This window comes from Somniosus microcephalus, unplaced genomic scaffold (assembly GCF_052327205.1).
Source record: "Somniosus microcephalus isolate GS21.2 unplaced genomic scaffold, FLI_Smic_1.0 scaffold1, whole genome shotgun sequence".
NCBI classification, from domain to species: Eukaryota; Metazoa; Chordata; class Chondrichthyes; order Squaliformes; family Somniosidae; genus Somniosus; species Somniosus microcephalus.
Genome location: NW_028225188.1, coordinates 2,897,094 through 2,969,182, shown reverse-complemented (window position 1 = coordinate 2,969,182; position 72,089 = coordinate 2,897,094). Strand labels below are relative to the sequence as shown.

At 47.8% G+C, this 72,089-nt stretch overlaps 2 protein-coding genes and 1 pseudogene across 2 annotated transcripts; 1 reads left to right on the top strand and 2 right to left on the bottom strand.

Annotated features, from left to right (window-relative positions):
- Positions 1-14,426: 14,426 nt before the first annotated feature.
- Positions 14,427-19,086, bottom strand: LOC147084149 (uncharacterized; annotated as a pseudogene).
- Positions 19,087-19,180: 94 nt separating this feature from the next.
- Positions 19,181-38,330, bottom strand: LOC147084148 (uncharacterized). Its single transcript, XM_085979834.1, has 3 exons — positions 38,259-38,330; positions 25,586-26,000; positions 19,181-19,188 (listed from the first exon to the last, which is right to left on the bottom strand). Exons 2-3 carry the CDS (start codon positions 25,890-25,892, stop codon positions 19,181-19,183), a joined length of 315 nt encoding a protein of 104 aa, XP_085835960.1. The 5' UTR covers positions 25,893-26,000; positions 38,259-38,330.
- Positions 38,101-48,038, top strand: LOC147084147 (uncharacterized). Its single transcript, XM_085979857.1, has 3 exons — positions 38,101-38,179; positions 39,138-39,292; positions 46,860-48,038. The coding sequence occupies exon 3, from the start codon at positions 46,969-46,971 to the stop codon at positions 47,797-47,799; it is 831 nt and encodes a 276-aa protein (XP_085835983.1). The 5' UTR covers positions 38,101-38,179; positions 39,138-39,292; positions 46,860-46,968; the 3' UTR covers positions 47,800-48,038.
- Positions 48,039-72,089: the final 24,051 nt, after the last annotated feature.

Below are 72,089 nucleotides of genomic sequence, written 5' to 3'. Positions count from 1 at the left end.
GCTGATTAATCCTTGCTGACAATTCCTACTGACTTGTACATTACACACAGTGGCACCTCCATTATCCACCAGAAAGAAGGGGAATGGGAATTGGTGGCGAATCCACAAACGTTGCCCCTCCCGCCTGGCAATCCCCTCGGCACAGGAATGGAGACAAGTCCAATCCAAGTAACGGGCTGAGTTTAATCTTTCTGGGTCTGTGGGGTTGGTTTATATCAGACAGGAGGAGATTGGTGTCAGTGACTGTGGGGTTGGTTTATATCAGACAGAAGGAGATTGGTGTCAGTGACTGTGGGATTGGTTTATATCAGACAGGAGGAGATTGGTGTCAGTGACTGTGGGGTTGGTTTATATCAGACAGGAGGAGATTGGTGTCACTGACTGTGGGGTTGGTTTATATCAGACAGGAGGAGATTGGTGTCAGTGACTGTGGGATTGGTTTATATCAGACAGGAGGAGATTGGTGTCAGTGACTGTGGGGTGGTTTATATCAGACAGGAGGAGATTGGTGTCAGTGACTGTGGGGTTGGTTTATATCAGACAGGAGGAGATTGGTGTCACTGACTGTGGGGTTGGTTTATATCAGACAGGAGGAGATTGGTGTCAGTGACTGTGGGGTTGGTTTATATCAGACAGGAGGAGATTGGTGTCAGTGACTGGGATTGGTTTATATCAGACAGGAGGAGATTGGTGTCACTGACTATGGGGTTGGTTTATATCAGACAGGAGGAGATTGGTGTCACTGACTGTGGGGTTGGTTTATATCAGACAGGAGGAGATTGGTGTCAGTGACTGGGGTTGGTTTATTTCAGACAGGAGGAGATTGCTGTCAGTGACTGGGATTGGTTTATATCAGACAGGAGGAGATTGGTGTCACTGACTGTGGGGTTGGTTTATATCAGACAGGAGGAGATTGGTGTCACTGACTGTGGGGCTGGTTTATATCAGACAGGAGGAGATTGGTGTCAGTGACTGGGGCTGGTTTATATCAGACAGGAGGAGATTGGTGTCAGTGACTGTGGGGGGGTTTATATCAGACAGGAGGAGATTGGTGTCAGTGACTGTGGGGTTGGTTTATATCAGACAGGAGGAGATTGGTGTCAGTGACTGGGGCTGGTTTATATCAGACAGGAGGAGATTGGTGTCAGTGACTGGGGCTGGTTTATATCAGACAGGAGGAGATTGGTGTCAGTGACTGTGGGGGGGTTTATATCAGACAGGAGGAGATTGGTGTCAGTGACTGTGGGGTTGGTTTATATCAGACAGGAGGAGATTGGTGTCAGTGACTGGGGGGGTTTATATCAGACAGGAGGAGATTGGTGTCAGTGACTGGGGGGGTTTATATCAGACAGGAGGAGATTGGTGTCAGTGACTGGGGGGGTTTATATCAGACAGGAGGAGATTGGTGTCAGTGACTGTGGGGGGTTTATATCAGACAGGAGGAGATTGGTGTCAGTGACTGGGGTTGGTTTATATCAGACAGGAGGAGATTGGTGTCAGTGACTGTGGGGGGGTTTATATCAGACAGGAGGAGATTGGTGTCAGTGACTGTGGGGTCGGTTTATATCAGACAGGAGGAGATTGGTGTCAGTGACTGTGGGGTTGGTTTATATCAGACAGGAGGAGATTGGTGTCAGTGACTGTGGGGCTGGTTTATATCAGACAGGAGGAGATTGGTGTCAGTGACTGTGGGGGGTTTATATCAGACAGGAGGAGATTGGTGTCAGTGACTGGGGGGGTTTATATCAGACAGGAGGAGATTGGTGTCCGTGACTGTGGGGTTGGTTTATATCAGACAGGAGAAGATTGGTGTCAGTGACTGTGGGGGGTTTATATCAGGCAGGAGCAGATTGGTGTCAGTGACTGGGGGGGTTTATATCAGACAGGAGGAGATTGGTGTCAGTGACTGTGGGGGGTTTATATCAGACAGGAGGAAATTGGTGTCAGTGACTGTGGGGCTGGTTTATATCAGACAGGAGGAGATTGGTGTCAGTGACTGGGGCTGGTTTATATCAGACAGGAGGAGATTGGTGTCAGTGACTGTGGGGTTGGTTTATATCAGACAGGAGGAGATTGGTGTCCGTGACTGTGGGGTTGGTTTATATCAGACAGGAGGAGATTGGTGTCAGTGACTGTGGGGTTGGTTTATATCAGACAGGAGGAGATTGGTGTCAGTGACTGTGGGGTTGGTTTATATCAGACAGGAGGAGATTGGTGTCAGTGACTGTGGGGTTGGTTTATATCAGACAGGTGGAGATTGGTGTCGTTGACTGTGGGGTTGGTTTATATCAGACAGGAGGAAATTGGTGTCAGTGACTGGGGTTGGTTTATATTGGACAGGAGGAGATTGGTGTCACTGACTGTGGGGTTGGTTTATATCAGACAGGAGGAGATTGGTGTCAGTGACTGTGGGGCTGGTTTATATCAGACAGGAGGAGATTGGTGTCAGTGACTGTGGGGTTGGTTTATATCAGACAGGATGAGATTGGTGTCAGTGACTGGGGGGGTTTATATCAGACAGGAGGAGATTGGTGTCAGTGACTGTGGGGGGTTTATATCAGACAGGAGGAGATTGGTGTCAGTGACTGTGGGATTGGTTTATATCAGACAGGAGGAGATTGGTGTCAGTGACTGTGGGGTTGGTTTATATCAGACAGGAGGAGATTGGTGTCAGTGACTGTGGGGTTGGTTTATATCAGACAGGAGGAGATTGGTGTCACTGACTGTGGGGTTGGTTTATATCAGACAGGAGCAGATTGGTGTCAGTGACTGTGGGATTGGTTTATATCAGACAGGAGGAGATTGGTGTCAGTGACTGTGGGGTTGGTTTATATCAGACAGGAGGAGATTGGTGTCAGTGACTGTGGGGTTGGTTTATATCAGACAGGAGGAGATTGGTGTCACTGACTGTGGGGTTGGTTTATATCAGACAGGAGGAGATTGGTGTCAGTGACTGGGGTTGGTTTATTTCAGACAGGAGGAGATTGGTGTCAGTGACTGGGATTGGTTTATATCAGACAGGAGGAGATTGGTGTCACTGACTGTGGGGTTGGTTTATATCAGACAGGAGGAGATTGGTGTCACTGACTGTGGGGCTGGTTTATATCAGACAGGAGGAGATTGGTGTCAGTGACTGGGGCTGGTTTATATCAGACAGGAGGAGATTGGTGTCAGTGACTGTGGGGGGGTTTATATCAGACAGGAGGAGATTGGTGTCAGTGACTGTGGGGTTGGTTTATATCAGACAGGAGGAGATTGGTGTCAGTGACTGGGGCTGGTTTATATCAGACAGGAGGAGATTGGTGTCAGTGACTGGGGCTGGTTTATATCAGACAGGAGGAGATTGGTGTCAGTGACTGTGGGGGGGTTTATATCAGACAGGAGGAGATTGGTGTCAGTGACTGTGGGGTTGGTTTATATCAGACAGGAGGAGATTGGTGTCAGTGACTGGGGGGGTTTATATCAGACAGGAGGAGATTGGTGTCAGTGACTGGGGGGGTTTATATCAGACAGGAGGAGATTGGTGTCAGTGACTGGGGGGGTTTATATCAGACAGGAGGAGATTGGTGTCAGTGACTGTGGGGGGTTTATATCAGACAGGAGGAGATTGGTGTCAGTGACTGTGGGGTTGGTTTATATCAGACAGGAGGAGATTGGTGTCAGTGACTGTGGGGGGGTTTATATCAGACAGGAGGAGATTGGTGTCAGTGACTGTGGGGTCGGTTTATATCAGACAGGAGGAGATTGGTGTCAGTGACTGTGGGGTTGGTTTATATCAGACAGGAGGAGATTGGTGTCAGTGACTGTGGGGCTGGTTTATATCAGACAGGAGGAGATTGGTGTCAGTGACTGTGGGGGGTTTATATCAGACAGGAGGAGATTGGTGTCAGTGACTGGGGGGGTTTATATCAGACAGGAGGAGATTGGTGTCCGTGACTGTGGGGTTGGTTTATATCAGACAGGAGAAGATTGGTGTCAGTGACTGTGGGGGGTTTATATCAGGCAGGAGCAGATTGGTGTCAGTGACTGGGGGGGTTTATATCAGACAGGAGGAGATTGGTGTCAGTGACTGTGGGGGGTTTATATCAGACAGGAGGAAATTGGTGTCAGTGACTGTGGGGCTGGTTTATATCAGACAGGAGGAGATTGGTGTCAGTGACTGGGGCTGGTTTATATCAGACAGGAGGAGATTGGTGTCAGTGACTGTGGGGTTGGTTTATATCAGACAGGAGGAGATTGGTGTCCGTGACTGTGGGGTTGGTTTATATCAGACAGGAGGAGATTGGTGTCAGTGACTGTGGGGTTGGTTTATATCAGACAGGAGGAGATTGGTGTCAGTGACTGTGGGGTTGGTTTATATCAGACAGGAGGAGATTGGTGTCAGTGACTGTGGGGTTGGTTTATATCAGACAGGTGGAGATTGGTGTTGTTGACTGTGGGGTTGGTTTATATCAGACAGGAGGAAATTGGTGTCAGTGACTGGGGTTGGTTTATATTGGACAGGAGGAGATTGGTGTCACTGACTGTGGGGTTGGTTTATATCAGACAGGAGGAGATTGGTGTCAGTGACTGTGGGGCTGGTTTATATCAGACAGGAGGAGATTGGTGTCAGTGACTGTGGGGTTGGTTTATATCAGACAGGATGTGATTGGTGTCAGTGACTGGGGGGGTTTATATCAGACAGGAGGAGATTGGTGTCAGTGACTGTGGGGGGTTTATATCAGACAGGAGGAGATTGGTGTCAGTGACTGTGGGGGGTTTATATCAGACAGGAGGAGATTGGTGTCAGTGACTGTGGGGTTGGTTTATATCAGACAGGAGGAAATTGGTGTCAGTGACTGTGGGGCTGGTTTATATCAGACAGGAGGAGATTGGTGTCAGTGACTGTGGGGTTGGTTTATATCAGACAGGATGAGATTGGTGTCAGTGACTGGGGGGGTTTATATCAGACAGGAGGAAATTGGTGTCAGTGACTGTGGGGGGTTTATATCAGACAGGAGGAGATTGGTGTCAGTGACTGTGGGGGGTTTATATCAGACAGGAGGAGATTGGTGTCAGTGACTGTGGGGTTGGTTTATATCAGACAGGAGGAAATTGGTGTCAGTGACTGTGGGGCTGGTTTATATCAGACAGGAGGAGATTGGTGTCAGTGACTGGGGTTGGTTTATATCAGACAGGAGGAGATTGGTGTCAGTGACTGTGGGGTTGGTTTATATCAGACAGGAGGAGATTGGTGTCAGTGACTGTGGGGTTGGTTTATATCAGACAGGAGGAGATTGGTGTCACTGACTGTGGGGTTGGTTTATATCAGACAGGAGGAAATTGGTGTCAGTGACTGGGGTTGGTTTATATCGGACAGGAGGAGATTGGTGTCACTGACTGTGGGGTTGGTTTATATCAGACAGGAGGAGATTGGTGTCAGTGACTGTGGGGCTGGTTTATATCAGACAGGAGGAGATTGGTGTCAGTGACTGTGGGGTTGGTTTATATCAGACAGGATGAGATTGGTGTCAGTGACTGGGGGGTTTTATATCAGACAGGAGGAGATTGGTGTCAGTGACTGTGGGGGGTTTATATCAGACAGGAGGAGATTGGTGTCAGTGACTGTGGGGTTGGTTTATATCAGACAGGAGGAGATTGGTGTCAGTGACTGTGGGGTTGGTTTATATCAGACAGGAGGAAATTGGTGTCAGTGACTGTGGGGCTGGTTTACATCAGACAGGAGGAGATTGGTGTCAGTGACTGGGGCTGGTTTATATCAGACAGGAGGAGATTGGTGTCAGTGACTGTGGGGTTGGTTTATATCAGACAGGAGGAGATTGGTGTCAGTGACTGTGGGGTTGGTTTATACCAGACAGGAGGAGATTGGTGTCACTGACTGTGGGGTTGGTTTATATCAGACGGGGAGATTGGTGTCAGTGACTGGGGTTGGTTTATATCGGACAGGAGGAGATTGGTGTCACTGACTGTGGGGTTGGTTTATGTTAGATCCGTGTATCTTAATGTTGTGTCCTTCAATAATCAGACAACAGACTGCAGGGAACGATTCAACAGGTGTTTACTGAATGAGAGTTACTCTAGAACTAACTTTACAGATCACTACTCAGGGTTTATATGCAAGTGTGGTCACTGCTGGTACTACAGTATACAGGAGCTGTAAAAAGTAGTTCTCCCCTTAAAGGTACATAACATTACAATTCCTCCCCTTTTAGATTAACAGTACCATAACACTCATTTAACAATTAAATATCAAACTAATTACAATTAACACTTTTAACATGCAACATTAGCTGAAAATAGTCTATTTATAAATTCAGTCTTTGGGGAGGCTTCCTGATCCTTTCTGGATAGCGCCTTTCCCGAGTGTCTTGCTCTTGGTGCGGAGGAGATTCGGGCCCCCTGTCGTCGGTTGGTTCATCAGCTTCCGATGCTACTGTTTCTGCGATAGATGCTACCTGTACGTCGGGTTCATCACCAGGTACGTATGGGCGAGGCATGGGGTTGACTTGTTCCTGTGACTCTAGGATCTGGTCAGCATGGCGTCTCACGATGCTCTCCCCAACGTCCACTGTGTACAATAGTGGGCCCTGCCATGTGCATATCGTTCCTGGCTGCCATTTTTCTGTTCGGTAGTCGCGGGCCAAGACTGGTTGCCCTACATTGAAGCTCCTTGTTGGCTTCTCTTGGATGTGCTGGAATTGCTTACTCTCAACATCTCTTCGTACGTTTGGTCTGAGCAAATCCAGGCGAGATCTTAACCTTCGGTTAAAGAACATCATGGCTGGGGCCTGGTTGGTGACTACATGTGTCGCATTCCGGTAGGCGAACAGGAAATTGTCCACCTTGTGCTGCAGCGGAATGTTGTCATTGTACATAGCCTTTATTGCCTTCTTAAAGGTTTGTACGAACCTCTCAGCCAATCCATTTGTGGCTGGATGATACGGGGCGGATGTGTAATGACATACCCCATTCCTTTTCATAAATCTTCGAAACTCTTCGGACACAAACTGTGGTCCGTTAGCAGAGCAAATCTGCTCTGGCAAGCCGTTCCTGGCAAAAATGGTCCGTAGGACTGCAATAGTTTTCTCCGTGGTGGTGGAGGGCATTTTGATCACCTCAGGCCATTTCGAGTGCGCATCCATGGCTATTAAAAACATTGAGTCCATGAATGGACCAGCAAAATCAATATGCACCTGTTGCCATGGAGATGAGGGCCACTCCCATGGGTGTAGAGGGGCATGTGGTGGTGCATTTTGGACCTTCTGGCATCCTGAGCAGCTCTTTGTCAGGTCCTCGATTTGCTGATCGATCCCCGGCCACCACACATAAGTCCTAGCAAGGCTATTCATTTTCACCCCTCCCAGATGACCTTCGTGAAGCTCATTGAGCACTCTCTCCCTTAACTTGGGTGGAATTATCACTCGGGATCCACACATCAAGGTCCCCTGGCATACTGACAGCTGTTCTCTTCTGGATGAGAATGCTGGCAACAGTGAGTCGCCATGTGCTGGCCATCCCTTCACCGTCAAATCATATACCCGAGACAGTGTCGGGTCATTTCGGGTCTCCAGTGTTAGTTACTGGCAAGCATTCAATTATAGTCGAATGAAATATTTCGACAGGATCCACTGCTGGTGCTTCCTCCGCAGTAGGCAGTGGCAGGCATGATAGCCCATCAGCGTTTCCATGCTGTTTCGTGCCCTTATACTCGATTTCATATTGGTGCGCCCCTAGAAAAAGGGACCATCTTTGTAGCCGTTGCGCAGTCATCACCGGAACGCCCTTCTTTGGATTAAAGATGGAGACAAGTGGTTGGTGGTCAGTCAGCAAGGTGAACTTCTGCCCGTGCAGATAGTGATTGAACTTTTTCACTCCCCACACTAGGCTGAGGGCCTCCCTGTCAAACTGGCCGTAGTTACGCTCGGCTGAGGTTAGTGATCGTGACGCAAAGGCTATTGGCCTCTCTGAGCCGTCCGAGAATTTGTGCGACAGCACCGCTCCAATGCCGTAGGGTGACGCATCACATGCCAACCGAATTGGTAATGCCGGGTTGTAATGGGCCAATACCTCTTTCGATGTGATTAGTGCTTTGCTCTTCTGGAAAGCTCATCTACATTCATCACTCCACTTCCATGGCACCCCAGTTTGCAGTGGGGTGTTCAGTGGGTGTAGTATTGCAGACAAATTTGGCAAGAACTTATGGTAGTAGTTTACCAGCCCGAGGAACAACCTCAGTTGTGACACATTTTCCGGTGCTGGAGCCTTGACTACTGCCTCAATCTTCTCTGGGGACTTATATAACCCCTCTTTATCGATAACATGGCCACAATACGAGATCTGTTTTCTAAAAAACTCACATTTGGGGCGGTTAGCTCGGAGCCCATATTCCTGCAATCTAGTGAGCACCTGCTCCAGGTTGGCAAGGTGATCACTGTCATTTTCGCCCGTGACCAGGATGTCGTCCAAATAACACTGGGTCCCTGGGATCCCTTGCAGGACTTGTTCCATTGCCCTCTGCCAAATAGCCAGAGCTGATGCTACCCTGAATACCAGCCGGGTGTATTGGTAGAGACCTTTATGGGTGTTGATTGTGGGGTATTTTTTTGATGCTTCTTCTACCTCCATTTGCAGATACGTCTGGGCCAGATCAATCTTAGTGAAGCGTTTCCCTCCAAATAGCGAGGCGAAAATATCTTCAATCCGCGGAAGTGGATATTGTACGGTGTGAAGGACCAGGTTCACTGTTACCTTGAAGTCCCCACAGATGCGAACCTTCCTTGGTTCCCCAGGCGTGCTGCTCAATGACTTTTTCATCACAGGGACGATGGGTGTAGCCCACTCGCTCCAGTCTACCTTGGACAGTACACCTGAATGTTCCAGACTCTCCAGCTCTGCTTCAACGGCTGGGCGGATCGCATAAGGTACCGGTCTGGCCTTAAAAAATTTTGGGCTTGCGTTTTCTTCCATTTTAATCATCACTGCCATGCCTTTTAGTGTTCCGAGTCCTTGCTGGAACACTTCTTTTGCGTCAGTTAGGATCTTTGACAGTCGCCCAGGTGTGACGTCGTCATCCTTTTTGTCAGCCACAGTCAGTGCCTGTATGGAATGCCAATCTAGCTGTATCTTCCGGATCCATTCACATCCTAGTAGTGGTGGTCCTCCATCTGGCAATACATATAGGTCCATTTTTGGTGTTTCCTTGCCGTTATATATAATGTTCACCCTTATTTTTCCTTTGGGGTAGACTTTTTGCCCTGTGTATGTCTTCAAGACAATCTTTGTATCTCTCAAGGGTATATGTGAGAATAGCCACTTGTAGTCCCTTCGGTTTATGACTGTTCGGGCTGATCCTGTGTCCAATTCCATTTTCACTTGGACTCCTGCTATCTTGAGCGTGACCCAGATAGTTTGGTGATCCTCCGTTTTGATCACATTATGTAGTTTCAGACAACCCAGCTCCTTGCTTCCGGAGTCTGTATCACTCTTCTGTTCGTCTGAACTACTCTCCGTCACCTTATGTACCTTCTTGTACTTCTCCTGTGGAGATTTCTTGCTGCTGGTTTTCTTTCCCGACCTGCAGACTCTTGCTATGTGTCCTACTTTTCCACACTGTCTGCACACTTTGTCCTTGAACCAGCAATCATTATGGTCGTGTGTTGTTCTGCCGCAGCGATAGCACTTCACTGTTCCGTATGACATTTCATTTGTGCCATATTCTTGCGGTCTCCGTTGTATCTCTGCAGCGCCCCGTGCTGCTGCTTCGTGTGATACTGCCATGCTGAAAGCCTTGTCCAGCGTAAGATCCTTTTCTGATAGAAGCCGTTTCTGGGTTCCTTCACTTTGAAGCCCACACACAAACTTGTCCCTTAAAGTATCTGCTAGTCCCGTTCCAAACTAGCAGTGTTTCGATAGCTTGCACAGTTCCGTTAAATACTCAGCATTACTTTCATCTTTATGCTGGTTCCTTTTGTGAAACTTAAATCTTTCTGCTATCAGCAGCGGTGTGGGGTTTAAGTGGTCCTGTAGGATTGACACTATGTTTTCAAAATCCTTTTCTACTGGCTTCTCTGGGGTTACTAGGTTTCGTAGTAAGCCATACGTTTTTGCACCCATTGAATTCAACAATACCAGTGCTTCAAGAACATAAGAACATAAGAAATAGGAGCAGGAGTAGGCCAATCGGCCCCTCGAGCCTGCTCAGCCATTCAATAAGATCATGGCTGATCTGATCCTAACCGCCAATCTACTATCACAGAACCATCTCCTGAATCTAACAGAATTAGACACACGAAATAGGAGCAGGATCAGGCTACACAGCTCCTGGGCCCGCTCCGCTACCCACAGGGCCATGTCCGATCCGAACCTAGACTCATGTATACTTCTATGCGTTCGACATATGCCATCCAATCTTCGACTTCATTGTCGAACGCTGTGATACTGCCACTCTTCGGCATTTTTGGGTGTGGTTAGACTGGCTGAAAATGGCGTCTCCCGTGCTTTCCTTTCTTCCCTGCTGCGGCTTAAAATGGCGTCTCCCGTGCTTTCCTTTCTTCCCCGCTGTGGCTTAAAATGGCGTCTCCCGCGCTGCTGCCAACGCCGCTCTTAGCGGTCCTCGTATCAAATGGCGACGCCCTGTGGGTTTCGTGCGCTGCTCCCGCACTGTTGCCAATGCCGCTCTCTGCGGTTCTTGTGGCAATGGCAGCGCCTTGCGTTTTCCTGCACGCCTCTCTCCCCCGTTGATGCTGCTCGGCCCTTGAACACCGGCTGCGCTCTGCTCTCTCGTCTCTCTCTCCCATTGACGCCGCTCGGTCCTGAACACTGGCTGCACCCTGTGCGCTCTGCCCTCTCTCCCCCGTCGATGCTGCTCGGCCTTTTTCTGTGCCGCTCGGTCGGGCTCTAGCCCGTCGCTGTCCGGGAAGGGTCTGCGCAGCACCTGTTGCCAGCCCGTTTCGCTGGACCACCGTGACTGGAAAGTCAAGCCTGGCTCTCGACAGCCTCCCCTGCGATGCTCAAATCTCCGCTGGATGACTGGGTGGTTGCCCGTGGTCGACGCCCGTGCTTCTGGACTCGACCTCCTTCCACTGTTCTCCAGGAGCGAATCCCTGGGAGGTGATGCAGAGTTGCAGGTAGGTTCGAATCTACCTCGTCGCCAATGTTAGATCCGTGTATCTTAATGTTGTGTCCTTCAATAATCAGACAACAGACTGCAGGGAATGATTCAACAGGTGTTTACTGACTGAGGGTTACTCTAGAACTAACTCTACAGATCACTACTCAGGGTTTATACACAGGTGTGGTCACTGCCGGTACTACAGTATACAGGAGCTGTAAAAAGTAGTTCTCCCCTTAAAGGTACATACATTACAGTTTATATCAGACAGGAGGAGATTGGTGTCAGTGACTGTGGGGTTGGTTTATATCAGACAGGAGGAGATTGGTGTCGGTGACTGGGGTTGGTTTATATCAGACAGGAGGAGATTGGTGTCATTGACTGGGGTTGGTTTATATGAGATAGGAGGAGATTGGTGTCCGTGACTTTGGGATTGGTGCCCTTGAGAAGGTGGTGGTGAGCCGCCTTCTTGAACCGCTGCAGTCTGTGTGGTGAAGGTACTCCCACAGTGCTGTTAGAGAGGAAGTTCCAGGATTTTGACCCAGTGACGATGAAGGAATGGCGATATATGTCCATGTCGGAATGGTGTGTGTCTTGGAGGGGAGCTTGGAGGTGGTGGTGTTCCCCTGCGCCTGCTGCCCTCGTCCCTCTAGGTGGTGGAGGTGGCGGGTTTGGGAGGTGCTGCTGAAGAAGCCTTGGCGAGTTGCTGCAGCGCCTCTTGTCGATCAGAGGTTCTGAACCAGGGTCCGTGAGAAGGTTTCAAGGGGTGGGTCCAGAAATTCTCTCCCTCTTTCATTCTTTCTCTGACAAGCAGCCCTCACACCGGGCGCCGGCTCAGTTCCCATTGAGCAGCCGCAGGGGAAGCGATGTTGGGCGCGATGGGGCAAAGGCTGCGGCAGCCGCCCCTCGCTCGCTGACAATTGGGTTGATCCAGATTCCCATTATCTCCATCCAGCCTGTTGCCCCCATCTCCCCCCTTCCCCCCTACAAATCCAGGCTAGGGTTTATTGGAGGTTGGGGCCATTCCCAACTCCAGGAGCCCAGCCCGCTGAACACCTTCTCCCACTGGAACAGGAGCAGTGCGCAGGCGCAGTTTGCGGGACCCGCAGCTCCAGCCGCCGCCCGCCCTCACACCAGGCGGCGCCACTGAGCAGGACAGCCCGCGGCCTCGGGGATTGGTCCCGTCAACCGTCAATCAAAGGCCAGCAGCCAATCCGCTTGGCCCAAGTCCCGCCTCCAACCGCCGTCCATTGTTGGGGCGAAATTCAAAGCGCCGCGAGCAGGAGCTCAAACTGTCAATCAAAGGTCAGCCCCGCCCACTGCACGCTGCTCACTCTCCGATTGGTGGCTGCCGGGGTGGGCGGGGCGATAAAGGACCAGTCAGTGCACTCCCCGCCTCCGCCTGGGAGCTGGGCTTTGCTCAGGTGAGCAGATCACGTGGACTGGAAGGAAGGCGGCCACAAGGCAGCTTGTGAGGTGACTGGGCCCCTTGTATTGGAGAATCAAGGAGGAGGGAGTTTAAAACATACTATTACCGCACTTAATCGCCAAATAACTATTTATTTCAAAAAATGAAGCACAGTGATTTGAAATGGAAAGACTTGCATTTATAGAGAGGCTTGTGTGATCTCAGGAAGTCCCAAAGCACTGTACAGCCAATGAATACTTGTGTTGTGTTACAGGGGGTCCGGGGAATTATTATAACACAGGAGGGGCCTCAGAGAACCCTGATCTACACTGTCCCATCAAACACTCCCAGGGCAGGTACAGCACGGGTTAGATACAGAGTAAAGCGCCCTCTACACTGTCCCATCAAACACTCCCAGGGCAGGTACAGCACGGGTTAGATACATAGTAACGCTCCCTCTACACTGTCCCATCAAACACTCCCAGGGCAGGTACAGCACGGGTTAGATACAAAGTAAAGCGCCCTCTACACTGTCCCATCACACACTCCCAGGGCAGGTACAGCACGGGTTAGATACAGAGTAAAGCTCCCTCTACACTGTCCCATCAAACACTCCCAGGGCAGGTACAGCACGGGTTAGATACAGAGTAAAGCTCCCTCTACACTGTCCCATCAAACACTCTCAGGGCAGGTACAGCACAGGTTAGATACAGAGTAAAGCTCCCTCTACACTGTCCCATCAAACACTCTCAGGGCAGGTACAGCACAGGTTAGATACAGAGTAAAGCTCCCTCTACACTGTCCCATCAAACACTCCCAGGGCAGGTACAGCACGGGTTAGATACAGAGTAAAGCTCCCTCCACACTGTCCCATCAAACACTCCCAGGGCAGGTACAGCACGGGTTAGATACAGAGTAAAGCGCCCTCTACACTGTCCCATCAAACACTCCCAGGGCAGGTACAGGGGCGTGTTAGCGATACCTTCCCTGGATACCAAGGCCAGGAGAGGCACCCTGGATGGTATGGAGAGCTGGGACTTCTCCATGACTGAAGGTATGAGAACTGAAATAATCCAGAGTAATGATCGGGTGTTAGTCGTGGCTCAGTGGCAGCACTCTCTCACTCTCTCTCTCTCATTTCTGAGTCAAGAGGTTGTGGGATCAAGTCCACCTCCAGAGACTTGAGAACACAATCTAGGCCGACACTCCAATGCAGTACTGAGAGATCGCGGCACTGTCAGAGGTGCTGTCTTTCAGACGAGACGTTCAAGCGAGGCTCCCTCTGCCCTCACAACGGGACATAAAAGATTGGATACAAAAGCAAAATACTGCGGATGCTGGAAATCTGAAAAAGAAACAGAAAATGCTGGAAATACTCAGCAGGTCAGGCAGCATCTGTGAAGAGAGAAACAGAGATAACGTTTCAGGTCGATGACCTTTTGTCAGAACTGGGGTCATCGACCTGAAACGTTATCTCTGTTTCTCTCCCCACAGATGCTGCCTGACCCGCTGAGTATTTCCAGCATTTTCTGTTTTTATAAAAGATCCCATGATGTTAATCCGAAGAGCAGGGGAGTTCTCCCTGGAGTCCTGGCCAACATTTCTCCCTGAACCAACGTCACTAAAACAGATCATCTGGTCATTATCACAGAGCTGTTTGTGGGACCTTGCTGTGCGCAAATTGGCTGCTGCATTTCCTACATTACAACAGTGACTGCTCTTCAAAAGTACTTCATTGGCTGTAAAGTGCTTTGGGATGTCCTGAAGTTGTGAAAGGTGCTTCATGAATACAAGTCTTTCTTTAACAAAGGAGAAAAGGCCCAGAATGGAACAGTCAGTAACAGGACATCAATTAGTCTCCTTTTATCTTAGAGACGTCAAGGACTCAATACAAAGTGTGTTTGGAACAAAGCAGATTTATTTGACTTATTTCCAGAATATTTAACTCCAGCCCAATTAGAGGTGTTATTGACATCAGCAGAAACAAACTCCAACTGTCAGAATGAACATGGTTCAGTTCTGGATGTGTTTAACAGCAGCAATAACAGCAGAATCCAACCCCTGCAGTCACTTGTGAACTTGCTGGTGTCTCAGCAGGTTGGATCAACGAGTGAATCCTGTCCCACACACGGAGCAGGTGAACGACCTCTCCCCAGTATGAACTCGCTGGTGTCTCAGCAGGTTGGATGAGTGAGTGAATCCCTTCCCACACACGGAGCAGGTGAACGGCCTCTCCCCGGTGTGAACTCGCTCGTGAGTGAACAGGTTGGATGAGTGAGTGAATCCCTTCCCACGCACGGAGCAGGTGAATGGACTCTCCCCAGTGTGAGCTCGCTGGTGTCTCAGCAGGTGGGAGCTGTACAGAGCTCTGGTTAGAACCCATCTGGAGTATTGCGTTCAGATCTGGGCACCGCACCTCAGGAAGATGGTTGTGGCGCAGATTCACCAGAATAATATCGGTGTAAAAGGGTTACATTTCTTCAAAAAACTCAAGCTGGTTTGTTGGTCGAGGCCATCCTTTCCAGAAGCGGTGTGAGTCTCTCTAATTGCCCCTTCTCCTCTGCAGTGATCAGAAACAGCATCTCTTAGGATTCCCTTCAAGCATCTTCCCTGTGGTGGAGGTCACACTGATGGGCCTGTAGTTCCCCGGCTCTGATGGGAACTCCATGAGCTGCCTTCCAATCTCAGGGAACAATCCCTGACTCTGTTGAGCTGTTGATGATATGGGCAAGGACAGCGGTGGCAAAATACGGCCCATGGGCCAGTTCTAGCCAGCCAATAGATTCAATCCAGCCCGCCAAGGCCTGGCTTCAAGGCCGAACATACGCCGCACCCGACCCCAGCCTGACCCCAGCCCACGTAATGCCAGGAGGCGGGTCATTGTCTCCGAGGCAGCAGGGGAGTCACAACCACAAACAGAGGCAGGAAAATGGAATCTGCCATTTGCTGCATCAATGTGTCTGGCTCTGTTCCATGGAGGAGCCGCCAGATTTCCAGTTTCACCCACCCCTGCCCTCCAATCTGCAAGCTCCCTGACAGCCCTGGTTTAGCGGTTGGAGCTGGATATTGCACAGATGAGGCCCGGCCAGCAAAATGGCTGGGTCCTCTCACCAAGGACATTGGACAGGCAGCACCATTGCACCGCTCACCCGATGTCCACCCAGAGTGAAAATCAGCCCCAAGAAGTCTAAGCTCAGCAATCTCAGCAACATCAAACACATCCAAGATCCCCGATCAGCTGCAAGAGAAGGATCGACATTCCATTCTTGCCCATGTGCCAGTTGCAATTGAGCCTTTCTTTGAAAATGAGCCTGACTGAATGATCTGATCTGTGGTGTTTAATGGACTTGGGAAGCCAATCCTTGTTGGAAATATGAAACTGAACCCCGTATTTATTGAAAATATCAAATCTACCTTATTCAGCTGACTGATGCATCTCAATGGCAAGAGCATTGCGATAATAAAGGTTTGCAAATCAGAGCTGAATTTGATATTTCCAAAAAAATCAACCTCAATGTTTCACAAATCCGAGATGTTCCAAGAGTTTTCAATGCGGAGGACCAGACTGGATGATGGTAAATATTTGGACATCTCCAAGCACACTGCCTGACACTGGATTGTCCTCCACATTACAAGCTGTCTTATCCTCTTCAGCAATGCACATCTTCAAATGAGAGAAAAGTTCATCGCGTGTCTGGGTTTCTTCCTGCACAATGGACCTCCAGATTGTTCCCATTTGCTCACTGCATGTGACGAGATCACTGCTTTGCTGTCAGATCACAGGCCAAATGTCAGAATTAAAGCAATTGTGGTGATAAGAGTAGCTGGAACATTATTAAGGATCAGAACCAAACTATTGTCAGGAGAAGTTTGCTTGAGTTGTGTTTGGAAACAGCAGGGGGTGATTTTAACCTCACGCACCCGACGGGAAACTAATGCGATCAGATCGGCCGTTTGTTTTACACCCCACCCGATTTCACTTTCGACTGAAATCATTGGAGAACAAAATCAGGGAAGGTGTAAAACAGGCAGGAAATTCAATCCCGTCAGGTGGGGGAGGTTCAAATTACCCCCAGCACATCTGAACTAGAAGGACAACTACTAAAAATGGCCAAAAGGACCATAAAATAACGATGGAAATTGCCTGAGCAGTTCCACAGCAACACGAATCCCCAAATGGGAAACTTTCTGCTTTCTAACCTCGTACACTATTTATCTACAAAGTACATCTCTACTTATCATCAACAGCAAGCTGCAATATCACTTATTGGAATATGATTGTTTGACTAAGTAAGAGTTTAGCCAAAGAACTACCTGCAGTTATTTTACAAATATAGTATTTTCTTACTTTAAGCAAACCCTTTGAATTTTCTTTTGCCTTTTATTTTTTGTTGTGTGTTTTTTTCTCTTTAGGTCCCTGCACACAACCAAAGCATTCTCAGCTGAGGGAACAGGTGGGCAGCTTGCGCTGACCCTGCCGTTCTACTGTGACCCGTGGGGTCTCACCCTCCAAATGGACTTCCTTGTGGGGACACGCTCACTTTCTGTTGACCCCCTCTTTCTTCCCGACAGTCCAGTAGAGATTAAGGATTTGCAGTGTGAGGGAGAATGGGCATAAACCCACATCCCACCATTCTTTGGTGCCATTTGTTGAGCTGGCATGCTGTGCCCGTCTCTGTTAATGACTTCTGATTTCTTCAGTTTTTTGAAGCAGAAACAGTGTCCAGAAAGAGCTACTTGTACTTCAAAAGACTCGAGCCGCTCGGTCAAACAGCCACGTGGACTTTCAGTCCAACATATACTCCATCGATCGATCGAGCACTCATTTCATTCATTTAGTAACGGCAGATTTTACTATCTTACACCACATTCTGTGTATTTAGGATAGTATCTGATGACTATCTGAATTTATGTTGATAAATTATTGGGCGGGTAGAAGTGGTGCGATGCTCAACATTAAGAGTCGGACAGTTTCCGATTCACCAATTGAACACTTTGCTCTCACCAACGTGCGTGGTCCCTTTAAATATGCTGCGCAGTTTCTCTCCCAGCGGCAGGAGCTGGTGAGCGGCCTGCGCGGATCCTCGCCATTGCTGCGCCACCGTGCAGCCACGCACCTTAGGGGCAACATTGGTGTGCGGCCCTCAACAGCTCACCACAACTTGTTCAGTGGCCCTCCAGCCCAAACCATTGCCCACCCATGCCCAAAACCATCTTTCACGGGATTCTGCCTCCTGACGGAGCTGGGAAAGATTTTGCCATTTTTACCACAATTGAGCACCACCTTCTTTTCCAAAGATCTCTGAGCTTCTCTATTGCTGTTTTTGTCTCCCTCAACTGTGGGTGATATTTCTCTCTATTCTCCTGTAAACTGAATTCATCTTGATCTGAACTGGGTTCAATGTAAGACAGTTCAGGGAGTCAGGCATCATTCACCCCTAGACCTACGCTGGCTGGTAAAACCCCAGTCATTTCCTTAGTAAGGATTCCTCTGGTTCCTCGCCATATATTTGTCAGGATACCGAAACCCAGCTTTCTTAAAGCCAACTCCTGGAGGCCCCACTCCCTGAGCCTACAACCTTCAGCAGGGTCAGTGGTGGAGTTCCACAGCAGGAGTGAACCCAACTGTCAGAATGAACATGGTTCAGTCCTGGATGTGATTAACAGCAGCAATAACAGCAGAATCCAACCCCTGCAGTCACTTGTGAACTTGCTGATGTGTCAGCAGGTTGTATGACCGAGTGAATCCCTTCCCACACTCGGAACAGGTGAATGGCCTCTCCCCAGTGTGAGTGCGCTGGTGTCTCAGCAGGATGGAGCTCTGAGTGAATCCCTTCCCACACACTGAGCAGGTGAATGGCCTCTCCCTAGAGTGAACTCGTTGGTATGCCAGCAGGCTGCAGTTCTGAGTGAGTCACTTACCACACACTGAGCAGGTGAACAGCCTCTCCCCGGTGTGAACTCGCTGGTGTGTCAGTAGGTGGGATGAATTTGTGAATCCCTTCCCACACACTGAGCAGGTGAATGGCCTCTCCCCAGTGTGAACTCGCTGGTGTGTCAGAAAGGTGGTTCAATTCGTGAATCCTTTTCTACAGTCAGAGCAGGTGAACGGCCTCTACCCAGAATGAATTCGCTGGTGTGTCAGCAGATCCCTTTTGCTTTTAAAGCTTTTCTCACAGTCAGAACATTTAAAAGGTCTCATGTTTGTGTGAACAAGTTGGTGTCTCAGTAGCTGGGATGACTAAGTGAGTCCCTTCCCACACACGGAGCAGGTGAACGGCCTCTCCCCAGTGTGAATTCGCTGGTGTGTCAGCAGGTCACTTGACTGAGTGAATCCATTCCCACACTCAGAGCAGGTGAACGGTCTCTCCCCGGTGTGACTGCGCCGATGGGTTTCCAGCTGATACGGGTCATCAAATCCTTTCCCACAGTCCCTACATTTCCCCAGTTTCTCCCTGGTGTGACTGCGCTTGTGTTTCGCCAGGCCAGAGGATCGACTGAATCCTCGTCCACACACACAACACGTGTACGGTTTCTCCCCACTGTGAACTGTGCTTTTTGCTTTCATGTTATGTCTGATGATATTCAGGTCCTGCTGAATTGAGTGACTCTGTCAGATCTTGATGTTTGAGTTAAATATCCTGTCTACAAATCCTCCCCTTCTAATACCCTGTAAAATGAATATAAAACAAGAAAATGGAGCATGAGAGAGAACACACAAAAACACAAAGACAGGTTGTGAAATTGAGCTCAATAAATCTGGGAATTTGTTGGGCCAGTACCAGGAAAAAAGTAATGATGAAAGCTGCCGGATTGTCATTAAAATCCCAACTGGTTCACTAATGTCCCACAGGGGTATGGGGATCGGGCGGGAAAGTCAAGTTGAGGTCGAAGATCAGCCATGATCTTATTGAATGGTGGAGCAGGCTCGAGGGCTGTATGGTCTACTCCTGCTCCTAATTCTTGTGTTCTTATGGAAGGGAACCAGCCACCCTACCTATCCCACGACTTCTACCGCCTAGAAGGAAAAGAGCAGCAGGTGCATGGGAACACCATCATCTGCAAGTCACACACCATCCTGACTTGGACATATATCATCATTCCTTCATTGTCACTGGGTCACAATCCTGGAACTCCATCCCGAACAGCTCTGTGGGAGCACCATCACCACACGGACTGCAGCGGTTCAAGAAGGCAGCTCACCACCACCTGCTCAATGGGAAACTAGGGAGGCCGGTGGGCGCCGCGGGGACTGGAGTGCATCATCACCCCGGCCAATGTGATTTTAATTTAATTTAATAAGTTTTAAAAATTAATCTAGTGTTTTTTTAATCTTCTTTACAGTCCACTTGTTCGGCTGGGAGAGCGGGAGGCTCCACTCGGCGATGCAGAGAGCTCTGTGGATGGAGAAGAATGTCAACCAGAGTCTGCCGGATCTGCACAAACTCTCCACTGGGAGCGCCGACCCTCATCTGTGTGAATTCCTGGAGACCCGCTATCTGGATGAACAAGTAAAGATGACCAAGAAGCTTGGAGATCACATCATTAACTTAAAGAGACTGGGACCCCTGCCTTGTAGGGAATGATGGCTTGTGACTTTGTACAAAGAGCTGAGCCTGAGGTCTGTAAACGTCATTTACTGTAAAAATGTTCAAATATTAAATATTTAAAAATAAACCCGTGGGGACGCGGGCTGCAAACGCCCAAGTGTGGCCCCATTATTAAAACAGTAAAAAAATTAATGCTGGGCCATCCAGCGACGCCCAGATCCTCAGTCCCAGTGACCGCCTCAGAAGAATAGAAGATGGCGGCGCGTAACCCGGGCCTGCAACCGAGAAAAAGCCTCACAGCTGCCGTCCGGTGGAACATAGACCGGGCTGCTGGATCTCATTCGGGCCTGAGGCCGTTCTCCAACTTTATAAACCCTGCGGCATGGCCTACCTGCAGTTTATTAATCTCTGAACCCCGCTCCCGCCGACTAGCAGCTCAGCCCGGCGACCGCGCAGGGCTTTCTTTGTAAAGGCGGTGAGGGACACGTGACCCGGGCCCAGGGGCTGATTGACGGGAGCTTCCGACCAATAGGGAGCGAGTGGGGCGGGGCTGGAGCAACTAGCCGGCGGCGGGTCCTCCAACCAATTGGGGAGCCTGAGGGGCGGAACTTGCGCCGGCTGATTGTCGGATCCGCAGGGCAGCGAGTTTCTCCAGTCCCTTGTTCAGGGCCCGGGGCCAGGGGAGGCTGTGGGCCTTTATTCCCCTTATTGGACACAAGGCTCTTTGGCTCACAACACACAGGCTCAGACTGCAAGACAGACTTTTTAAATTCATCAATAAAAGCAGATAAACCTTGTGCTTCTGTAGAACAAACTTTCTAATATTTGGGAGTAAATGTACAAGTTTTTTTCCCTCTGGGGAATTTATTATTAGTTTCACGAAACAACAACAACCACTTGTATTTATAAAGCGCCTTTAATGTAGTAAAACATCCCAAGGCTGTTCACAGAATCGTTATAAAACAAAATTTGACACCGAGCCACATAAGAAGACATTAGGGCAGATGACCAAAAGCTTGGTAAAAGAAGTAGGTTTTAAGGAGCATCTTAAAGAAGGAGAGAGGTAGAGAGGCAGAGAGGTTTAGGGAAGGAATTCCAGAGCTTAGGGCCCAGGCAACTGAAGGCACGGTCACCAATGGTGGAGTGATTAAATTGGGGATGCTCAAGAGGCCGGAAATAGAGGAGTGCAGATATCTCGGGAGGTGTGGGGCTGAAAGAAATTACAGAAATAGGGAGGGGCGAGGCCATGGAGGGATTCACTCCACACGGCCTGACCTTCGTCATCTTGTCGATCTTACATACTGTTTATGGATAACAAGCTGGTTACAGAACAGAAAACCGAGAGTAGGGGTTGGGAGTAGCTACTCAGACTGGCAAAAGGTGGGAAGTGGTGTACCACAGGGATTGGTGCTGGGACCGCTGTGGTTCATAAATGATTTGGACTCGGGAATCAGAAGTACAATTAATACTGAGGAAGACAAAATGCAAGAAGACATTAATAAATTTCAGAATGGGCATATAGTTGGCAAATGAATTTCACTGTAGATCAGTGTGAGGTGGTGTGTTAATGAATTTCACTATAGATCAGTGTGAGGTGGTGTGTTAATGAATTTCACTATAGATCAGCGTGAGGTGGTGTGTTAATGAATTTCACTATAGATCAGTGTGAGGTGATGTGTTAATGAATTTCACTATAGATCAGCGTGAGGTGGTGTGTTTTGGTGGGAAGAATAAGGAGGCCACTCACTATTTGGACAAGAGGGTGAAATTGGGTTGCTTTGTGCGTCCTGTGATATTCAACGGGAGGTTAGCGGCGGCAGTAGCCGGTAGTGCCCCGCGGCATAGCACCACCGGCAATTACGTCATCACCATGCGCAGTGCCCCGGCTGCAACCTTGGGTTGCGCCGCCTGCCCTATCGCCGGACAATATGTCCGACAGGGTCAGGGGTCGTTCCTGCAGCCGTGGCGGCGCCACTTAAAGGCAGGCGTCGGGTGGCAACGTTTTATTTTGGCTGACTGCCAGCACCTGCCCACTTCCCCTTTCTTCTTCGGGGTGTCGGCTGCGATCGCTCAGCCTGACGCTCCTCTTGATACGACACCCCGCTCCCCGGTGGTCCAGCAGGGCCCCAATGTCTGCAGTGCTAGGCCCCTCCCCTTTAATCAGGGACGGAGGTCTGCTATGATGCTATGAGAGTCATAGAATATGAGAGTAAGCTTGCAGGTAACATAAAAACTGACTGTAAAAGCTTTTATAGATATGTGAAGAGAAAAAGATTGGTGAAGTCAAGCGTAGGTCCCTTGCAGTCAGAATCGGGGGAATTTATAATGGGGAACAAAGAAATGGCTGACCAACTAAATACATATTTTGGTTCTGTCTTCACAAAGGAGGACACAAATAACCTCCCTGAAATACCGGGGAACATAGGGTCTGATGAAAGGGTGGAACTGAAAGAAATCAGTATTTGTAGGGAAATGGTGTTAGGAAAATTGATGGGACTGAAGGCCGATAAATCCCCAGGGCCTGATAATCTACATCCCAGGGTACTTAAGGAAGTGGCCCTAGGAATAGTAGATGCATTGCTGGTCATCTTCCAGAACTCAATAGACTCTGGAACTGTACCCATGGATTGGAGGGTAGCTAATGTTACCCCACTATTCAAAAAAGGTGGCAGAGAAAAAGCGGGGAATTATAGACATCGGTAGTGGGGAAAATGCTAGAGTCCATTATAAAAGATGTAATAGCAGAGCACTTGGAAAGCAGTGACAGGATCGGACAAAGTCAACATGGATTTACAAAAGGTAAATCATGCTTGACTAATCTACTGGAATTTTTTGAGGATGTAACTGGTAAAATAGATAAGGGAGAACCAGTGGATGTGGTGTATTTGGACTTTCAGAAGGCTTTCGATAAGGTCCCGCATAAGAGATTAGCGTGCAAAATTAAGGCACATGGGATTGGGGGCAAGGTATTGACTTGGATAGAGAACTGGTTCGCGGACAGAAAGCAAAGAGTTGGAATAAACTGGTCGTTTTCCAAGTGGCAGGCAGTGACTAGTGGGGTACCGCAAGGATCGGTCCTAGGACCCCAGCTGTTCACAATATATATTAATGATCTGGATGAGGGAATTGGATGTAATATCTCCAAATTTGCAGATGACACAAAGCTGGGTGGGAGGGTATGCTGTGAGGAGGATGTCATGAAACTCCAGTACGATTTGGACAGGTTAGGTGATTGGGCAGAAACATGGCAAATGCACTATAATGTGGATAAATGTGAGGTTATCCACTTTGGAGGCAAAAACAGGAAGGCAGATTATTATTTGAATGGCAATAGATTGGGAGAAGGGGAAGTGCAAAGAGACCTGGGTGTTCTTGTGCACCAGTTGCTGAAGGTAAGCATGCAGGTGCAGCAGGCAGTTAAGAAGGCAAATGGTATGTTGGCCTTCGTAGCAAGAGGGTTCGAGTACAGGAACAAGGATGTCTTGCTACAGTTTTACAGGGCCTTGGTGAGACCGCACCTTGAGTATTGTGTGCAGTTTTGGTCACCTTATCTGAGGAAGGATGTTCTTGCCATGGAAGGAGTGCAACGAAGATTCACCAGGCTGATACCTGGGATGGCAGGAATGACGTATGAGGAGAGATTGTGTCGATTGGGCTTATACTCACTGGAGTTTAGAAGATTAAGAGGGGATCTCATCGAAACCTATAAAATTCTGTCAGGCCTGGACAGACAAGATGCTGGAAGGATGTTCCCGATGGTCGGGGAGTCCAGAACCAGGGGTCATAGTCTAAGGATAAGGGGTAGGACATTTAGGACTGAAATGAGGAGGAATTTCTTCACCCAGAGAGTGGTGAACCTGTGGAATTCTTTGCCACAGAGGGCGGTGGAGGCCAGTTCATTAAATATATTCAAGAAAGAGTTGGATATATTTCTTAAAGCTAAAGGGATCAGGGGATATGGGGAGAAGGCAGGGACAGGGTACTGAGTTTGGATGATCAGCCATGATCTCATTGAATGGCGGAGCAGGCTCAAAGGGCCGAATGGCCGACTCCTGCTCCTATCTTCTATGTTTCTATGTGCCGACGGGCGTGGCGCTGTTGCACGAAGTGCCGCGGAATTCACTGGTTGCGCCCCAAGAGGGAGGGGAGTGCTTCCAGTAGCACCTCGCCTCCTGCCTGGGGCGCTACCACTGAATTTAATGCACAGGGCTGCTAACTTTTTCAGGGGGCTAAAATTAGCCCCAGCGACGTTAGCGACACAAAGGGGGTGCCACTGAATTTCTCCCTGATAGTTTAAATGGGCTGGAGGAGCGGAGGGATCCAGGGATACAGATACACAAATCACTAAAAGTAGCAACACAGGTTAATAAGGCCATTAAAAAGAAAGCACTGGGGTACATTCCTAAAGGAGCCTTCTGTTCCATGCCTAGGAGCTCTGAACCATGGCAGAGAGCGGCTGGGATACGTTTCTCACACGCCTCGAGATTAACCCGCACGGCAACTTTGCTGTCAGTGAAGAGAGACAAGAAAGACCAAAGTGCCGGTTGCCCCTCTCAGTGTGGCCCTGAAGGACTGTGTCCAGGCTGGAGTTGTTCCCGCTGTACGATCCTCCCCCAGATTGTCCTTTCTGAGCTCCAGCCAGGTGATGCTAAACACTCAGGTGGGAAAGACAAAAATCTACAGCAATGTGTTTAAAGCAAAGCTGGTGATGTAAAAAGGTGTCTCACACATCAAGGAACTTTAAAGTAAGCTTTAAGCAACTTATAATTATACTATATACAAGAGCGGTCTTCACCATGCCTCTAGGAGAAGCCCTTTTACCATACTGAGCAGTTCAGTATTTATACTAGTCCAAACACCGGAAGTGACGTATGCACAGGAAGTGATGTATGCACAGAGTTCACAGTTCACAGGAAGTGATGTGCACATAACTTCATCCGGAAGTTATTTATTATTATTATTACAGCTGGGTTATTTGACATCTATCCAGAATATTAAATTCCAGCCCAGTTACAGGAGTTATTAACATCAGCAGAAACAAACCCCAACTGTCAGAATGAACATGGTTTCAGTCCTGGATGTGATTAACAGCAGCAATAACAGCAGAATCCAACCCCTGCAGTCACTTGTGAACTCGCTGGTGTCTCAGCAGGTTGGATGACTGAGTGAATCCCTCCCCACACATGGAGCAGGTGAACGGCCTCTCCCCAGTGTGTGTGCGCTGGTGTACAGTGAGGTCAGATGATCGCCTGAACCCAGTCCCACAGTGAGAGCACCTGAAAGGTCTCTCGTCAGTGTGAGCTCGCTGGTGTCTCAGCAGGTGGGATGAGTGAGTGACTCCCTTCCCACACACGGAGCAGGTGAACGGCCTCTCCCCAGTGTGAGTGCGCAGGTGTATAGTGAGGTCAGGTGACTGCCTAAACCCAGTCCCGCAGTGAGAGCACCTGAACAGTCTCTCGTCAGTGTGAACACGTTGATGGCATGTCAGTTCCCTGGAACTTTTAAAGCACTTCCCACAGTCCGAGCAGTTAAAAGGTCTATCATCAGTGTGAACTCGCTGGTGATTCAGCAGGTTGGATGACTCAGTGAATCCCTTCCCACACATAGGGCAGGTGAACGGCCTCTCCCCAGTGTGAACTCGCTGGTGTCTCAGTAGGTGGGATGACTGAGTGAATCCCTTCCCACACTCAGAGCAGGTGAACGGCCTCTCCCCGGTGTGAATGCGCTTGTGTCTCAATAGGCCAGAGGGTTGGCTGAAGCCTCGTCCACACACAGAACACGTGTACGGTTTCTCCCCGCTGTGAACTGTGCTTTTTGCTTCCATGTTCAGAGGCCGATGATATTCAGATCCGATGAGTCGAGTGACTCTGTCAGATCTTGAAGTGATGTTTGGTTTGAGCTTACCATCTGCAAATCCTCCCCTTCCAGTGCCCTGTAAAATTAATTTAAAACAGGGAGCGTGAGAGACAACCCACAAGAAAACAAAGGCAGGTTGTGAAATTGAGCTCAATGAATCTGGTCAATTGTGGGGCCGGCACTAGAAAAAAGTGACCATGAAAGCTGCCGGATTGACATAAAAACCCAACTGGTTCACTGATGTCCTTCAGGGAAGGGAATCCGCCACCTGGTCTGGGCCTACACAAGACTCTGGCCTCCATGGGAGGAGAGAGAGAGAGGTGGGTGTGGGAGGGGGAGGGGGCGAAGGAAAGAAACTTTATACATCTGCAACTGGACCAGAACTTTGACAGAACCTCCAAAACCCGCAACCTCCACCACCTAGAAGGACAAGGGCAGCTGTTGTATGGGAGCACCATGACCTCCAAGTTCCCCTCCAAGTCACACACCATCCTGACACACACACACACGATATTCATCGTTGCTGGGTCATAATCCTGGAACTCCTTACCGAACAACATTGTGGGAATACCTTCACCACACGGACTGCAGTAGTTCAAGAAGGTGACTCACCACCCCCTTCTCAACGGGCAACTGGGGATTGGCAATATTTGCTGCTCTTGCTAGCGACGCCCACATCCCAAGAATGAATTAAAACAAATCTGTAGATGTAAACTGGATTAAAAGCCTATACAGAAATACTTGTTCCTAAGAGAATACTCTTTTACATTGTACGTACAGTGTCTGTGTAACAACCTAATCTCCCCCAGAATCCACCTCCCTTGACTGTCACACATTGGAAATTGTTGGGTCCTCCTGGGCTCAGAAGTACTGGCGGTTCAACCCAGCAGCTTCTCCTCCATCTCCACTCCAGCTCAAACTGAAACATAGAAACATAGAAGATAGGAGCAGGAGTAGGCCATTCGGCCCCTCTAGCCTGCTCCGCCATTCAATGCGATCATGGCTGATTATCCAAATTCAGTACCCAGTCCCTGCTTTCTCCCCATACCCCTTGATCCCTTTAGCTTTAAGAAATATATCCAACTCCTTCTTGAATATAGTTAATGTCTTGGCCTCTACTGCCTTCTGTGGTAGAGAATTCCACAGGTTCACCACTCTCTGGGTGAAGAAATTCCTCCTCATTTCAGTCCTAAATGGCCTACCCCGTATCCTTAGACTGTGACCCCTGATTCTGGAATCCCCGACCATCGGGAACATCCTTCCTACATCCAGTCTGTCCAGTCCTGTCAGAATTTTAAAAGTTTCAATGAGATCCCCTCTCATTCTTCTAAACTCACTGGAGTTTAGAAGATTGAGAGGGGATCTCATCGAAACCTATAAAATTCTGTCAGGCCTGGACAGAGTAGATGCAGGAAGGATGTTTCTGATGGCCGGGGAGTCCAGAACCAGGGGTCATAGTCTAAGGATAAGGGGTAAGCCATTTAGGACTGAAATGAGGAGGAATTTCTTCACCCAGAGGGTGGTGAACCTGTGGAATTCTCTGCCACAGAGGGCGGTGGAGGCCAGTTCATTAAGTATATTCAAGAAAGAGTTGGATATATTTCTTAAGGCTAAAGAGATCAAGGGATATGGGGAGAAGGCAGGGACAGGGTACTGAATTTGGATGATCAGCCATGATCTCATTGAATGGCGGAGCAGGCTCGAAGGGCCGAATGGCCTACTCCTGCTCCTATCTTCTATGTTTCTATGTTTCTCAGAGAGGGTGCAGAAAAGATTTACGAGAATGATTCCAGGGATGAGGGACTTCAGTTACGTTGATAGACTGGAGAAGCTGGGGTTGTTCTCCTTGGAGCAGAGAAGATTGAGAGGAGATTTGATAGAGGTGTTCAAAATCAAGAGGGGTCTGGACAGAGTAGATAGAGAGAAACTCTTCCAATTGGCAGAGGGGTCGAGAACCAGAGGACACAGATTTAAGGTGATTGACAAAAGAACCAAAGGCGAAATGAGGAAAAACTTTTTTACGCAGCGAGTGGTTAGGATCTGGAATGCACTGCCTGAAAGGGTGGTGGAGGCAGATTCAATCACCACTTTCAAAAGGGAATTGGATAAGTACCTGAAAGAGAAATATTGCAGGACTTCAGATTCCTGGGGCAGGAGCGACCAGTTCTGGGGCAGGAGGGACCTGTCCAAGGTGGACAGGTTGCACCTCAACAGAGCTGGGACCAATGTCCTCATGGGACGGTTAACTAGTGCTGTGGGGGAGGGTGTAAATTAATTTGACAGGGGGATGGGCACCAGGATGAAACATTAGAGAGGAGAAACAAGGTGAAGAGAGGACTGGGAGAGACAAGTAGCACTAGAGCGACAGAATTGCTGGTCATCTTCCAAAATTCGATAGACTTTGGAACAGTTCCCATGGATTGCAGGGTAGCTAATGTTACCCCACTATTCAAAAAAGGTGGTCGAGAGAAAACGGGAAATTATAGACCGGTAAGCCTGACATCGGTAGTGGGGAAAATGCTAGAGTCCATTATAAAAGATGTAATAGCAGAGCACTTGGAAAACAGCGACAGGATCGGACAAAGTCAACATGGATTTACAAAAGGTAAATCGTGCTTGACTAATCAACTGGAATTTTTTGAGGATGTAACTGGTAGAATAGATAAGGGAGAACCAGTGGATGTGGTGTATTTGCACTTTCAGAAGGCTTTCGATAAGGTCCCGCATTAGAGATTAGCGTGTAAAGTTAAGGCACATGGGATTGAGGGCAAGGTACTGACTTGGATAAAGAACTGGTTGGCAGACAAGAAGCAAAGAGTTGGAATAAACGGCTCTTTTTCCGAGTGGCAGGCAGTGGCTAGTGGGGTACCGCAGGGATCGGTCCTAGGACCCCAGCTATTCACAATATATAGATCTAGACGAGGGAACTAGATGTAATATCTCCAAGTTTGCAGATGACACAAAGCTGGGTGGGCGTGTGTGCTGTGAGGAGGATGCCGAGAAACTCCAGTATGATTTGGACAGGTTGGGTGATTGGGCAGAAGCATGTGGATAAATGTGAGGTTGTCCACTTTGGTGGCAAAAACAGGAAGGCAGATTATTATCTAAATGGCAATAGATTGGGAGAAGGGGAAGTGCAGCGAGACCTGGGTGTCCTTGTGCACCAGTCGCTGAAGGTAAGCATGCAGGTGCAGCAGGCGGTTAAGAAGGCAAATGATATGTTGGCCTTCGTAGCGAGAGGCTTTGAGTACAGGAACAAGGATGTCTTGCTGCAGTTGTACAGGCCTTGGTGAGACCACATCTTGAGTATTGTGTGCAGTTTTGGTTGCCTTATCTGAGGAAGGATGTTCTTGCCATGGAGGGAGTGCAGCGAAGATTCACCAGACTGATACCTGGGATGGCAGGAATGACGTATGAGGAGAGATTGGGTCGATTGGGCTTGTACTCGCTGGAGTTTAGAAGAATGAGAGGGGATCTCATTGAAACTTATAAAATTCTGACAGGACTGGACAGACTAGATGCAGGAAGGATGTTCCCGATGGCCGGGGAGTCCAGAACCAGGGGTCACAGTCTAAGGATAAAGGGTAGGCCATTTAGGACAGAAATGAGGTGGAATTTCTTCACCCTGAGAGTGGGGAACCTGTGGAACTCTCTAACAGAGAAGGCGGTGGAGGCCAATTCATTAAATATATTCAAGAAGGAGTTGGATATATTTCTTAAGGCTAAAGTGATCAAGGGATATGGGGAGAAATCAGGGACCGAGTACTGAATTTGGATGATCAGCAATGATCGCATTGAATGGCGGAGCAGGCTCGAAGGGCCGAATGGTCGACTCCTGCTCCTATTTCTTATGTTCTTATAAATACAAGTCTTTCTTACTTATTGTGTCCAATTCTGGGCACCGCACTTTAGGAAGGATGTGAAGGCCTTAGAGAGGGTGCAGAAAAGATTTACGAGAATGATTCCAGGGATGAGGGACTTCAGTTACATGGAGAAGCTGGGGTTGTTCTCCTTGGAGCAGAGAAGATTGAGAGGAGATTTGATAGAGGTGTTCAAAATCAAGAGGGGTCTGGAATGGCCTACTCGTGCTCCTATCTTCTATGTTTCTATGAACCCCAGGACCAGGCCCCTATGGGGAATAGTTACGCAGATCAAGGCGCAAAACTAGCTGTGGAAGAAATGCAACCAGAGTACGCATTCAAAAATGAAATAAATATGGTCATGATCATCAGTGGGGTACAGGAAGTGAATATAATGGAGCTACAAGGAGAAATGGAGACAAGCTGGCGCGCAATTACAAGATGGAATTTGGAAATGGGGCCCCCGTAACCAGGTGGTGGCACCGGAATGTTGTAGACAACAACTGAAGGCGCTATACCATGGTGTAACACATACAAATTGACTTTACCGGCCCCCTAGTGCAGGACCGGGGGAAGAAATATTGCCTGGTAATAATTGTTCAATTTACCAGGTGGGTGGAAGCCTTTGCCACCAGGGACTGCTCTGCAAAAACAGTTGCACTAATATTGGCTACCGAGGTTATACCCCGTTGGGGAGTGCCTCTGCAAATTGACTCAGACAACGGCACTCATTTCACCGGCAAAATAATGAAAGAAATCTGTAAGCTGCTACATGTGACACAAAAATATCACATACCATATCACCCCCAGAGCTCGGGGATGGTAGAAAGAATGAATAGGACACTGAAAAACGCGCCGACAAAAGCCATCCAAGAAACAGGGAGGGGATGGTCGGAATTATTACCCAGCATACTAATGAGGCTGCGAGCCACCCCAGGACGAACGACCGGACTGACCCCCTATGAATTAATGACAGGACAAGCTATGAGACTACCAGAGGATTTGGCTGGAGGGGTGGGAGAACCAGGACCAGTACAAAATAGATTAAGGCGATACTTAGTACAACTAAATCAGGAGGTACAAGTACTAAATAAAGAAGTAAGGAACCAACAACAGATTAAAGATCTAGAAAGGCAGAATGCTGGACTTAAACCAGACGAGTTGCACAGAATAGGTCAACAAGTAATGACGCAAGTTATCGGAAGAAAGGGAATGGGGCCCGTTGGATGGGGCCATGTACTGTATTAATGACAAGTGATACGTGTGTTTGTCTACAGGAACCGATGGGTATGCGATGGAAGCAATGGACCTAGGTGAAACCATTTAACACTAAAGGCCCCCATTCTACCCTCTCCTCTAGGGGAAAGAGCTCAGAACACAACCAGACCTCTGTTTAAATTACAGATAAACATGGATCCAGTCGACCCTTTATATCAGAGGGTCCGTCTCGGGGAGAAGAAGCTCTCCCGGTTTACCCTTACACCCGAGAACTCATTTTTAATGTGGAAGCAAGTCATCCTCGGTTCCGAGGGACTTCCTAAGAAGAAGAAGACATAATTGGAGTAAGACTTCTTTACTACTGTATTCAAATCCTCTTGTAATGAAGGCCAGCATACCATTTGCCTTCTTAACTGCCTTTCACGACCACCGGATGTCCCAAAGCACTTTACAGCCAATGAAGTATTTTTGAAGTGTAGTCACTGTTGTAATGTGGGAAACGCGGCAGCCAATTTGCACACAGCAATCTCCCACAAACAGCAATATGATAATGACCAGATAATCTGTTTTTTCATCATGATGATTGAGGGATAAATATTGGGCTCAAAACACCGGGGATAACTTCTTCGAAATAGCACCACAGGATCTTTTACATCCACCTGAAGGAGCAGACAGGGGCCTCGGTTTAACGTCTCATCCGTAGGACGGCATCTCCGACAATGCGGCTCTCCCTCAGTACTGCCCCGCCGACAGTGCGGCGCTCCCTCAGTACTGACCCTCCGACAGTGCGGCGCTCCCTCAGCGCTGCCCCTCTGACAGTGCGGCGCTCCCTCAGTACTGCCCCTCCGACAGTGCGGCGCTCCCTCAGCGCTGCCCCTCTGACAGTGCGGCGCTCCCTCAGTACTGCCCCTCCGACAGTGCGGCGCTCCCTCAGTACTGCCCCTCTGACAGTGCGGCACTCCCTCAGTACTGACCCTCCGACAGTGCGGCGCTCGCTCAGTGCTGCCCCTCCGACAGTGCGGCGCTCCCTCAGCACCGCACTGGAGTGTCAGCCTCGTTTTATATGCTCAAGTCCCTGGAGCGGGATTTGAACCCACAACCTTCTGACTCTGCTATCCACTGAGCCACAGCTGACTCCAGTCTTTTACACAGTTTCATCATAACTTCCGTGCTTTTGCACTCTATGCCTCTCCTAAAGCAGGGGAGTTATGATGAATTGTTAAACAGTTTTTTTTGCAGAGTGACCAAGGCTGTCTGTAGGAAACAATTTTGCATTTGAAAGAAGCTTGTATTGTGAAGCTTGTGCCCCTTTGCCAGGCCCACTGCCTGCGGCCCCTCTCCCAGATTCCAGCCCCAGCTCTGTGCTGACTGAGCTGCTCTCACCTGGGGACAGCGCGTCACAATTGGCCCCAGCGCACCTGAGCTGGAGAGGAGGTCCCGCCCCCTTGCCGTGCCACCATTGGTTGGAGGACCAGGCCGCCCAGCTCAGTCCTCCCACCTCAGCCCTCGTCCTATTGTTCAGCGCTCCCATCAGTCAGAATCACATTGCTCCGGCTCACTCCGCCCCCCCGCGCGGGTCAATCCGCTCCGTTCGGCGTCCGCGGAGGTCCACCCGCCCGACTCTCAGGTTTGGTTTTTCTCGTATTTTACTTTATAATCTCGCTCTCCGCTCCCCCCTCACCTCGATTTAAATCGATTCCCCAACACTGTACTTTACCCCGGCCGCTGATTCCGCCTCTTCCCCGGGCCCGGCCTTCCTTCTTCTCCCCGGAGGCCCCGCGCAGGCGCACTGGCAGCCTCGTTTTGTGGTGGGGCCGAATGAGCATGTGTGGCCCCGCCTCTCCACATTTAAAGGGACACCCACACCCTCCACATTTAAACGGACACCCACCCCCTCCACATTTAAAGGGACACCCACCCCCTCCACATTTAAAGGGACACCAACCCCCTCCACACTTAAAGGGACACCCAGCTCTTCCACATTTAAAGGGACACCCACCGCCTCCACATTTAAAGGGACATCCACCCCCTCCACATTTAAAGCGACACCCACCTCCTCCACATTTAAAGGAACTCCCTCCCCATCTCTCATGTCCTCTACTGTGGAGGAGGAATTCCTGGAGAGTTTACGGGATGGTTTCCTGGACCAATATGTCGAAGAACCAATCAGAGATCAGGCCATCTTAGACTGGGTATTATGTAACGAGAAAGGATTAATTAGCAATCTTGTTGTACGAGGCCCCTTGGGTCGGAGTGATCATAATATTATCGAATTCTTCATTAAGATGGAGAATGAAGTTGTTGACTCAGAGACTAGGGTCCTCAATTTAAATAAAGGAAACTACAATGGTCTGAGGAGCAAGTTGGGTAGGATTGATTGGGGAATGTCACTCAAAGGGTTGATGGTGGATAGGCAATGGCAAACATTCAAAGACCGCATGGATGAACTGCAGAATTTGTTCATCCCAGTTTGGCATAAAAATAAAACAAAAAAGGTGACTCAACCGTGGCTAACAAGGGAAATTAGGGATAGCATAAGATCCAAGGAGAGCACATATAAATTGGCCAGAAAAAGCAGTAAACCTGAGGATTGGGAGCAGTTTAGGATTCAACAAAGGAGGACAAAGGGATTAATTAAGAAGGGGAAAATAGAATGAGAGTAAGCTTACAGGGAACATAAAAACTGACTGTAAAAGCTTTTATAGATATGTGAAGAGAAAAAGAACATAAGAACATAAGAAGTAGGAGCAGAAGTAGGCCATACGGCCCCTCGGGCCTGCTCCGCCATTCAATAGGATCATGGTTGATCCGAACCTAGACTCACGTCCACTTCCCTGCCTGCTCCCCGTAACCCCTAATTCCCTTATCAGTGAGGAAACTGTCTATCTGTGTTTTAAATTTATTTAATGTCGCAGCTTCCACAGCTATCTGAGGTAGCAAATTCCATAGATTTACCACCCTCTGAGTGAAGAAGTTTCTCCTCATCTCAGTTTTGAAACGGCAGCCCCTTATTCTAAGATTATGCCCCCTAGTTCCAGTCTCACCCATCAGTGGAAACATTCTCCCCGCATCCACCCGATCAAGCGCCCTTACAATCTTATATGTTTCAATAAGATCGCTTCTCATTCTTCTGAATTCCAATGAGTAGAGACCCAACTTACTCAACCTTTCCTCATAAGTCAACCTCCTCATCTCCGGAATCAACCGAGTCAACCTTCTCTGAACTGCCTCGAGAGCAAGTATATCTTTTCTTAAATATGGAAACCAAAACTGTATGCAATATTCCAGGTGTGGCCTCACCAGTACCCTGTATAACTGAAGCAAGACTTCCCTGCTTTTATACTCCATCCCCCTTGCAATAAAAGCCAAGATTCCATTGGCCTTCCTGATCACCTGCTGTACCTGCATACTAACCTTCTGCGTTTCATGCACCAGGACCCCCAGATCCCTTTGTTCTGTAGCACTTTGCAGTTTCTCTCCATTTAGATAATAACTTGCTCTTTGATTTTTTCTGCCAAAGTGCATAACCTCACACTTTCCAACATTATATTCCATCTGCCAAATTTCTGCCCACTCACTTAGCCTGTCTATGTCCTTTTGCAGGTTTTTTATGTCCTCCTCACTCACTGCTTTCCCTCCCATCTTTGTATCATCAGCAAACTTGGATATGTTGCACTTGGTCCCCTCCTCCAAATCGTTAATACAGATTGTAAAGAGTTGGGGTCCCAGCACTGACCCCTGCGGAACACCACTAGTTACTGATTGCCAACACGAGAATGAACCATTTATCCCAGCTCTCTGTTTTCTGTTAGATAGCCAATCTTCCACCCATGCCAGTATATTACCCCCAATCCCGTGATTTTTTATCTTGTGCAGTAATCTTTTGTGTGGCACCTTGTCAAATGCCTTTTGGAAGTCCAAATACACCACATCCACTGGTTCCCCTTTATCCACCCTGTTTGTTACATCCTCAAAGAATTCGAGCAAATTTGTCAAACATGACTTCCCCTTTATAAAACCATGCTGACTCTGTCCGATTAAATTATGCTTATCCAAATGTCCTGTTACTGCTTCCTTAATAATGGACTCCAACATTTTACCAACCACAGATGTTAAGCTAACTGGTCAATAGTTTCCAGCCTTTTGTCTACCTCCCTTTTTAAATAAGGGCGTTACATTGGCAGTTTTCCAATCTGCTGGGACCTTGCCTGAATCCAGGGAGTTTTGGAAAATTACCTCCAATGCATCCGCAATCCTCACCGCTACCTCTCTCAAGACCCTAGGATGTAAGCCATCAGGTCCAGGGGATTTATCCGCCTTTAGTCCCATTATCTTACCGAGTACCATCTCCTTAGTGATTTTAATCGTGTTTAGCTCCTCCCCCCCCCCATAGCCCCCTGTTTGTCCAGTGTTGGGATATTTTTAGTGTCCTCTACTGTAAAGACTGATAGAAAATATTTGTTCAGCGTTTTTGCCATCTCCATGTTCCCCACTACTAATTTCCCGGTCTCGTCCTCTAAGGGACCAACATTCACTTTAGCCACCCTTTTTCTTTTTATATAACTGTAGAAACTCTTGCTATCTGTTTTTCTATTTTTTGCTAGCTTACTTTCATAATCTATCTTCCCTTTCTTAATTAATCTTTTAGTTATTCTTTGCTGGCTTTTAAATGCTTCCCAACCTTCTATCCTCCCACTAGATTTGGCTGATTTATATGCCCTTGTTTTCAGTCGGATACTATCCTTTATTACTTTACTTCGCCACGGATGGCTGTCTTTTCTTTTAATCCCCTTTTTCCTCAGTGGAATATATTTTTCTTGAAAGTTGTGAAATATCTCCTTGAATGTACACCACTGCTCATGTACCGTCTTACACCTTAATCTATTTTCCCAGTCCACTTGAGTCAACTCTGCTCTCATACCTTCATAGTCTCCTTTATTTAAGCTTATTAGTACGCTAGTTTGAGATCCAACTCTCTCACCCTCCAACTGAATTTGGAATTCAACCATGTTATGGTCACTCATTCCAAGAGGATCCTTTACTAGGACATTTTTTATTAATCCTGTCTCATTACACAGGACCAGATCTAAGATTGCCTGCCCCCTGGTTGGTTCAGTAACATACTGCTCAAGGAACCCATCCGTAATGCACTCTATGAACTCTTCCCCAAGGATGCCCTGCTCAATTTGATTTGTCCAGTCAATATGAAAGTTAAAATCTCCCATGATTATAGCTGTTCCCTTATTACAAGCCCCAACTATTTCCTGATTTATACTCCGACCAATAGAGTTGCAACTGTTAGGAGGTCTATAGACTACGCCCAATAGTGACTTTTTCCCCTTATTATTCCTCATTTCCACCCAAACCGTTTCACTATCCTGATCCTTGGACCCAATATCATTTCTCACTATTGCAGTGATTCCATCCTTTATTAACACAGCCACCCCACCTCCTTTTCCTTCCTGTCTGTCCTTCCTAATAGTCAAATACCCCTGGATGTTTAGTTCCCAGTCATGGTCACCCTGCAGCCATGTCTCCGTAATGGCCACCAGATCATACCCATGTGTAATTATTTCTACCGTCAACTCGTCTATTTTGTTACGAATGCTGCGTGCATTCAGATAAAGAACTTTTAAATATGTTTTGTGACAATTTATTACTGCTTTTACCCCCTTTACTACTTTACCTTTATCTTTCTATATTCTGTCCCTTCCTGACACACTCTAGTTTTTAATTCTCCCACTGCCACCTTGCTCTATTGCCTTCGCCGCTGACATTTTTATTTTTCGCTCTCTTGAAACCTCCCCCCCAATAATTAGTTTAAAGCCCTCTCTACAGCCCTAGTTATTTGATTCACCAGGATTCTAGACCCAGCACTGGCCAAGTGAAGTCCGTCCCAACGCAACAGCTCTCTCCTGTCCCAGTACTGGTGCCAGTGTCCGAAGAAGCAAAACCCATTTCTCCCACACCAGTCTTTGAGCCACGCATATAACTCTCTTATTTTATTTACCCTAGCCAAATTTGCTCCTGATGGCAGGTACAGCACAGGTTAAATACCGAGTAAAGCTCCCTCTACACTGTCCCATCAAACACTCCCAGGCCATGTACAGCACGGGTTAGATACAGAGTAAAGCTCCCTCTACACTGACCCATCAAACTCTCCCAGGGGAGATACACCACGGGTTAGATACAGAGTAAAGCTTCCTGTACACTGTCCCATCAAACACTCCCAGGGCAGGTACAGCACAGGTTAGATACAGAGTAAAGCTCCCTCTACACTGTCCCATCAAACACTCCCAGGGCAGGTACAGCACGGGTTAGATACAGAGTAAAGCTCCCTCTACACTGTCCCATCAAACACTCCCAGGGCAGGTACAGCACAGTAAGATACAGAGTAAAGCTCGCTCTACACTGCCCCATCAAACACTCCCAGGGCAGGTACAGCACTGGTTAGATACAGAGTAAAGCTCCCTCTACACAGTCCCATCAAACATCCCCAGGGCAGGTATAGCACGGGTTAGATACAGAGTAAAGCTCCCTCTACACTGTCTCATCAAACACTCCCAGGGCAGGTACAGCACGGGTTAGATACAGAGTAAAGCTCCCTCACACTGTCCCATCAAACACTCCCAGGGCAGGTACAGCACGGGTTAGATACAGAGTAAAGCTCCCTCTACACTGTCCCATCAAACACTCCAAGGGCAGTTACAGCACGGGTTAGATACAGAGTGTCAGCCGTGCCTCAGGCGGCAGCACTCTCTCCTCTGAGTCAGAAGGTTGTGGGTTGAAGTCCCACTCCAGAGACTGGAGTCTAAAACTCTGTGCTGCCCCTCCAGTGCAGTGCTGAGGGAGTAAAGCCCAGTGCAGAGTAAAGTTCCCTCTGCACTGCTCCACTAACAGGCCTGAGCCCCAAACTCAGAAGAGCGCCCTCTGCTGCATTCCACTTGTCTCAGCAGCGGGAGAAGCAGGAGGCGGAAGTCCCGCCCCTCGGACACCCCGATTGGTTGGAGAACCCACCTCAGTCCCCCGACCTCCGCCCGCTCTCTCCCTATTGGTCGGAGCTCCCATCAGTCACCGCCGTGGAGTTGATGACGTGCCCCAGTCCGGCTCCCTGCAGAAGACAAGGGGCTGCGGCCGCTCAATCCGCTCCGCTCCGTGCCGGGAGGGCGCTGGGACGGTGCGGTTTGTATTTTCTTTTTATTTATCTCCCCGCCCGCGCTTCTCTCCTCTATATAAAAAAACCTGATAAAACTCACTTTCCGCCGGTGATCTGGACTCTCGCGGTTGCCCGGGCCTTCCCCAGAATGCGAGGCCCTGCGCAGGCGCGGTAGCGGCTCAACTTCGGGAGCGGGGCCCGGCGGCGCATGCGGAGTAGGGGGAGGGGGCGGGGCCTGTTCGGAGGGGAGGATGATTGACAGGGGCCCAGGGTGTGTGCTGAGCATGCGCGGTGCGGGCCGGGCCCCTGTGGAGCAGGAGAGGGCGGGGCCATGGGGCGCATGCGCGGGGTCAGCTGCAGCTTTAGAGTCACAAAGGGACCGAGTGTCTTCAAATCTCTCCCCTCCTCTTCTAATTTCCTGTAAAACCAGTTTATAAAAGTCATCACTGAAAGTACATAGAAGATAGGACCCGGGCCCAGGGCCTGATTGACGGGAGCTTCCGACCAATAGGGAGCGAGCGGGGCGGGGCTGGAGGAGCGAACCGGCGGCGGGTCATCCAACCAATCGGGGAGCCCGAGGGGCGGGACTTGCGCCGGCTGATTGGGACGGAGGAGGCTGACGGGAGATTTAATTTAAATGAATTTAATTTCCCGCCTGCTCCAACCTCCCACCCTGCAACGTCACGACGTCGCCGACGTGCACTGACTGACATTGAGCTCTCCACCAATGAGCGAGGGGAGGCGGAGCCTGGAGGACCGACCGAGGGGCTTTGGTCCTCCAAGCAATCGTGGCGAAGGAGGAGGCGGGACCTGGGATCGGCCCGCCGCCATTTTGTAAATTTCTCTCCACGGATGTTGCCTGACCTGCTGAGTTTTTCCAGCATTTTCTGTTGTTATTTTGGCCTGGTTAGAATCTGTGATCCTGGGAAAGTTTATTTTTTATGTTCCTTTTACAGCTCAAACTAATTTTATTTTACAGAAGATACTTGTTTTAAACATAGAAGATAGGAGCAGGAGTAGGCCATTCGGCCCTTCGAGCCTGCTCCGCCATTCAATGCGATCATGGCTGATCGTAAAAAAAGCAGTTTGTTTTTAAATTGATGAAACAGAAACAAGAAACGCTGTGGAGCAAATGTGAGTAAAAATATTTTTTCTCCCTGAATTAATTTTTTAAATATTAATTTTCTGCGTTTTTAATTATTAATTTCAAGCACTTTATTAAGAGAAATATGGGAGTGGTGGGGGTTCCCTTAAAGGGACAGGCGCTCTCTTTTTCTATGAGATTTTCATTAAAGGGACCGCGTCCCCGTGGATGACCGATTTTAAAGGGACAGCATCTCCCTTTTTATAATAATGTATATTTAAGAGACTGACATTTAAATGAGAGCAAATCCCCTGCTCCCGTGAGTGCTTGGCGAGAAATCAGGTGCTGTTTGCACTCACCCCCTCCCAATTCTCTGCCAAGGGAATCGTCGCTAAGCAAAAGGAAAAATATCTGTCATATTGGGCAGAAACAACAAAAACCCAAAGCAAACTCAATTGCTACTTGGCCCTAAACAGACAATACAACATGGCTGATTACCTGACCATGGTAAAGGATAGCAAACTGAGAAAAACCTTGACAATGTACAGACTTAGTGAACATAGCCTGGCGATCGAAAAAGGTAGACACAGGCAGACCCGGCTACCAAGAGAGGACAGGATATGCTCTCACTGCAGTCAGGGAGTGGTGGAGACAGAGATGCACTTCCTCACAGCTTGTAGAAAATATCAGGGCATAAGGGAGAATTTCTACCCAAAATTCACAAAAATATGCCCGGAATTCAGAAATTTGAATGACGACCAAAAACTCCCATACCTACTAGGGGAAGAGAGAAATTGTGTAACCTTAGCGGCACACTATGTTACAGCTTGCCATAAACAGAGGGACAACCACTAAATATAAGAAAAGAGTATATACAAATTATATATGAATGTATATTTATACACTCAGGGATATATCTGTTTATACACTATGGATAGATCTGTATTTTTGTGTACAACCATGAATGTTTCTCGATGCTTTGCCAACATAAGAAGTACCTTGTCATGCCAATAAAGCGATTTGAATTGAATTGAATTGACAGAAAGCAGAGAGTAGTGGTGAACGGTTGCTTTTCAGACTGGAGGGAGGTAAACAGTGATGTTCCCCAGGGGTCGGTATTAGGATCAATGTTCCCTCTCTTTTTTTGAGGTGCGTGGCCCCTTTAACGGGCTGCACGGCCCATTCAAATTTCCGCGCATGCGCGTTTATTCCATTTGTAGGGCGGTGAGCCGGCTGCGCGGGACCTCCAGACCGCTGCGTGGCCGCGCAACTTAACGTGAACATTGATTCGGACCACTGCTTTTTTTGATATATATCAATGACCTGGACTTGGGGATCCAGGGCAAAATTTCAAAATTTACAGACGACACGAAACTCAGAAATGTAGCAAACAATGAGGATAGTAACAGACTTCAGGAGGATGTAGCCAGACTGGTGAAATGGGCAGAAACGTGGCAGATTAAATTTAATGTAGAGAAGTGTGATGTGATTCATTTTGGTAGGAAGAATGAGGAGAGGCAATATAAACTAAATGGTCCAGTTTTAAAGAGGGTGCAGGAACAGAGAGGCCTCGGGGTGTATGTACACAAATCTTAGAAGGTGGCAGGACAAGTTGAGAAGGCTATTAAAAAAGCATGCAGGATCCTTGACTTTAATAATAGAGGAATAGAGTACAAAAGCAAGCAGGTTATGCTAAGCCTTTACAAAACACTGGCTAGGCTTCCGCTGGGCACCACACTTTAGGAAGGATGTCAAGGCCTTAGAGAGGGTGCAGAAGAAATTTACGAGAATGGGACCAGGGATGAGGGACTTGAGTTACGTGGAGAGATGGGAGAAGCTGGGGTTGTTCTCCTTAAGCAAAGAAGATTAAGAGGAGATTTGATAGAGTTGTTCAAAATCAGGATGGATTTTGAGAGAGTAAATAAGGAGAAACCGTTTCCAATGGCTGAAGGGACAGAAACCAGATTTAAGGCGATTGGCAAAAGAACCAGAGGTGACATGAGGAAACAGATTTTTACACCAAGTTGTTGTGATCTGGAATGCGCTGCCTGAAAGGGCGGTGGAAGCAGATTCGATATTATAATTCAAAAGAGATTGAGATAAATACTTGAAGGGAAAACATTTACAGGGCTTTGGGGAAAGAGCAGGGGGAGTGGGATTAATTGGATCGCTCTTTCAAAGAGCCGGCACAGGCACGATGGGCCGAATGGCCTCCTTCTGTGCTGTATCATTCTATGATGCTATTCTACACAGACACACACACATACAGTCAGACAGACACACAGACACAGATACTCACTAAAATACAGTCAGACACACACACACACATTTTTTCTGCATGAACTTTTATTATTAATTTCAAAGACTTTACGAAAAAGGTGGGAGTGGTGGGCGGAGGGCTCTTAAAGGGACAGGGACTCTCCTTTTCAATGTGATTTTAATTAAAGGGACCGAGTCCCTCCTTGCCTGTGGAGGACCAATTTTAAAAGGACAGCGTCTCGAAATCAGGTGCTGTCTGCGTGTGAACCACCTCCTCCCAATTTCCTGCCAAGCGATCCCTGCGGGCACCACTCCACTCTAGGAGTGGCTCCTAGAATCATACAGCACAGAAGGAGGCCATTCAGCCCATCGTGCCTGTGCCAGCTCTCTGTAGAGCAATCCAGTCAGTCCCACTCCCCCGCTCTATCCCCGTAGCCCTGCAAGTTTATTTCCCTCAGCTGCCTATCCAGTCTCCCCTTGAAAACATTGAGTGTCTCCGCTTCCACCACTTCCATCGGCAGCGAGTTCCAGGTCATCACCACTCGCTGCGTAAAGTAGTTCTTCCTCACATCCCCCCTGTATCTCTTGCCCAAAACCTTAAATCTGTGTCCCCTAGTCCTTGTACCGTCAACTAGTGGGAACAGCCTTTCCCCGTCTAGCCTATCCAAACCCGCCATAATCTTGTACACCTCTATCAAATCACCCCTCAACCTCCTTTGCTCTAATGAAAACAAATCCAGCTTCTCCAACCTGTCCTTGTAGCTAAGATCCCCCATCCCCAGAACCATTCGGGTAAATCTCCTCTGCACCCTCTCAAGGGCCTTCACATCCTTCCTAAAGTGTGGTGACCAGAACTGGACGCAATACTCCAGTTGTGGCCTAACCAGCGCTTTATAAAGGTTCAGCATAACTTCTCTACTTTTGTACTCAATACCTCTATTTATGAAGCCCAAGATCCCATATGCTTTGTTAACCACTCTCTCAATATGTCCAGCCACCTTCAGGGACCTACGCACATTAACTCCCAGGAACTCCCTGGAGCACTGTCTACAGTTCTGGGCACCGCACCTCAGAAAGGATATACTGACCTTGGAAGGAGTGCAGTGCAGATTCACCAGAATGTTACCCGGGCTCCAAGGGTTAGATTATGAGGAGAGATTACATAAACTAGGCTTATGTTCCCTGGAATCTAGAAGGTTAAGGAGTGATTGAGGATTTTCGGATTTTGAAAGGAATTGGTAGAGTAGATAGAGAGAAACTTTTTCCGCCGGTGGGGCAGTCGAGGACAAGGGGACATCACCTTAAAATCAGAGCCAGGCCATTCAGGAGAGAAGTTGGGAAACACTTCTTCACACAAAGGGTGGTAGAAGTGTGGAACCCTCTCCCACAGGAAGCAGTCGATGCCAGCTCAATTAATCATTTTAAATCCCAGAGCAATAGATTTTTGCTAGACAAGGGAGCAAAGGGATATGGAGCCAAGGCAGGTGGGTGGAGTTAAGACACAGATCGGCCATGATCTCATTGAATGGTGGAACAGGCTGGAGGGGCTGAATGGCCTCCTCCTGTTCCCATGCTCCTATTTACTCTATCAAAACCCTTCCTGTTTTGAACACCTCTATTAAATCTCCGCTGCACCTTCTCTGCTCCAAGGAGAACAATCCCAGCTTCTCCAGTCTCTCCACATAACTGAAATCCTCTGTGTATTTGTCGTGGGGCAGCAGGCTATAGCAAACAGCTTTCTTAAGAACATAAGAAATAGGAGCAGGAGCAGGCCATTCAGCCCTTTGAGCCTGCTCCGCCATTCAATAAGATCATGGCTGATCTTCTACCTCATCTCCACCTTCCCGCCCGATCCCCATATCCCTTGATTCCCCATGAGTCCAAAAATCTATCGATCTCAGCCTTGATTATACTCAATGACTGAGCCTCCACAGCCCTCTGGGGCAGAGAATTCCAAAGATTCACCACCCTCTGAGTGAAGAAATTTCTCCTCATCTCAGTCCTAAATGGCCGACCCCTTATTCTGAGACTGTGACCCCTGGTTCTAGACTCCCCAGCCAGGGGAAACAGTCTCCCAGCATCTACCCTGTCAAGCCCTGTAAGAATTGTAGATGTTTCAATGAGATCACCTCTCATTCTTCAAAATTCATGGGAATATAGGCCCAGTCTACTCAATCTCTCCTCATAGGACAATCCCCCCATCCCAGGAATCAGTCTGGTGAACCTTCGTTGCACTCCCTCTAAGGCAAGTATATCCTTCCTTAGGTAAGGAGACCAAAACTGTACACAATACTCCAGGTGTGGTCTCACCAAGGCCCTATATAATTGCGGTCAGACTTTACTCTTATACTCCAATCCTTTTGTAATAAAGACTAACGTACCATTTGCTTTCCTAATTGCTTGCTGCACCTGCGTGTTAAGATGAGAAATGATAAAGGCAAGAAGTCACTTGTGGGAGTGGTGTACAGGCCCCCTGACAGTAACCACACGGTAGGATGGAGTATAAAGGAAGAAATAATGGGAGCTTGTCAGAAAGGTATGGCTATAATCATGGGGGATTTTAATCTACATATAGACTGGAAAAATCAGATGGGCAAAGGTAGCCTAGATGAGGAGTTCATAGAATCTTTTTGGGATAGTTTCTTAGAACAGCACATTCTGGAGCCAACCAGAGAGCAGGCTATACTAGACCTGGTATTGTGCAATGAGATAGGATTAATTAATGACCTCATAGTGAAGGCGCCCCTAGGTAGCAGCGATCATAATATGATTGAATTTTACATTCAGTTTGAGGGAGAGACGAGTGGGTCCAAGACTAGTATTTTAAACTTAAATAAGGGCAATTATGAGGGCATGAAAGCAGAGCGAGCTAAAGTGAACTGGCAAATTAGGTTAAGGGAGAGGTCAATAGAGTTGCAGTGGCAGACATTTAAGGGGATATTTCAGAATACACAGAATATATACATTCCAACGAGAAAGAAAAATTCCAAGGGGAGGACCCACCATCCGTGGTTAACTAAAAAAGTTAAAGATAGTATCAGACTTAAAGAAAAAGCATATAATTGTGCAAAGATGGCTGGCAGGTCAGAAGATTGGACAGAATATAAAAAACAGCAAAGAATGACTAAAAGATTAATAAGGAGAGAAAAATGAGAGTACCAGAGAAAGCTAGCTAGAAATATAAACACTGATAGTAAAAGTTTCTATAGATATTTAAAAAATAAAAGAGTTAACAAAGTGAGCGTTGGTCCTATAGAAAGTGAGTCTGGGGAATTAATAATGGAAAATAAGGAGATGGCAGTTGAATTGAACAGGTATTTTGCATCGGTCTTCACTATAGAGGATTCAAGTAACATCCCAGAAATAGCTGTAAATCAGGAAATGGAAGGGAGGGAGGAACTCCAGAAAATTACAATCACCAGGGAAGTGGCCCTAGAAATAGTAGATGCATTGCTGGTCATCTTCCAAAATTCGATAGACTCTGGAACAGTTCCCATGGATTGGAGGGTAGCTAATTTTACCCCACTATTCAAAAAAGGTGGTAGAGAGAAAACGGGGAATTACAGACCAGTAAGCCTGACATCGGTAGTGGGGAGAATGCCAAAATCCATTATAAAAGATGTAACAGCAGAGCAGTTGGAAAACAGTGACAGGATTGGACAAAGTCGACATGGATTTACAAAAGGTAAATCGTGCTTGACTAATCTACTGGAATTTTTTGAGGATGTAGCTGGTAAAATAGATATGGGAGAACCAGTGGATGTGGTGTATTTGGACTTTCAGAAGGCTTTCGATAAGGTCCCACATAAGAGATTAGCGTGTAAAGTTAAGGCTCATGGGATTGGGGGCAAGGTATTGAATTGGATAGAGAACTGGTTGGCAGACAGAAAGCAAAGAGTTCGAATAAACGGGTCTTTTTCCGAGTGGCAGGCAGTGACTAGTGGGGTACCGCAGGGATCGGTCCTAGGACCCCAGCTGTTCACAATATATATTAATGATCTAGACGAGGGAACTAGATGTAATATCTCCAAGTTTGCAGACGACACAAAGCTGGGTGGGCGTGTGTGCTGTGAGGAGGATGCTGAGAAACTCCAGGATGATTTGGACAGGTTGGGTGATCGGGCAGAAGCATGGCAGATGCAATATAATGTGGATAAATGCGAGGTTATCCACTTTGGTGTCAAAAACAGGAAGGCAGATTATTATCTGAATGGCAATAGATTGGGAGAAGGGGAAGTGCAACGAGACCTGGGTGTCCTTGTGCACCAGTCGTTGAAGGTAAGCATGCAGGTGCAGCAGGCGGTTAAGAAGGCAAATGATATGTTGGCCTTCGTAGCGAGAGGGTTCGAGTACAGGAACAAGGATGTCTTGCTGCAGTTGTACAGGGCCTTGGTGAGACCACATCTTGAGTATTGTGTGCAGTTTTGGTCGCCTTATCTGAGGAGGGATGTCCTTGCCATGGAAGGAGTGCAGCGAAGATTCACCAGACTGATATCTGGGGTGGCAGGAATGACGTGTGAGGAGAGATTGGGTCGATTGGGCTTATACTCGCTGGAGTTTAGAAGAATGAGAGGGGATCTCATTGAAACTTATAAAATTCTAACAGGACTAGACAGACTAGGTGCAGGAAGGATGTTCCCGATGGTCGGGGTGTCCAGGACCAGGGGTCACAGTCTAAGGATAAGGGGTAAGCCATTTAGGACAGAGATGAGGAGGAATTTCTTCACCCAGAGAGTGGTGAACCTGTGGAATTCTCTGCCACAGAAGGCAGTGGAGGCCAATTCATTAAATATATTCAAGAAGGAGTTCGATATATTTCTTAAGGCTAAAGGGATCAAGGGATATGGGGAGAAGGCAGGGACAGGATACTGAGTTTGGATGATCAGCCATGATCTCGTTGAATGGCGGAGCAGGCTCAAGGGGCCGAATGGCCTACTCCTACTCTATGTTTCTATGTTTCCCTCACTGATTGCGGCTCTTCACCAACACCGACTTTACAAAGAAAGCCCCGCGCGGCAGCCTGGAGCTCGGGCCCAGCGCGCAGGCGCGGGGGAGGATGATTGACAGGGGCCCAGGGTGTGTGCTGAGCATGCGCAGAGCGGGCCGGGCGCCTGTGGAGCAGGAGAGGGCGGGGCCATGGGGCGCATGCGCGGGGTCAGCCACAACTCAGTGCGGCGGCCGGAGTGCTTTCTGGAGCGCGGGGCCTTGTCGGGATTGCAGCCGCCGTTACTGTTGATCTTTTCAACCAACTTGTGCAGCAGCTGGGGCCTGAAAATCAGCTTCACTGCCCCTGGGCTGGGAAAGGGGGACATGAGACAACATTCTCCCTCTTACCCCCTTTCTAAACTCCTTTTACAGAGTTTTTGAAGTGGAGCATTTACAGACAGGAAGCTCAAACCAAACATCACCACAAGATCTGACAGAGTTGCTCAATTCATCAGGACCTGAATATCATCGGCCTTTACACATGGAAGGAGAGAGCAGTGATCGCAGTGCAGACAAACTGCACACATGTTCCCTGTGTGGACTCGCCTTCAGCCGATTGCCTGCCTTGGCGAGACACGTGCTCCGTCACACCGGGGAGAAACCGGGTAAAGGTGGGGATGGTGGGAAGGGATTCAGTTCCCCGTCTACGTCAGAAGTTCATTGGCGCAGTCACCCCGGAGACAGTCCGTTCACCTGCTCCGTGTGTGGGAAGGGATTTATTTATTCATCCCACCTGCTGAGACACAAGCTTGTTCACTCTGATGAGAAACCATTTAAATGTTCTGACTGCGGGAAGAGCTTCAAATACTCCGGGCATGTGAAGGAACACCAGCATGTTCACACCGATGAGAAACCATTTAAATGTTCCGACTGCGGGAAGAGCTTCAAATACTCCAGGGATCTGAAGGAACACCAACTTGCTCACACCGATGAGAGACCATTTACATGTTCCGACTGTGGGAAGAGCTTCAAATGCTCCAGGTATCTGAAGCAACACCAGCTTGTTCACGCCGATGAGAGACCATTTACATGTTCTGACTGTGGGAAGAGTTTTAAATGCTCCGGGACTCTGACCAGACACCAGCGAGTTCACACCGGGGAGAGGCCATTTCCCTGCCCCTGCTCAGTGTGTGGGAAGGGATTCACTTACACATCCCACCTGCTGAGACACCAGCTTGTTCACACTGATGAGAGAGTGTTTAAATGTTCTGACTGTGGGGAGAGCTTTAAAAGCTCCAGGGTCCTGAAGCGACACCAGCTTGTTCACACTGATGAGAGAGCGTTTACATGTTCTGACTGGGGAGAGCTTTAAAAGCTCCAATGACCTGCTGAGACACCAGCGAGTTCACACTGTTCTGTAGCGCAGGGCCCTGTAGACAGCTGGGGTGACATGAACGTGGAATGGATGAATGTTTTATAAATTCTTGTACTGCTGTTTAATCTTTCAATCTGTTGTGCTGATGATTCCCTTGATTTGACTGTTAATGTTATTTTTGTTTTTCTCCTTATCACAGGCAATTGCCTATTAAAAGTCAACCATCACAACCAATAAAACATGTAACATAACCAAAAAAAGTTTAAAGGAAACTTAAATAAAATTAAAATTCTATTTTCGGTGGTGATGATGCACGCCAGTCCCTCCGGTACCCACCGGTCGCGGAAGGCCTCGAGCGCACCGGTGGACTGTTCATGTTATTACATTGAATGTACAGCACAGAAACAGGCCATTCGGCCCAACTGGTCTATGCCGGGGTTTATGCTCCACACGAGCCTCCTCCGACATATCCTCCGATGTTTATCTGGCTTCTCCTTAAATACATCTATGTTGTTCACCTCAACTACTCCCTGTGGTAGCGAGTTCCCCATTCTCATCACTCTCTGGGTAAAGAAGTTTCTCCTGAATTCCCTCCTGGATTTATTAATGACTTATATTTATGGCCCCATAAATATGATGAGATTCTGTTAAGCTGCCCAGTATGTTGTTGTACTTTGTCTTTTTCTGATGAATGAAACATTACTGAGCCCCTGTACCCGTGTTATGGGATGAAGTGCCAGACAAATGAAGGCACAACGTCTGGGTGTGAATCTAATAATAACCTCACGGACCATATAGGTGTGATAACCAGACGGGCTTGTGGTTATAGTCTGGTCACAGATGGACTAAATTCCCTGAATTAGCAGGAGTTCAGGAGGCGGTCAACAGACAGGTCCAAACAATCCCATTTCCTGAGCGGTAACCAAGCTTGTGTACAAGAACAGGCCACTTAAGCCGTTGTCAATTGGAACAGACTCGAGAAGATCGCGCGCGAATCCACTGTACTTCTATTCTCCAGATTGAGGGAATTATCACCCGATCTGTGTTATGCAGCGCTCTTAATAAAGCCTGGAGAGACAATTTGTGTTCTTGTGAGCTTGATTATCTGGTGTCCGAAACCCTGGGACTCCCGATCATTAGGGTCAACCTCAGTGTGTGGAAAGGGATTCCCTGGTGTATCCCACCCGCTGACACACCAGAGTGTCCACAGTGTGACTGCGGTGGGTCGATTCCACTGTTTCCGATGCCTTTAATCACATCCAGGACTGAACCATGTTAATTCAGGCAACTGGGGCTTGTTAATGTTAAAACCCCAATAACTGGGCTGGATTTAAAGATTATTCCCTGTTCTCAGTACTAGTGAGCAGAGAGAAGCTGATGTTATAGAATCATAGAGCACAGTAGGATGCCTTTCGGCCCATCGTTCTGGTGCCGGCTCTTTGAAAGAGCGATGCAATTAGTCCCACTGCCCTGCTCTTTCCCCACAGCCCTGCAAATTTCTGCTTTTAGTATATATCCAATTCCCTTTTGAAAGTTACTATTGAATCTGCTTCCACCTCCCATTCAGGCAGTGCATTCCAGATCACCACAATTCGCTGTATAAAAAAAGTCTCCTCATTTCCTCTCTCGATTCTTTTGCCAATGATCTGAAATCTGTGTCCTCTCGTTACCGACCCTCCTGCCAGTGACAACAGCTTCTCCTTGTTTGCTCGATCAAATCCCCTCATAATTTTGAGCACCTCAATCACAGCTCCACTTAACCGTCTCTGCTCCAAGTTATATTGCCAGTGTTTTGTGAATTGTTGCTGTGATCGAGGTGCTGGATGTCCGTGCCTGGGGAATGGGACATTCTATCCTCGTGAGCACCGAGTGTCAGCATCCAGCAATCTCTGGTCAGGGACTGTCTTTTTAAACTGCCTCACCTGAGCTTTTTGACTCCCTGATTTCATTATTAAACATTTCAGAGTTTTTGCAGAGTGACCAAGGCTGAACAGATAAATGTGAGGTATTACATTTTGGTAGGAAGAATGGGGAGGTCACTTATCACTTGGAGGGTGCGAGTCTAGGTGGGGTAGAGGAACAAAGGGATCTCGGAGTACAAATACACAAATCACTAAAAGTTGCGACACAGGTTAGCAAGGCCATTAAAAAAAGCAAACCAAGCACTCGGGTTTATTTCTCGAGGGATAGAATTGAAAAGTAGTGAAGTTATGCTAAACCTGTATCGAACCTTGGTTAGACCACACTTAGAGTACTGCGTACAGTTCTGGTCGCCATATTATAAAAAGGATATGGAGGCACTGGAGAGGGTGCAGAGAAGATTTACAAGGATGATACCAGAAATGCGAGGGTATACATATCAGGAAAGGATGAACAGGCTGGGTCTCTTTTCTCTTGAAAACAGAAGGCTGAGGGGTGACCTAATAGAGGTCTTTACAATTATGAAAAATGTTGATAGAGTGGATACAGAGAGAATGTTTCCACTTGTGGGGAAGAGCATAACTAGAGGCCTCAATATAAGATAGTCACCAAGAAATCCAATAGGGAATTGAGAAGAAACTTCTTTACCCAGAGAGTGGTGAGAATGTGGAACTCGCTGCCACAGGGAGTGGTTGAAGCGAATAGTATCGATGCATTTAAGGGGAGGCTAGACAAGCATATGAGGGAGAAGGGAATCGAGGGTTATGCTGATAGATTTAGATGAGGAAAGACGGGAGGAGGCTCGAGTGGAGCATAAACACCGGCATGGACTGGTTGGGCCGAATGGCCTGTTTCTGTGCCGTATATCCGATGTAATCCTATGTCAAGTATCCCAGCTGGCTTAGCTCCAGGCACTTTAGCTCAGTGGGCAGCACTCTCACCTCTGAGTCAGAAGGTCGTGGGTTCAAGTCCCAGTCCAGAGACTTGAGCATAAAAAATCTAGGCTGACACTCCAGTACTGAGAGAGTGCTGCACTGTCAGAGGTGCCGTCTTTCGGATGAGATGTTAAACCGAGGCCCCCGTCTGCTCTTTCAGGTGGATGTAAAAGATCCCGTGGCACTACATTGAAGAAGAGCAGGGGAGTTCTCCCCAGTGTCCTGGGGCCAATATTTATCCCTCAATCAACATCACTGAAATAGATTATCTGGTCATTGTCACATTGCTGTTTGTGGGAGCTTGCTGTGCACCAATTGGCTGCCGCGTTTCCGACATTACAACAGTGACTACACTTCAGAAGTTCTTCATTGGCTGTAAAGCGCTCTGGGATGTCCTGAGGTTGTGAAAGGCACTATATAAATGCAAGTCTTTCTTTCTCAGCAAGAGGGCGAGTGTCAGTGGTTGGAGGGTGGAGCTCAGTGTTGTCACTGGGTGGACACAGACAGATTGAAGCTAAAAGACAGAGAATGCTGAAGTTTGGAATGATAACACCCAAAGTCAGGAGATGAGCCCTTTGCCTAGATAAGGGAGGTGGTTGCTCAGAGACCCACAGACCTAATAACACTGCAAGCTGCTCAGGCAGCAGACTTGTTGCAACATGTGAGGTCACAAGTGAGTTGGTGCCCAGACAACAGAGCCTTGGGCATTCCTGAGAGAGACAAACTGGTTCTGTAACCGGGAGAACAGGTTGAGGGATTCACCCTCCATGGGACAGCTCATCTGAGGTGTTAACACAGAGGCAGCTTGGGAATGGGATGATCAGTGAATCATAGAATCATAGAAATTTACAGCACAGAAGGAGGCCATTCGGCCCATCTTGTCCGTGCCGGCCGACAAAGAGCTATCCTCCCTAACCCCACTTTCCAGCACTTGGTCCGTAGCCTTGTAGGTTACGGCACTTCAAGTGCATATCCAAGTACTTTTTAAATGTGATGAGGGTCTCTGCCTCTACCACCCTTTCAGGCAGTGAGTTTCAGACCCCCACCACCCTCTGGGTGAAAAACATTTCTCCTCAAATCCCCTCTAAACTTCCGACCAATTACTTTAAATCTGTGCCCCCTGGTTATTGACCTCCCTGCTAAGGGAAATAGGTCCTTCCTATCCACTCTATCTAGGCCCCCCATAATTTTATACAACTCAATTAAGTCTCCCCTCAGCCTCCTCTTCCAAAGAAAACAACCCCAGCCTATCCAATCTTTCCTCATAGCTAAAATTCTCCAGCCCAGGCAACATCCTCGTAAATCTCCTCTGCACACCCTCTAGTGCAATCACATCCTTCCTGTAATGTGGTGACCAGAACTGCACGCAGTATTCTAGTTACTGCTTGGTCTCTCCAACAGGAAACCAAGACTGGTTCGACAAGAATGACCAGGAGATCCAGGAGCTAATAAGCCGCACGCGCAAGGCATTCCTGATCTGGAAACAGCAACAGAACTCGAGAGCAAGAAAGCAGCTCTACAGACGCCTGAAGGCCGAGGTCCAACAAAAAAGTCGCGACCTAAAGAACAGATGGTGGAGAAAGGGTAGGAGTTCCAGCAGCGAGCTGACAACCACGACATGCGTGGATTCTTTAGTGCAGTCAAGACCATCTACGGCGCAAGGTCCTACCCCACTGCAGGCCAAGAATGGAGAGGTACTCATCAAGGACAGAGAGGCAGTCAGTGCCCGCTAGAACAAGCACTTCGGAGATCTCCTTAACCGAGATGCTGTCTTTGACGCGAGTGTCCTCAACTCCATCCCGCAGCATGCTACCCGCCACCATCTCAGCACAAACCCAGCCCGGCATGAGGTTGAAATGGCCAACCGAGAACTGAAGAACAACAAGGCCTCAGGAGCAGATGGAATAGAAACATAGAAGATAGGAGCAGGAGTAGGCCATTCGGCCCCTCGAGCCTGCTCCACCATTCAATGCGATCATGGCTGATCATCCAAATTCAGTACCCTGTCCCTGCCTTCTCTCCATATCCCTTGATCCCTTTAGCCTGAAGAAATATATCTAACTCCTTCTTGAATACATTTAATGAATTGGCATCAACTGCCTTCTGTGGTAGAGAATTCCACAGGTTCACCACTCTCTGGGTGAAGAAATTCCCCCTCATCTCTGTCCTAAATGGCTTACCCCTTATCCTTAGACTGTGACCCCTGGTTCTGGACTCCCCGACCATCGGGAACATCCTTCTAGCATCTAGTCTGTCTAGTCCTGTTAGAATTTTATACGTTTCAATGAGATCCCCTCTCATTCTTCTAAACTCCAGCAAGTACAAGCCCAATCGACCCAATCTCTCCTCATACGTCATTCCTGCCATCCCAGGTATCAGCCTGGTGAATCTTCGCTGAACTCCTTCCATGGCAAGAACGTCCTTCCTCAGATAAGGCGACCAAAACTGCACACAATACTCAAGATGTGGTCTCACCAAGGCCCTGTACAACTGCAGCAAGACATCCTTGTTCCTGTACTCAAACCCTCTCACTACAAAGGCCAACATACCATTTGCCTTCTTAACCACCTGGTTATCTATACATCTATACTATTTGCTTCAACCACTCCCTGTGGCAGCGAGTTCCACATTCTCACCACTCTTTGGGTAAAGAAGTTTCTTCTGAATTCCCTATTGGATTTCTTGGTGACTATCTTATATTGAGGCCTCTAGTTATGCTCTTCCCCACAAGGGGAAACATTCTCTCTGTATCCACTCTATCAAAATCTTTCATAATTTTAAAGACCTCTATTGGGTCACCCCTCAGCCTTCTGTTTCTAAGAGGAAAGAGACCCAGCCTGTTCATCCTTTCCTGATATGTATACCCTCGCATTTCTGGTATCATCCTTGTAAATCTTCTCTGCACCCTCTCCAGTGCCTCTATATCCTTTTTATAATATGGCGACCAGAACTGTACGCAGCACTCTAAGTGTGGTCTAACCAAGGTTTGATACAGGTTTAGCATAACCTCACTACTTTTCAATTCTATCCCACGAGAAATAAACCCTAGTGCTTGGTTTGCTTTTTATATGGCCTTGCTAACCTGTGTCGCAACTTTTAGTAATTTGTGTATTTGTACTCCGAGATCCCTTTGTTCCTCTACCCCACCTCGACTCGCACCCTCCAAGTGATAAGTGACCTCCCTGTTATGTCTGACATTGGTGATAGGTACTCGATTGCCTTGGCCTGAGCACATGGAGTTTGATAGTGCTGTTATCATTGTATTGTGTCTGACATTGGATATAGGCATTCGATTGCTTTTGCCTGTGAGAGTTTGTTTGGATCAGCCATTAAAAACAACATGAACTGAGCTCTGCAAATGGCCTCTGGATTATCTTTGCAAACGCAACATTTGGCGACGAGGATGGCTGAAATCTCTCTTCCACCACCTCCTCCCTTCCTTGCACTACCCAGTGAGCCCCCGATCCCATGGGTTTGCTGGTTACAGCCCTTTGAAACCTACCTCATTGCTCTTGGACTAGAAAATGTGATTACAGCACGGAAAAAGGCACTGTTATCCCATTGCTTGGGAGCGGAGGGCCAGCGTGTTCTTGGGACATTATGCACAGCAGACTCAATTCAAACATATGATGTGGCTGTGGCTCTGTTAAGCACACACTTCTCTGCCCCACAAAGTACCCTCCTGCGGTGATTCATTTTTAGACAGCGTCACCAACTCCCCGGCGAGTCGGTGCATCAATACGTGGCTAATTTGAGGGGGTTAGCTAGCTCGTGCAAGTTCGGTGCACTACAAGATGAGATGGTGCGTGATCAACTAATAGAGCACACCAACAACGTGAGAGTGCGTGAAAGACTGTTACTCGAGTCCGACGATCTGTCGTTGTCACAGGCAGTTAACATTGCCTTTCAAGTGGAGTCTGCAGCCAAATGTGCAGCGAAACTAGCACACACACCCAGTGACGGCGCCCTCAGCGCCGACAGCCCTGACACTGTAATGCTCGCACGACGGCAGCAACATGCGCTACCGCGGCAACAGTGTGGAAACTGCAGATCTCGTTCACATGCTACCAGAGTGCAGAATTGCCCCGCGCGCGGCCAAGCCTGTCGCAATTGTGGAAAACAAAATCACTTTGCCAATGTCTGCCACTCTGCCCCTGTTGCTACAGATGAACACTCTCAGTCCTCAAGCAGTTGGCCTATAATTCACAACGTGAGCTCTGGGCCAGTAGTGGCTTTCAAGTCATGCACAATTAACCTGAATGACGTGTGCATCCCTCTGTTGTTGGATACCGGTGCCAGCGTCTCACTGCTGAATGTGGACACATTCAAATGCTTTTTCAGCTCCCTGCCACTCTCTGCGCCCTCCACTGCCCTTTGCGGGTATGGTAATTTGAAAATTGGACTAGTTGTTAGATCCGTGTGTTAATGGAGACACGGAATGCAGGAGTTGATTTAACAAGTGTTTACTGAACAAAGTCTGGAGGTGAACTAACTACACAAGACGCTATACAGGCTTATATACCTGAGTGGTTACTACTGGTACTACAGTATACAGGGGCTTCAAAAACATAGTTCCTCTTAAAGATACATACACTACAATTCCTCCCCTTTTAGATAAATAGTACATAACATTTTAAGTAATCATTAAATAACATTTTTACAAGAACAATAATATACACATTTGCTGAAGTTAATCAATTACAAATTCAGTCTCTCTGGAGGCTTTCTGACTCGGTCCGGATAACGCCTCGGTGGTGTAGTAGGTTCTTTTGGCAAGGTCAATTCGGCTTCAATGCCACTGCCAGGTTCATCTGGTTCCAGTATCACCGGATCGGAGGTAGATACTATGGGTATCTCTGCTTCATCACTAGGCATATAGAGTTGTGGTGTAGGTTGTCCTTTTTCGGATGACTCTATGATCTGGTCAGCATGGCGCCTTATCATGCTTTCTCCAATGTCCACGGTATACATCAGTGGTCCTAGTCATGTGCAAATAGTTCCAGGCTGCCATTTCTTGGTACGGTAGTCCCGGGCCAAAACTGGTTGACCTATCTGGAAGGTTCTAGTTGGCCTTTCATTCATGCTTTGAAATTGCTGGTTCGCTATGTCCCTTCTGATGTTTGGCTTGACCAAATCCAGCCGGCATCTTAGGCTTCTATTGAAAAACATCATGGTGGGGGTTTGGTTTGTAACCACTTGTGTTGCATTCCTGTATGCAAACAAGAAGTTATCTACCTTATGTTGTAGATTTATGTCTTCATTACCCATGGCCTTTATGGCCTTCTTGAAGGTCTGGACAAACCTTTCAGCCAATCCATTGGTGGCGGGATGGTATGGGGCGGACGTGTAGTGCTTTACCCCATTGTTTTTTAAGAACTTCCTGAATTCTTTGGATACAAATTGCGGTCCATTATCAGAACAGATCTGTTCAGGCAGCCCATTCCTGGTGAATATGGTCCTTAATACTGTGATGGTTTTTTCCGTGGTGGTGGAGGACATCTTTATTACCTCCGGCCACTTGGAGTGTGCATCCACTGCGATTAAGAACATTGAGTCCATAAATGGACCAGCAAAGTCGATATGTACCCTTTGCCATGGAGATGAGGGCCACTCCCATGGAGGTAGAGGGGCTTGTGGTGGGGCGTTTTGGACCTTCTGGCATCCTAGACAGCTCTTGGTCATTTCTTCGATGTCTCCATCGATACCTGGCCACCACACAAACGCTCTGGCTAAGTTCTTCATTTTCACTCCACCCAGATGCCCCACGTGAAGCTCCTTTAGCACTCTATCCTTGAGTTTGGGTGGAATCACCACTCTGGATCCACACATCAAGGTTCCTCGGCACACTGACAGCTGTTCTCTTCTTTGCGAGAATGCTGGCAACAGTGGTTCGCCATGTGCTGGCCATCCCTTCACCATTAAATCGTAGACTCGTGAGAGAGTCGGGTCATTTCGCGTTTCCTTTTCAATGGCAGAATTTGTCACCGGTAGACATTCCACTATGGTCGAGTGGAACATCTCCACTGGGTCCACTGTAGGCGCCTCTTCCACCGTTGGCAACGGTAGGCGCGATAACCCGTCAGCATTCCCATGCTGTTTTGTTCCTTTGTATTCTATGTCATATTGGTGTGCCCCTAGGAAAAGTGACCACCTCTGTAGCCTTTGTGCTGTCATAATGGGAACGCCCTTTTTAGGGTTGAATATGGAGACGAGGGGTTGATGGTCAGGCAACAAGGTAAATTTTTGTCCGTGTAGGTAATGGTTGAATTTCTTCACCCCCCACACCAGGCTGAGTGCCTCCCTGTTGTTGATCTGGGCATAGTTACACTCAGCTGAGTTCAATGAGCGTGACGCAAAAGCTATCGGCCGCTCCGAGCCATCAGGAAATCTATGCAATAATACCGCTCCCACGCCGTAAGGGGATGCATCGCACGCCAGTCTGATTGGCAGTGATGGGTTGTAATGAGCCCACACTTCCCTGGACGTGATCAAGCCTTTGCATTTATGGAAGGCACGTTTACAGTCTTCGCTCCATTTCCAAACTACTCCCGTTTGTAGCAGTGCGTTAAGAGGGTGCAGAACCGTCGACAAGTTCGGTAAAAATTTATGAAACTAATTTACTAATCCCAGGAACGACCTTAATTGTGAGACATTTTCAGGCGCTGGGGCCTTTACGACCGCTTCAATTTTTTCAGGTGACTTATGCAACCCTTCTTCGTTAATGACATGGTCACAATATGATATTTGTTTCTGGAAATATTCGCACTTGGGGCGATTTGCTCATAGGCCCCGTTCTCTCAGCCTTGTGAGCACCTGCTCCAAGTTGGCAAGGTGCTCGTTGTCGTTTTCTCCTGTTACAAGGATGTCGTCTAGGTAGCATTGAGTCCCCGGAATCCCTTGCAGGACTTGCTCCATAGCTCTTTGCCAGATAGCCGGAGCTGATGCCACTCCGAAAACCAGTCGATTGTACTGGTACAGGCCTTTGTGTATGTTTATCGTGAGATACTTTTTAGAGGCCTCCTCAACCTCCATCTGTAAATATGCCTGTGCTAAGTCAATTTTGGTGAAACGTTTCCCTCCGGATAGTGAGGCAAAAATATCTTCTATCCTCGGAAGAGGATACTGTACCGTGTGAAGAACCGGGTTTACAGTCACCTTGAAGTCCCCACAGATGCAAATTTTTCTCTGTTCTTCAGATTTATCATTATTCAACGTTTTCTTCATGACCGGGACGATGGGTGTTGCCCACTTGCTCCAATCTACCTTGGATAACACACCTGCTTTTTCCAAATTCTCCAGCTCTGCCTCGACGGCTGGACGAATTGCGTATGGCACCGGCCTTGCCTTAAAAAACTTGGGAATTGCCGCATCTTCCACTTTTATTGAGGCGGTGGCGCCTTTCAGGGTTCCTAGTTCCTGTTGAAACACTTCTTTGGCGTTAGCCAAGATTTCTTTTCATCGTTCAGGTATGACGTCATCATCATTTTTTTTTCTTACTGGTCACCGTCAGTGCCTGAATGGAGTGCCAGTCTAAACGTATCTTTCTGATCCATTCACGTCCCAACAACGGTGGACCACCATCTTGCAGAACGTATAAATACAACTTCTGTATTTCCTTGCCGTTGTATACAACAGGGACCCTTATTTTCCCTCTGGGGTATACTTTCTGCCCCGTATATGTCTTCAAGATAATGGATGTGTCTTTCAAAGGTATATGCGGAAATAGCCGCTCGTAATCCCGTCGACTCATGACGGTCAGAGCTGATCCTGTATCTAGCTCCATTTTGACTGGGGACCCCGCTATCGTGAGGGTAACCCAAATGGTCTGGTAATCTTCTTTGGCAATTACATTATGTAATTTGAGACAGCTTAGTCTCTTGTTTCCGGAGTCGCTATCGCTCTTCTGGTCTTCGGAGCTACTGTCCGTCATCATTTGTACCTTTCTGTACTTTTCCTTATTGACCTTTTTACTGTCAGCGGATTTCTTTCCAGATCTGCATACACGTGCAATGTGTCCCATCTTTCCGCATTGCCTGCATGCTTTGTCCTTGAACCAGCAGTCCTTCTGGTCATGGGTGGATCTGCCGCAGCGATAACATCTCTCGAAACCCCATGTCATTTCATGGGTGCCGAAGTCCTGTGGCTTTTGCTGTATCTCTGCAGCTCCTCTTGCTGCTGCTTCGTATGATACAGCCACACTGAAAGCCTTGTCCAGTGTCAAATCTTTCTCAGAAAGTAGTCTTTTCTGTGTTCCTTCGCTTAGGAGACCGCAGACGAATTTGTCTCGTAGAGAATCTGCCAGTCCTGCCCCGAATTGGCAGTGATTTGACAGCTTTCATAATTCGGTGAGGTAATCAGCGTTACTTTCATTCTTGTGCTGATTCCTCCTGAAGAATTTGAATCATTCCGCTATCAGCAGCGGTGTTGGGTTTAAGTGCTCCTGTAAGGTATTAACAATCTTCTTAAAATTCTTGTCCATCGGTTTGGCTGGAGTGATCAAGTTTCATAACAGCCCGTATGTCCTTGCGCCCATCAGATTTAGAAGTACCGATGCCTTTTTATCATCCGCTACTTCATTCGCCTTGCAATATACCTCCACTCTTTCCACATATGTGGTCCAATCTTCTATATCACTATCGAAAGCAGTAATAGTGCCAGTCTTCGGCATCTTGAAAATCTAAAGTGGCACTTCCCGCGCTTTTCCTCCGTCCCCGATGGATCAAAATGGCGCCTCCCGCACTTTTCTTTCTTCCCCGCCGAGTTAAGATGACACCTCCTGCACTTTCCCGCCGCTGCCGCTGCTGTCAACGCTGTTCTCCGTGGTTCCCATTGCGACCTGCAGCTTTTCGCGGTATTTCTATATTAAAAAAAAAAATTATTTTATCGCTTCAATAGTTTCTCTGTTACTTGGAGAACCGTTCCCATCGTGGAGCACTCTGGGACTTTCCCCTCCCTCTGCTCGGTCTGAACGCTGACCTGCTTTGCAGCACCAGCCGCGCCCTGAGTGCTCCACCCTCTGTCTCTCTTTGCTTCTGCTTCCCGACTCGCTGCCTGGCCCCGTTGCAGAGCCACCCGATCGGGCTCTAGCCCGCCCCAGCCCAGGAAGGATCAGTGCACTACCTGCCACCAGCCCGTTTAGCTGTTGAAACCACCGGTTTTTTGTTTTTTTTCTTGCTTCTGGCTTCGACCTTCGTCTGAGGAATCGATCTCCTTGAGGTGCTGCCGAATTGCAGGTAAGTTCGTTTCTAACTCGTCGCCACTGTTAGATCCATGTGTTAATGGAGACACGGAATGCAGGAGTTGATTTAACAAGTGTTTACTGAACAAAGTCTGGAGGTGAACTAACTACACAAGACGCTATACAGGCTTATATACCCGAGTGGTTACTACTGGTACTACAGTATACAGGGGCTTCAAAAACATAGTTCCTCTTAAAGGTACATACACTACACTAGTGGGCTAAGTCAACCTCACTGTATGCTATGGAACAAAAGTTTTGCCAGATTTTTGTTTTCAGGTGGCACGCCAAGGAGCTAACCTGATGGGACTGGATCTTTTCACTGACCTGGGTTTTCTCTCTTGGACACCGGCGGGTCTGCAATTCTGCACGTCACCTCACCATGGCACCAAACATGACCAGCACTCTTCGAGGGTCTGGGCTGCCTGACTGCCTTCACCCACCAGCCCATGGTTGACTCCACCATTACCCCAGTCATTCAGCCACTGCGCCGCATCCCGCTTGCTCTCTGTGACGGGGTCACAGCTGAACTAAAGCAGCTACTGGAAGCTGGCATCATCGAACCAGTTGATGCCTCCCCAGGGGTCTCCAACCTGGTGGTCACAACGAAAAAGTCAGGTGGTCTATGTGTCTGTGTTGATCTTCGAGCAGTGAATAAGGCCGTAATCCCTGACAAATATCCACTGCCCACGTCAGAGGAAATCACAGCGCAGTTCTATGGTTCCATCCTGTTCTCGAAACTGGACCTTCGACAGGGCTATCTACAGGTTCCCCTCCACCCCAGCAGCAGGGACCTCACTGCTTTTGTGACACATGCTGGCATCTTTCGGTACACCAGGATGCCATTTGGACTTAGCTCTGCACCCAGCTGCTTCCAAAAGGTGATGTCCTCTGTGCTCGCGGGCATTCTGGGGTGGCCATCTACCTGGATGACATCATCATGCATGGGCCCTCGACCTCCAATCACGATGAACGCCTTCACAGAGTTTTCACGGCTCTAGCAAAACACAAGCTCACACTGAATGGCGAAAAGTGTGTCTTTGCTGTTTCAGAGATCGAATTTGTGGGGTTTCAGTTGTTGGCTGATGGTATAGCCCCACTCCAGTCAAATGTGAATGCCATTCACAGCATCCCAGAACCCAGCTCTGCAGCACAGGTTGCCTCCTTCCTTGGCATAACTGGGTACTACCTGAAGTTTTTGCCTCAGTACTCAGCCACCACAGCCCCACTGCGCCAGCTCCTGCGAAAGGATGAGCCCTGGGTGTGGTCACAAGCCTGTACAGAAGCTGTTCACCTCCTCAAATCGCAGTTCACGTCGCCTCCAGTGTTGGCTCACTTTGACGTCGCCAGCCCCACCCTCGTCACCTGCAACGCGTCCGCTGCAGCTGTGGGGGCGGTGTTATCACAGATACAGAATGGAGTAGAGAAACCAATTGCCTTTGCCTCCCGAGCCCTTAGCCCCACTGAACAGAAGTATTTAGTAGGCGAGCGTGAGGCGCTGGCGTGCATCTGGGCATGTGAGCGGTGGCACCTGTACACGTATGACCATGCCTTCACCCTGCAAGCTGATCACCAGGCTCTCACTGCCCTGCTGTCAACATCCGGCATGGGCCACAGACCACTGCGTCTACACCGCTGGTCTGACCGCCTCCGCCAGTACAATTTCAGTCTCCAGTTCACACCAGGACGTGACAATGTTGTTGCAGATCTGCTCTCCCGCACTGTCTCTGCCCCAGCCCCACTCGTCGGGTCTGAACATGTGGAACAGGATACCGTCCAGATGCTGCACACACCCCTCCAAACCACAGTCTCCAGGAGCTCAAAGAGGCCTCTGAACAGGATCCGGCTCTCTCCCAGCTGTGCACCTTCATCAGAGATGGCTGGCCTCGCAAGTTGCCTGAGGAACTGTCTGCCTACTCCAGAGGTAAAGAGGAGCTCTCCTGCTGGAATGACTCCTGTGTTGCACGTGGGCTCTGCACTGTGGTCCCAAGTGCCCTTCGTGCGCATGTTTTATCCATGGCGCATGAGGGCCACTTGGGCATAGTGAAGCTCAAACAACGATGCCGAGACCTAGTGTGGTGGCCGGGTATTGACAGGGAAATCGAGGCCCTGGTCAAGGACTCTGCAGCCTGCCTTGTAAGTGGCAAGACTGGCCACCAAGCTCCTCCACCCCTGCAACCCCTTGCCTGGCCCTCTCAGCCCTGGGAGCACCTGCAGCTGGACACCTGAGGGGAGATCCATGGTGTCCCCCACCATCAACGGTTCCTAGTGGTGACATATGACCTGCACTCAAAATGGCCAGAGGTCACTGCCATGTGCTCCGTCAACTCTCGGGTCATCATCGATATCCTTGAGTCCCTCTTCTCCCGCTGGGGGCATTCAAAGGCCATCACCACAGACAATGGCCCCCAAATGGTCTCTTCGGAACTCTCTTACCTTGAGAGCAAGGGCATCCGTCACATTCGCACAGCGTACTATCACCCCGAGTCAAATGGGGGGGTGGAGCGTTTTAACCAGATACTGAAAAATGGCCTCAGAGCACACTTATCCCAGGGGTGTGCGTTTGACAAGGCCCTCCTCCACATACTGCTGCACTACAGAGCCTCCCAGCATTCACTACAGGGATCTCACCCGCATCCCTCATGCTAGGCCGTGAGCTCATGCTGCCCTTGGCAGGCTGCGCCCCTCGCTAGCTCAGAGCCCTGCTCCACGGGCTCAAGCCACAGTCGCTAGACAGCAGAAGATGAAACTCCGCTTCGACCAGTCGAAGAGGGCCAAGGCGCCCAACATCTCAGTCTCCGATTGGGTCAGAGTCTGCAGGCCTCACCGCAACAATACGATGGCCTCATTCTGGTCCTCCCCTCTCCAAATCAGCCGGCAACTTGGAACAGCCACTTTCTGCCTCACTGACGGCTCTCGGTGGCATGCCAGCCGCCTTCGGAAGGTGCCAGCACCCCGATGCAGGATTATATGGACCTAATCCCCAAACCTTACCCCCAGAGTGGCAGGATGCACATGTGGCTCAGCCAGCCAACCCTCAAGCAGATATTGTGCCTCAGCCTGCTCCTCACCAGTCCACACCTCAGCCTCTCCATACACGTTCTCGCCCTGGCCACCTACAGGACTTTGTCACTACATTTCATGTTTGAAATTCTGTGAGGGGGGAGGAAATGTTATGTCTGACATTGGTGATAGGTACTCGATTGCCTTGGCCTGAGCACATGGAGTTTGATTGTGCTGTTATCATTGTATTGTGTCTGACATTGGATATAGGTATTCGATTGCTTTTGCCTGTGAGAGTGTGTTTGGATCAGCCATTAAAAGCAACATGAACTGAGCTCTGCAAACGGCCTCTGGATTATCTTTGCAAACGGAACACTCCCCATTCTTCCTACTAAAATGAAATACCTCACATTCATCTGTTTAGCCTTGGTCAGTCTGCATAAACTCTGAAATGTTTAATAATGAAATCAGGCAGTCAAAAAGCTGAGGTGAGGCAGTTTAAAAAGACAGTCCCTGACCAGAGATTGCTGGATGCTGACACTCAGTGCACACGAGGATAGAATGTCCCATTCCCCAGGCACGGACATCCAGCACCTCGATCACAGCAACAATTCACAAAACACTGGCAATATAACTTGGAGCAGAGATGGTTAAGTGGAGCTGTGGTCGAGGTGCTCAAAATTATGAGGGGTTTTGATCGAACAAACAAGGAGAAGCTGTTGTCACTGGCTGGAGGGTCGGTAACGAGAGGACACAGATTTCAGATCATTGGCAAAAGAATCTAGAGAGGAAATGAGGAGACTTTTTTTTACACAGCGAATTGTGATTATCTGGAATGCACTGCCTGAATGGGAGGTGGAAGCAGATTCAATAGTAACTTTCAAAAGGGAATTGGATATATACTAAAAGCAGAAATCTGGAGGGCTGTGGGCAAAGAGCAGAGCAGTGGGACTAATTGCATCGCTCTTTCAGAGAGCCGGCACCAGCACGATGGGCCGAAAGGCATCCTACATAAGAACATAAGATGTAGGAGCAGGAGTAGGGCACACGGCCCCTCGGGCCTGCTCCGCCACTCAATAGGATCATGGCTGATCCGAATCTAGACTCACGTCCACTTCCCTGCCTTCTCCCCGTAACCCCTTATTCCCTTATCAGCTAGGAAACTGTCTATCTCCGTTTTAAATTCATTTAATGTCGCATCTTCCACAACTCTCTGGGGTAGCAAATTCCATAGATTCACCACCCTCTGAGTGAAGAAGTTTATCCTCATCTCAGTTTTGAAAGGGCAGCCCCTTATTCTAAGATTATGCCCCCTAGTTCTAGTCTCACCCATCAGTGGAAACATCCTCACCGCATCCACCTGATCAAGCCCCCTCACAATATTATATGTTTCGATAAGATCGCCTCTCATTCTTCTGAATTCCAATGAGTAGAGGCCCAACCTACTCAACCTTCCCTCATAAGTCAACCGCCTCATCTTCGGAATCAACCGAGTGAACCTTCTCTGAACTGCCTCGCGAGCAAGTATATCTTTTCTTAAAACTGTACGCAATATTCCAGGTGTGGCCTCACCAGTACCCTGTATAACTGCAGCAAGACTTCCCTGCTTTTATACTCCATCCCCATTGCAATAAAAGCCAAGATTCCATTGGCCTTCCTGATCCCCTGCTGTACCTGCATACTAACCTTCTGTGTTTCATGCACCAGGACCCCCAGATCCCTTTGTACTGTAACACTTTGCAGTTTCTCTCCATTTAGATAATAACTTGCTCTTTGATTTTTTCTGTCAAAGTGCATAACCTCACACTTTCCAACATTATATTCCATCTGCCAAATTTTTGCCCACTCACCCAGCCTGTCTATGTCCTTTTGCAGGTTTTGTATGTCCTCCTCACTGTGGTGATTATTCTTGTTTTATAAGAAGCATTGTAATTGGTTGCCTGTTTTCCTGCCTTGAGATATATGCTGTAAACTTATTGGTTAGTTGATTCCATGTGACCTGTGGTGGCCATCTTAAATTCAGTTTTCTACAGTTTGGTTGAGACTGGGTGCTCAACATGTACTGCTGGTTTTTTAAGGTTAATAAAGCCTAGCTTTTGAAAGGCAATCTACTCTTTATTTCAATTTATTAACCTTTTGCTATAATGGAATGATATCTTCAACCGGAACGATTTAATGCTGACCCTAATTCTGCAGGAGTGGATGATCAATGGAAACATTGGTATCGTACATTTAAAAACTTTTTGGGTGTGTTGGATCAGCAATCTCTGAATAAGTTGGATATACTAATCAACTACATTGCTCCGGATGTGTATAAGTATATTTTGGACTGTGAAACTTATGAATTAGCTATTGCTACGTTGGAAAAAAATTTTGTTAAACCCAAAAATGAGGTATTTGCACGTCACCTTTTATCTGCCCGTAGGCAGCAGGCGGGAGAATCCTTGGATGCTTATTTAAAAGCACTCCGGTGCCTTGGTGCTAACTGTAATTATAAGGCCGTGTCTGCAGAAGAACATAGGGAAGAGTCGGTACGGGATGCATTTATTAATGGATTACTGTCTCGATCAATTCGTCAGCGGTTATTAGAAAATAAGATCTTGGATCTTAAGAGTGCTTTTGAGCAAGCCTCTACATTGGATTTGGCTCAGAGAAGTTCGGATTCTTATGCTCTTTTTGATCGGCCTGCGACCGTGGTTTCGGCAGTTCCGGATGAAAGGGAGTTACGTGGATTTAATAGGAGTGGTTTGCCAGATTCCGAAACAGTTTCTACTTCGGCAGCTGTTGCCTCTAGGATTCAGAAGTGTTATTTTTGCGGGAACACCCGGCACCCCCGTCTGAAGTGCCCTGCCCGGGAGGCTGTGTGTAGTAAATGCGGCAAGGGAGGTCATTACGCACGCGTTTGCAAATCGGTTGCCTCCTCTGCGACCATTCAGCCTTTAGATAGGGCGTTTATTGCATCAGTTTCTGCCGCCTTTTCCCATGGCCTAAACAAAACTATAGTTATGGCCCAAGTTAATGGGTTAGAAGTGAAGGCCCTTATAGATACGGGCAGTACTGAGAGCTTTATAAGTCTTCAGTTTGTGAGGGAGAAGCGTTTGAAAACTTCGCCTGTTTCCTATCAGGTGTGTATGGCTCAGACGACTCTCACCTCACAAGTAGCTGGTTGTTGCCTTGTGAAATTAATTCTCCTAGGTAATACGTATACTGATATACGCCTATCCGTTCTGCCTAATCTCTGTGTGGACATTTTGATTGGTCATGATGTGCTTCAATTACATGAGTCCCTCAGTCTTTCTATCGGAGGAACTAAGCCACCTTTGTCTATTTGTGGATTAACTTCTTTATTCATTTCTCCATTATCACTTTTTTCCAATTTGATGCCGGATTGTAAGCCAATTGCTACCAAGTCAAGAAGGTATAGCAGTCAGGATAAAGAATTTATTAATTCTGAAGTTCAACGTCTTTTATCGGAAGGAATCATTGAATCTAGTTTTTCGCCCTGGCGGGCACAGGTAGTTGTCACCACTAATGAGAGACATAAGAAGCAAATGGTGATAGACTACTCTCAAACTATTAACAGGTATACTCAATTAGATGCGTACCCCCTGCCAAAGATTGATGAGCTTATCAATAAAGTATCTCAATATAAGGTTTTTAGCACTATTGATCTAAAGAGTGCTTATCATCAGATTCCTATCGCTAAGAGGGATAAACCATATACGGCCTTTGAAGCTGGCGGAAAGCTGTACCAGTTTTGCCGAGTACCATTCGGTGTTACTAACGGTGTCGCCTGTTTTCAACGGGCAATGGCTGCTTTTATAAGTGATAATTCTCTCTCTGACACGTTCTCATATTTAGATGACATCACGGTCATAGAGTCATAGAGTCATAGAGTTTTACAGCACAGAAAGAGGCCCTTCGGCCCATCGTGTCTGCGCCGCCCATCCATCCCTGTCCAGTCTAATCCCATTTTCCAGCATTTGGTCCATAGCCTTGTATGCAATGGCATTTCAAGTGCTCATCCAAATGCTTCTTGAATGTTGTGAGGGTTCCTGCCTCCACCACCCTTTCAGGCATTGAGTTCCACATTCCAACCACCCTCTGGGTGAAAAAGTTCCTCCTCAAATCCCCTCTAAATCTCCTGCCCCTTACCCTGAATCTATGCCCCCTTGTTATTGACCCCCCCACTAAGGGGAAAAGTTCCTCTTTATCTACCCTATCTATGCCCCTCATTATTTTGTACACCTCAATCAGGTCCCCCCTCAGCCTTCTCTGCTCCAAGGAAAACAACTCCAGCCTGTCCAGCCTCTCTTCATAGCTGAGGCGCTCCATCCCAGGTAACATCCTGGTGAATCTTCTCTGCACCCTCTCCAAAGCAATCACATCCTTCCTATAGTGAGGCGACCAGAACTGCACACAGTACTCCAGCTGTGGCCTCACCAGCGTTTTGTACAGCTCCATCATAACCTCCCTGCTCTTATATTCTATGCCTCGGCTAATGAAGGCAAGTATCCCATATGCCTTTTTAACCACCTTATCTACCTGCTCCGCTGCCTTCAGGGATCTATGTACATGTACACCAAGGTCCCTCTGACCCTCTGTACTTCCTAGGGTCCTACCACTCATTGTGTATTCCCTTGCCTTATTTGTCCGTCCAAAATGCATCACCTCGCACTTTTCAGGGTTAAATTCCATTTGCCACTTTTCCGCCCATCTGACCAACCCGTTTATATCGTCCTGTAGCCGGAGGCTTTCCTCCTCGCAATTTACCACCCCACCAATTTTCGTGTCATCTGCGAACTTACTGATCATACCTTTTACATTTTCATCCAAATCATTTATGTAGATCACAAACAATAAGGGACCCAGCACCGATCCCTGAGGTACCCCACTGGACACAGGCTTCCAGTCACAAAAGCAACCTTCGACCATCACCCTCTGCCTCCTGCCACTCAGCCAGTTTTGGATCCAACGCGCCAAGGCACCCTGGATCCCATGGGCTCTTACCTTCTTGACCAGTCTCCTATGCGGGACTTTGTCAAAAGCTTTACTGAAGTCCATGTACACCACATCCACAGCATTTCCCTCATCCACCCCACTAGTCACCCCCTCGAAAAATTCGATCAGATTTGTTAGACATGATTTACCCTTGACAAAGCCATGCTGACTATCCCCGATTAATCCTTGCCTCTCCAAGTGGAGATTAATTTTGTCCCTCAGAATTTTTTCCAATAATTTCCCCACCACAGATGTTAGACTCACTGGCCTGTAATTCCCTGGTTTATCCCTGCTACCCTTCTTGAATAATGGTACTACGTTAGCTGTTCTCCAGTCCTCTGGTACATCCCCTGTGGCCAGAGAGGTTCTGAAAATTAGTGTCAGAGCCCCTGCAATCTCCTCCCTTGCCTCCCACAGCAGCCTGGGATACATCTCGTCCGGGCCTGGGGATTTATCCACTTTTTGGCCCGCTAAAACCGCTAGCACCTCCTCCCTCTCGATGCTAATATGTTCAAGTATGTCACAGTCCCCTTGCCCGATTTCTATGTCTGCATCGTCTTTCTCCATAGTGAACACAGATGCAAAAAATTCATTTAAAACCCCGCCTACATCCTCTGGCTCTACACACAGATTGCCACTTTGGTCCCTAATGGGCCCTACCCTTTCCCTGGTTATCCTCTTGCCCTTAATATACTTATAAAACATCTTAGGATTTTCCTTTATTTTGCTCGCCAGTGTTATTTCATGGCCCCTCCTCGCCCTCCTAATTTCTTTTTTAAGTATGCCCCTGCACTTTTTATACTCCTCTAGGGCTTCTTCTGTCTTCAGTCTTTTGTAACTGCCAAAAGCCCCCCTCTTATTTCTAATGGTGTGTGGCAAATCAAGGGTGGAGCACGATTTTAATCTAGAAAGATTCCTTCAAGTTGCGGAAAAAGTTGGCTTAACTTTCAATAAAGAGAAGTGTATCTTTTCGACCACCGAGGTAAATTTACTGGGGTATATTATCTCGGGAAACAAGATTAAACCAGATCCAGAATGGCTGCGACCACGGATTGATTTACCTTGCCCTACTAATTCTAAGGCCTTGCAACGAGTTGTTGGACTGTTTTCTTATTATTCTAATTGGATTGCAAACTTCTCGCAGAAGATCCGGCCCCTTATTCGGGTTACGACATATCCTCTATCATGGGAGGCCAGGATGTGTTTTGATAATCTTAAAAAGGATATCCTTGGAGCAGTTGTGCATTCTATTGATGAGCAGGTTCCCTTTGTGATTGAGACGGACGCTTCCGATTTTGCAGTTGGGACTACCCTGAACCAAAATGGAAGACCTGTGGCCTTTTTCTCACGTACTCTGAGCAATAGTGAGCAGAGACATTCATCAATAGAGAAAGAGGCGTACGCAATAGTAGAAGCACTGCGTAAATGGAGACATTATTTATCTGGGCGACATTTTACATTAGTAACTGACCAAAAATCTGTGTCCTTCATGTTTGATGTCAAACATTTCGGAAAGATTAAGAATGATAAAATAATGAGGTGGAGGATCGAGTTGGCATGCTACCATTTCGATATAGTCTATCGTCCGGGGAAGGATAATGTTGCCGCTGATGCGCTGTTGAGGGCTTATTGTTCTGTGCTTCACGGAGATACACTTATTAATCTTCATAATGCTTTGTGCCATCCTGGTGTTACGAGGATGATACACTTCGTACGCAGTAAGAATTTGCCCTTTTCAGTTGAAGACGTCAAGCGGATGACTTTGTCATGCTCTGTCTGCGCCCGGTGTAAACTGAATTTCTTTAAGCCTCAACGAGCTCATCTTATAAAGGCTACTTCTCCCTTTGAACGCCTGAGCGTTGATTTTAAGGGGCCTCTTCCTTCAACGACTCAGAATCGATATATATTTACTGTTGTGGATGAGTTTTCAAGGTTCCCTTTTGCTTTTCCTTGTGCAGATGTATCAGCTGCTACAGTTATTAAATGTCTGACTCAACTTTTTGTCATCTTTGGGATGCCTGCGTATATCCATTCGGATCAGGGAAGTTCTTTTATGTCTTCCCAGTTGAAGGAATACCTCCAGAGTCGGGGAATTTCTACTAGCAGAACTACCCCGTATAATCCCCAGGGTAATGGACAGTGCGAACGATACAATGGGGTGATCTGGAAGGCAGTTATGTTGGCTTTGACATCCTGGAACCTTAAGAATACACAGTGGGAAATGGTACTGCCTGATGCCCTGCATTCCATTAGATCATTGCTTTCAACGGCTACTAATGTGACCCCCATGAAAGGCTCTTCAACTATCCGCGGAGATCCACTACGGGATATTCGGTACCTTCATGGCTTACTATGCAGGGACCTGTGCTGCTCTGATGCCATGTTAGACTGTCAAAGTATGATCCTTTAGTGGAGGAGGTGGAGCTATTGGAGGCAAATTCCCAATATGCTCACATTCGATTCCAAGATGGGAAAGAAAGTACGGTTTCAGTTAAAGATTTAGCTCCTTGTGGTGGCCAGCCCTCTCCTGAGGACATTAACAATAGCCATAATTCAGATAATGTTGATGTCGTCACAGATACTACGAACATTTCCAATCCTATTGCAGACACTTACAATTCTCTTAGTCTGCCCCCGATGGATGTTCATGACCCTCCCAGTCTACCTTCTAATGGGACTTCCAATCCGGAAACCGTTGATAATCGGGATATTGATAGCCTCCCTGCAGAAGATATTTCTGTGTCTCCTGGTGTGGGAGGGCAAGGAACTCCACCAAGGCTAAGAAGGCCGACACGAACAAGATATCCGGTCGACCGATTAAAAATGGACTTTTAAAATAATTAATAATTTAATAGTAAAATTTTAAAATTGTTGAAGGCATTATACATGTATTGCTCTAGTCATAAATAACTAATTGTAAACTGTAAAGGCTACCTAGGTTGAAGTATATTTTAAGAGGGGTGAATGTGGTGATTATTCTTGTTTTATAAGAAGCATTGTAATTGGTTGCCTGTTTTCCTGCCTTGAGATATATGCTGTAAACTTATTGGTTAGTTGATTCCATGTGACCTGTGGTGGCCATCTTAAATTCAGTTTTCTACAGTTTGGTTGAGACTGGGTGCTCAACATGTACTTGCTGGTTTTTTAAGGTTAATAAAGCCTAGCTTTTGAAAGGCAATCTACTCTTTATTTCACTCACTCACTGCTTTCCCTCCTATCTTTGTATCATCGGCAAACTTGGATACATTGCACTCGGTCCCTTCCCCCAAATCGTTAATATAGATTGTAAAGAGTTGGGGTCCCAGCACCAACCCCTGCGGAACACCACTAGTTACTGATTGCCAACCCGAGAATGAACCATTTATCCCAACTCTCTGTTTTCTGTTAGATAGCCAATCTTCCACCCATGCCAGTATATTGCCCCCAATCCCGTGATTTTTTATCTTGTGCAGTAATCTTTTGTGTGGCACCTTGTCGAATGCCTTTTGGAAGTCCAAATATACCACATCCACTGGTTCCCCTTTATCCACCCTGTTTGTTACATCCTCAAAGAATTCGAGCAAATTTGTCAAACATGGATTCCCCTTCGTAAAACCATGCTGACTCTGTCCGATTAAATTATGCTTATCCAAATGTCCTGTTACTACTTCCTTAATAATGGACTCCAACATTTTACCAACCACAGATGTTAGGCTAACTGGTCAATAGTTTCCAGCCTTCTGTCTACCTCCCTTTTTAAATAAGGGCGTTACATTAGCAGTTTTCCAGTCTGCTGGGACCTTTCCTGAATCCAGGGAGTTTAGGAAAATTACCACCAATGCCTCCACAATCCCGACCGCTATTTCTCTCAAGACCCGAGGATATAAGCCATCAGGTCCAGGGGATTTATCCGCCTTTAGTCCCATTATCTTACCGAGTACCACCTCCTTAGTGATTTTAATCGTGTTTAGCTCCTCCCCCCCATAGCCCCGTTTGTCCAGTGTTGGGATATTTTTAGTGTCCTCTACGGTAAAGACTGATACAAAATATTTGTTCAGCGTTTTTGCCATCTCCATGTTCCCCACCACTAATTTCCCGGTCTCGTCCTCTAAGGGACCAACATTCACTTTAGCCACCCTTTTTCTTTTTATATAACTGTAGAAACTCTTGCTATCTGTTTTTATATTTTTTGCTAGTTTACTTTCATAATC

What these genes read in the sequence shown, in the direction of transcription:
- LOC147084148 (XM_085979834.1), bottom strand. Translation starts at nt 25,892, where the DNA reads ATGGAAGCAAAAAGCACAGTTCACAGCGGGGAGAAACCGTACACGTGT.
- LOC147084147 (XM_085979857.1), top strand. Translation starts at nt 46,969, where the DNA reads ATGGAAGGAGAGAGCAGTGATCGCAGTGCAGACAAACTGCACACATGT.